Source organism: Zophobas morio, unplaced genomic scaffold (assembly GCF_036711695.1).
Source record: "Zophobas morio isolate AGI-343-1 ecotype UQ-CSIRO unplaced genomic scaffold, CSIRO_AGI_Zmor_V1 ptg000437l, whole genome shotgun sequence".
NCBI classification, from domain to species: Eukaryota; Metazoa; Arthropoda; class Insecta; order Coleoptera; family Tenebrionidae; genus Zophobas; species Zophobas morio.
The window spans coordinates 24,190-91,456 of NW_026972540.1; the positions used below are offsets into that span (position 1 = coordinate 24,190).

The 67,267-nt window shown below is 35.4% G+C and overlaps 1 protein-coding gene across 1 annotated transcript; it reads left to right on the plus strand.

The window, feature by feature from the left end:
• Nucleotides 1-39,901: 39,901 nt before the first annotated feature.
• On the plus strand, nt 39,902-41,274 carry LOC135120899 (piggyBac transposable element-derived protein 4-like; the record flags this gene model as incomplete). Its single annotated transcript, XM_064045226.1, has 1 exon — nt 39,902-41,274. A coding segment is annotated over one exon (1,373 nt), but the record flags the coding sequence as incomplete, so codon positions are not given.
• Nucleotides 41,275-67,267: the final 25,993 nt, after the last annotated feature.

Sequence of the window (67,267 nt, forward strand, 5' to 3'; positions counted from 1 at the left end):
TCAATAAAAATCGACAAAAATACAGTTTCTAGCTAAAATTTGATGGTTTCGTTGCACTTTCCGAGCCCGTAGGGTATCTGATTGGCTTAAAAGTACAAGAAAACACTTCAAAAGTGACGTTTCTGAAGAATTTTAACAGTTTTCTTGTATCTACGAACGCCAGAATGCATAAAATTGACCTAAACGTCTCCTTTTCCTATTCTGAGTCGATTCTGCATGCTTTAAGTGTGTTTGGTGGCTCAGAACCATCAAAAAACGTTGAAATATAGTTCAAATTCAATAAAAATCGACAAAAATACAGTTTCTAGCTAAAATTTGATGGTTTCGTTGCACTTTCCGAGCCCGTAGGGTATCTGATTGGCTTAAAAGTACAAGAAAACACTTCAAAAGTGACGTTCCTGAAGAATTTTAACAGTTTTCTTGTATCTACGAACGCCAGAATGCATAAAATTGACCTAAACGTCTCCTTTTCCTATTCTGAGTCGATTCTGCATGCTTTAAGTGTGTTTGGTGGCTCAGAACCATCAAAAAACGTTGAAATATAGTTCAAATTCAATAAAAATCGACAAAAATACAGTTTCTAGCTAAAATTTGATGGTTTCGTTGCACTTTCCGAGCCCGTAGGGTATCTGATTGGCTTAAAAGTACAAGAAAACACTTCAAAAGTGACGTTTCTGAAGAATTTTAACAGTTTTCTTGTATCTACGAACGCCAGAATGCATAAAATTGACCTAAACGTCTCCTTTTCCTATTCTGAGTCGATTCTGCATGCTTTAAGTGTGTTTGGTGGCTCAGAACCATCAAAAAACGTTGAAATATAGTTCAAATTCAATAAAAATCGACAAAAATACAGTTTCTAGCTAAAATTTGATGGTTTCGTTGCACTTTCCGAGCCCGTAGGGTATCTGATTGGCTTAAAAGTACAAGAAAACACTTCAAAAGTGACGTTTCTGAAGAATTTTAACAGTTTTCTTGCATCTACGAACGCCAGAATGCTTAAAATTGACCTAAACGTCTCCTTTTCCTATTCTGAGTCGATTCTGCATGCTTTAAGTGTGTTTGGTGGCTCAGAACCATCAAAAAACGTTGAAATATAGTTCAAATTCAATAAAAATCGACAAAAATACAGTTTCTAGCTAAAATTTGATGGTTTCGTTGCACTTTCCGAGCCCGTAGGGTATCTGATTGGCTTAAAAGTACAAGAAAACACTTCAAAAGTGACGTTTCTGAAGAATTTTAACAGTTTTCTTGTATCTACGAACGCCAGAATGCATAAAATTGACCTAAACGTCTCCTTTTCCTATTCTGAGTCGATTCTGCATGCTTTAAGTGTGTTTGGTGGCTCAGAACCATCAAAAAACGATGAAATATAGTTCAAATTCAATAAAAATCGACAAAAATACAGTTTCTAGCTAAAATTTGATGGTTTCGTTGCACTTTCCGAGCCCGTAGGGTATCTGATTGGCTTAAAAGTACAAGAAAACACTTCAAAAGTGACGTTTCTGAAGAATTTTAACAGTTTTCGTGTATCTACGAACGCCAGAATGCATAAAATTGACCTAAACGTCTCCTTTTCCTATTCTGAGTCGATTCTGCATGCTTTAAGTGTGTTTGGTGGCTCAGAACCATCAAAAACCGTTGAAATATAGTTCAAATTCAATAAAAATCGACAAAAATACAGTTTTTAGCTAAAATTTGATGGTTTCGTTGCACTTTCCGAGCCCGTAGGGTATCTGATTGGCTTAAAACTACAAGAAAACACTTCAAAAGTGACGTTTCTGAAGAATTTTAACAGTTTTCTTGTATCTACGAACGCCAGAATGCATAAAATTGACCTAAACGTCTCCTTTTCCTATTCTGAGTCGATTCTGCATGCTTTAAGTGTGTTTGGTGGCTCAGAACCATCAAAAAACGTTGAAATATAGTTCAAATTCAATAAAAATCGACAAAAATACAGTTTCTAGCTAAAATTTGATGGTTTCGTTGCACTTTCCGAGCCCGTAGGGTATCTGATTGGCTTAAAAGTACAAGAAAACACTTCAAAAGTGACGTTTCTGAAGAATTTTAACAGTTTTCTTGTATCTACGAACGCCAGAATGCATAAAATTGACCTAAACGTCTCCTTTTCCTATTCTGAGTCGATTCTGCATGCTTTAAGTGTGTTTGGTGGCTCAGAACCATCAAAAAACGTTGAAATATAGTTCAAATTCAATAAAAATCGACAAAAATACAGTTTCTAGCTAAAATTTGATGGTTTCGTTGCACTTTCCGAGCCCGTAGGGTATCTGATTGGCTTAAAAGTACAAGAAAACACTTCAAAAGTGACGTTTCTGAAGAATTTTAACAGTTTTCTTGTATCTACGAACGCCAGAATGCATAAAATTGACCTAAACGTCTCCTTTTCCTATTCTGAGTCGATTCTGCATGCTTTAAGTGTGTTTGGTGGCTCAGAACCATCAAAAAACGTTGAAATATAGTTCAAATTCAATAAAAATCGACAAAAATACAGTTTCTAGCTAAAATTTGATGGTTTCGTTGCACTTTCCGAGCCCGTAGGGTATCTGATTGGCTTAAAAGTACAAGAAAACACTTCAAAAGTGACGTTTCTGAAGAATTTTAACAGTTTTCTTGTATCTACGAACGCCAGAATGCATAAAATTGACCTAAACGTCTCCTTTTCCTATTCTGAGTCGATTCTGCATGCTTTAAGTGTGTTTGGTGGCTCAGAACCATCAAAAAACGTTGAAATATAGTTCAAATTCAATAAAAATCGACAAAAATACAGTTTCTAGCTAAAATTTGATGGTTTCGTTGCACTTTCCGAGCCCGTAGGGTATCTGATTGGCTTAAAAGTACAAGAAAACACTTCAAAAGTGACGTTTCTGAAGAATTTTAACAGTTTTCTTGTATCTACGAACGCCAGAATGCATAAAATTGACCTAAACGTCTCCTTTTCCTATTCTGAGTCGATTCTGCATGCTTTAAGTGTGTTTGGTGGCTCAGAACCATCAAAAAACGTTGAAATATAGTTCAAATTCAATAAAAATCGACAAAAATACAGTTTCTATCTAAAATTTGATGGTTTCGTTGCACTTTCCGAGCCCGTAGGGTATCTGATTGGCTTAAAAGTACAAGAAAACACTTCAAAAGTGACGTTTCTGAAGAATTTTAACAGTTTTCTTGTATCTACGAACGCCAGAATGCATAAAATTGACCTAAACGTCTCCTTTTCCTATTCTGAGTCGATTCTGCATGCTTTAAGTGTGTTTGGTGGCTCAGAACCATCAAAAAACGTTGAAATATAGTTCAAATTCAATAAAAATCGACAAAAATACAGTTTCTAGCTAAAATTTGATGGTTTCGTTGCACTTTCCGAGCCCGTAGGGTATCTGATTGGCTTAAAAGTACAAGAAAACACTTCAAAAGTGACGTTTCTGAAGAATTTTAACAGTTTCCTTGTATCTGCGAACGCCAGAATGCATAAAATTGACCTAAACGTCTCATTTTCCTATTCTGAGTCGATTCTGCATGCTTTAAGTGTGTTTGGTGGCTCAGAACCATCAAAAAACGTTGAAATATAGTTCAAATTCAATAAAAATCGACAAAAATACAGTTTCTAGCTAAAATTTGATGGTTTCGTTGCACTTTCCGAGCCCGTAGGGTATCTGATTGGCTTAAAAGTACAAGAAAACACTTCAAAAGTGACGTTTCTGAAGAATTTTAACAGTTTTCTTGTATCTACGAACGCCAGAATGCATAAAATTGACCTAAACGTCTCCTTTTCCTATTCTGAGTCGATTCTGCATGCTTTAAGTGTGTTTGGTGGCTCAGAACCATCAAAAAACGTTGAAATATAGTTCAAATTCAATAAAAATCGACAAAAATACAGTTTCTAGCTAAAATTTGATGGTTTCGTTGCACTTTCCGAGCCCGTAGGGTATCTGATTGGCTTAAAAGTACAAGAAAACACTTCAAAAGTGACGTTTCTGAAGAATTTTAACAGTTTTCTTGTATCTACGAACGCCAGAATGCATAAAATTGACCTAAACGTCTCCTTTTCCTATTCTGAGTCGATTCTGCATGCTTTAAGTGTGTTTGGTGGCTCAGAACCATCAAAAAACGTTGAAATATAGTTCAAATTCAATAAAAATCGACAAAAATACAGTTTCTAGCTAAAATTTGATGGTTTCGTTGCACTTTCCGAGCCCGTAGGGTATCTGATTGGCTTAAAAGTACAAGAAAACACTTCAAAAGTGACGTTTCTGAAGAATTTTAACAGTTTTCTTGTATCTACGAACGCCAGAATGCATAAAATTGACCTAAACGTCTCCTTTTCCTATTCTGAGTCGATTCTGCATGCTTTAAGTGTGTTTGGTGGCTCAGAACCATCAAAAAACGTTGAAATATAGTTCAAATTCAATAAAAATCGACAAAAATACAGTTTCTAGCTAAAATTTGATGGTTTCGTTGCACTTTCCGAGCCCGTAGGGTATCTGATTGGCTTAAAAGTACAAGAAAACACTTCAAAAGTGACGTTTCTGAAGAATTTTAACAGTTTTCTTGTATCTACGAACGCCAGAATGCATAAAATTGACCTAAACGTCTCCTTTTCCTATTCTGAGTCGATTCTGCATGCTTTAAGTGTGTTTGGTGGCTCAGAACCATCAAAAAACGTTGAAATATAGTTCAAATTCAATAAAAATCGACAAAAATACAGTTTCTAGCTAAAATTTGATGGTTTCGTTGCACTTTCCGAGCCCGTAGGGTATCTGATTGGCTTAAAAGTACAAGAAAACACTTCAAAAGTGACGTTTCTGAAGAATTTTAACAGTTTTCTTGTATCTACGAACGCCAGAATGCATAAAATTGACCTAAACGTCTCCTTTTCCTATTCTGAGTCGATTCTGCATGCTTTAAGTGTGTTTGGTGGCTCAGAACCATCAAAAAACGTTGAAATATAGTTCAAATTCAATAAAAATCGACAAAAATACAGTTTCTATCTAAAATTTGATGGTTTCGTTGCACTTTCCGAGCCCGTAGGGTATCTGATTGGCTTAAAAGTACAAGAAAACACTTCAAAAGTGACGTTTCTGAAGAATTTTAACAGTTTTCTTGTATCTACGAACGCCAGAATGCATAAAATTGACCTAAACGTCTCCTTTTCCTATTCTGAGTCGATTCTGCATGCTTTAAGTGTGTTTGGTGGCTCAGAACCATCAAAAAACGTTGAAATATAGTTCAAATTCAATAAAAATCGACAAAAATACAGTTTCTAGCTAAAATTTGATGGTTTCGTTGCACTTTCCGAGCCCGTAGGGTATCTGATTGGCTTAAAAGTACAAGAAAACACTTCAAAAGTGACGTTTCTGAAGAATTTTAACAGTTTCCTTGTATCTGCGAACGCCAGAATGCATAAAATTGACCTAAACGTCTCATTTTCCTATTCTGAGTCGATTCTGCATGCTTTAAGTGTGTTTGGTGGCTCAGAACCATCAAAAAACGTTGAAATATAGTTCAAATTCAATAAAAATCGACAAAAATACAGTTTCTAGCTAAAATTTGATGGTTTCGTTGCACTTTCCGAGCCCGTAGGGTATCTGATTGGCTTAAAAGTACAAGAAAACACTTCAAAAGTGACGTTTCTGAAGAATTTTAACAGTTTTCTTGTATCTACGAACGCCAGAATGCATAAAATTGACCTAAACGTCTCCTTTTCCTATTCTGAGTCGATTCTGCATGCTTTAAGTGTGTTTGGTGGCTCAGAACCATCAAAAAACGTTGAAATATAGTTCAAATTCAATAAAAATCGACAAAAATACAGTTTCTAGCTAAAATTTGATGGTTTCATTGCACTTTCCGAGCCCGTAGGGTATCTGATTGGCTTAAAAGTACAAGAAAACACTTCAAAAGTGACGTTTCTGAAGAATTTTAACAGTTTTCTTGTATCTACGAACGCCAGAATGCATAAAATCGACCTAAACGTCTCCTTTTCCTATTCTGAGTCGATTCTGCATGCTTTAAGTGTGTTTGGTGGCTCAGAACCATCAAAAAACGTTGAAATATAGTTCAAATTCAATAAAAATCGACAAAAATACAGTTTCTAGCTAAAATTTGATGGTTTCGTTGCACTTTCCGAGCCCGTAGGGTATCTGATTGGCTTAAAAGTACAAGAAAACACTTCAAAAGTGACGTTTCTGAAGAATTTTAACAGTTTTCTTGTATCTACGAACGCCAGAATGCATAAAATTGACCTAAACGTCTCCTTTTCCTATTCTGAGTCGATTCTGCATGCTTTAAGTGTGTTTGGTGGCTCAGAACCATCAAAAAACGTTGAAATATAGTTCAAATTCAATAAAAATCGACAAAAATACAGTTTCTAGCTAAAATTTGATGGTTTCGTTGCACTTTCCGAGCCCGTAGGGTATCTGATTGGCTTAAAAGTACAAGAAAACACTTCAAAAGTGACGTTTCTGAAGAATTTTAACAGTTTTCTTGTATCTACGAACGCCAGAATGCATAAAATTGACCTAAACGTCTCCTTTTCCTATTCTGAGTCGATTCTGCATGCTTTAAGTGTGTTTGGTGGCTCAGAACCATCAAAAAACGTTGAAATATAGTTCAAATTCAATAAAAATCGACAAAAATACAGTTTCTAGCTAAAATTTGATGGTTTCGTTGCACTTTCCGAGCCCGTAGGGTATCTGATTGGCTTAAAAGTACAAGAAAACACTTCAAAAGTGACGTTTCTGAAGAATTTTAACAGTTTTCTTGTATCTACGAACGCCAGAATGCATAAAATTGACCTAAACGTCTCCTTTTCCTATTCTGAGTCGATTCTGCATGCTTTAAGTGTGTTTGGTGGCTCAGAACCATCAAAAAACGTTGAAATATAGTTCAAATTCAATAAAAATCGACAAAAATACAGTTTCTATCTAAAATTTGATGGTTTCGTTGCACTTTCCGAGCCCTTAGGGTATCTGATTGGCTTAAAAGTACAAGAAAACACTTCAAAAGTGACGTTTCTGAAGAATTTTAACAGTTTTCTTGTATCTACGAACGCCAGAATGCATAAAATTGACCTAAACGTCTCCTTTTCCTATTCTGAGTCGATTCTGCATGCTTTAAGTGTGTTTGGTGGCTCAGAACCATCAAAAAACGTTGAAATATAGTTCAAATTCAATAAAAATCGACAAAAATACAGTTTCTAGCTAAAATTTGATGGTTTCGTTGCACTTTCCGAGCCCGTAGGGTATCTGATTGGCTTAAAAGTACAAGAAAACACTTCAAAAGTGACGTTTCTGAAGAATTTTAACAGTTTCCTTGTATCTGCGAACGCCAGAATGCATAAAATTGACCTAAACGTCTCATTTTCCTATTCTGAGTCGATTCTGCATGCTTTAAGTGTGTTTGGTGGCTCAGAACCATCAAAAAACGTTGAAATATAGTTCAAATTCAATAAAAACCGACAAAAATACAGTTTCTAGCTAAAATTTGATGGTTTCGTTGCACTTTCCGAGCCCGTAGGGTATCTGATTGGCTTAAAAGTACAAGAAAACACTTCAAAAGTGACGTTTCTGAAGAATTTTAACAGTTTTCTTGTATCTACGAACGCCAGAATGCATAAAATTGACCTAAACGTCTCCTTTTCCTATTCTGAGTCGATTCTGCATGCTTTAAGTGTGTTTGGTGGCTCAGAACCATCAAAAAACGTTGAAATATAGTTCAAATTCAATAAAAATCGACAAAAATACAGTTTCTAGCTAAAATTTGATGGTTTCGTTGCACTTTCCGTGCCCGTAGGGTATCTGATTGGCTTAAAAGTACAAGAAAACACTTCAAAAGTGACGTTTCTGAAGAATTTTAACAGTTTTCTTGTATCTACGAACGCCAGAATGCATAAAATTGACCTAAACGTCACCTTTTCCTATTCTGAGTCGATTCTGCATGCTTTAAGTGTGTTTGGTGGCTCAGAACCATCAAAAAACGTTGAAATATAGTTCAAATTCAATAAAAATCGACAAAAATACAGTTTCTAGCTAAAATTTGATGGTTTCGTTGCACTTTCCGAGCCCGTAGGGTATCTGATTGGCTTAAAAGTACAAGAAAACACTTCAAAAGTGACGTTTCTGAAGAATTTTAACAGTTTTCTTGTATCTACGAACGCCAGAATGCATAAAATTGACCTAAACGTCTCCTTTTCCTATTCTGAGTCGATTCTGCATGCTTTAAGTGTGTTTGGTGGCTCAGAACCATCAAAAAACGTTGAAATATAGTTCAAATTCAATAAAAATCGACAAAAATACAGTTTCTAGCTAAAATTTGATGGTTTCGTTGCACTTTCCGAGCCCGTAGGGTATCTGATTGGCTTAAAAGTACAAGAAAACACTTCAAAAGTGACGTTTCTGAAGAATTTTAACAGTTTTCTTGTATCTACGAACGCCAGAATGCATAAAATTGACCTAATCGTCTCCTTTTCCTATTCTGAGTCGATTCTGCATGCTTTAAGTGTGTTTGGTGGCTCAGAACCATCAAAAAACGTTGAAATATAGTTCAAATTCAATAAAAATCGACAAAAATACAGGTTCTAGCTAAAATTTGATGGTTTCGTTGCACTTTCCGAGCCCGTAGGGTATCTGATTGGCTTAAAAGTACAAGAAAACACTTCAAAAGTGACGTTTCTGAAGAATTTTAACAGTTTTCTTGTATCTACGAACGCCAGAATGCATAAAATTGACCTAAACGTCTCCTTTTCCTATTCTGAGTCGATTCTGCATGCTTTAAGTGTGTTTGGTGGCTCAGAACCATCAAAAAACGTTGAAATATAGTTCAAATTCAATAAAAATCGACAAAAATACAGTTTCTAGCTAAAATTTGATGGTTTCGTTGCACTTTCCGAGCCCGTAGGGTATCTGATTGGCTTAAAAGTACAAGAAAACACTTCAAAAGTGACGTTTCTGAAGAATTTTAACAGTTTTCTTGTATCTACGAACGCCAGAATGCATAAAATTGACCTAAACGTCTCCTTTTCCTATTCTGAGTCGATTCTGCATGCTTTAAGTGTGTTTGGTGGCTCAGAACCATCAAAAAACGTTGAAATATAGTTCAAATTCAATAAAAATTGACAAAAATACAGTTTCTAGCTAAAATTTGATGGTTTCGTTGCACTTTCCGAGCCCGTAGGTTATCTGATTGGCTTAAAAGTACAAGAAAACACTTCAAAAGTGACGTTTCTGAAGAATTTTAACAGTTTTCTTGTATCTACGAACGCCAGAATGCATAAAATTGACCTAAACGTCTCCTTTTCCTATTCTGAGTCGATTCTGCATGTTTTAAGTGTGTTTGGTGGCTCAGAACCATCAAAAAACGTTGAAATATAGTTCAAATTCAATAAAAATCGACAAAAATACAGTTTCTAGCTAAAATTTGATGGTTTCGTTGCACTTTCCGAGCCCGTAGGGTATCTGATTGGCTTAAAAGTACAAGAAAACACTTCAAAAGTGACGTTTCTAAAGAATTTTAACAGTTTTCTTGTATCTACGAACGCCAGAATGCATAAAATTGTCCTAAACGTCTCCTTTTCCTATTCTGAGTCGATTCTGCATGCTTTAAGTGTGTTTGGTGGCTCAGAACCATCAAAAAACGTTGAAATATAGTTCAAATTCAATAAAAATCGACAAAAATACAGTTTCTAGCTAAAATTTGATGGTTTCGTTGCACTTTCCGAGCCCGTAGGGTATCTGATTGGCTTAAAAGTACAAGAAAACACTTCAAAAGTGACGTTTCTGAAGAATTTTAACAGTTTCCTTGTATCTGCGAACGCCAGAATGCATAAAATTGACCTAAACGTCTCATTTTCCTATTCTGAGTCGATTCTGCATGCTTTAAGTGTGTTTGGTGGCTCAGAACCATCAAAAAACGTTGAAATATAGTTCAAATTCAATAAAAACCGACAAAAATACAGTTTCTAGCTAAAATTTGATGGTTTCGTTGCACTTTCCGAGCCCGTAGGGTATCTGATTGGCTTAAAAGTACAAGAAAACACTTCAAAAGTGACGTTTCTGAAGAATTTTAACAGTTTTCTTGTATCTACGAACGCCAGAATGCATAAAATTGACCTAAACGTCTCCTTTTCCTATTCTGAGTCGATTCTGCATGCTTTAAGTGTGTTTGGTGGCTCAGAACCATCAAAAAACGTTGAAATATAGTTCAAATTCAATAAAAATCGACAAAAATACAGTTTCTAGCTAAAATTTGATGGTTTCGTTGCACTTTCCGTGCCCGTAGGGTATCTGATTGGCTTAAAAGTACAAGAAAACACTTCAAAAGTGACGTTTCTGAAGAATTTTAACAGTTTTCTTGTATCTACGAACGCCAGAATGCATAAAATTGACCTAAACGTCACCTTTTCCTATTCTGAGTCGATTCTGCATGCTTTAAGTGTGTTTGGTGGCTCAGAACCATCAAAAAACGTTGAAATATAGTTCAAATTCAATAAAAATCGACAAAAATACAGTTTCTAGCTAAAATTTGATGGTTTCGTTGCACTTTCCGAGCCCGTAGGGTATCTGATTGGCTTAAAAGTACAAGAAAACACTTCAAAAGTGACGTTTCTGAAGAATTTTAACAGTTTTCTTGTATCTACGAACGCCAGAATGCATAAAATTGACCTAAACGTCTCCTTTTCCTATTCTGAGTCGATTCTGCATGCTTTAAGTGTGTTTGGTGGCTCAGAACCATCAAAAAACGTTGAAATATAGTTCAAATTCAATAAAAATCGACAAAAATACAGTTTCTAGCTAAAATTTGATGGTTTCGTTGCACTTTCCGAGCCCGTAGGGTATCTGATTGGCTTAAAAGTACAAGAAAACACTTCAAAAGTGACGTTTCTGAAGAATTTTAACAGTTTTCTTGTATCTACGAACGCCAGAATGCATAAAATTGACCTAAACGTCTCCTTTTCCTATTCTGAGTCGATTCTGCATGCTTTAAGTGTGTTTGGTGGCTCAGAACCATCAAAAAACGTTGAAATATAGTTCAAATTCAATAAAAATCGACAAAAATACAGTTTCTAGCTAAAATTTGATGGTTTCGTTGCACTTTCCGAGCCCGTAGGGTATCTGATTGGCTTAAAAGTACAAGAAAACACTTCAAAAGTGACGTTTCTGAAGAATTTTAACAGTTTTCTTGTATCTACGAACGCCAGAATGCATAAAATTGACCTAATCGTCTCCTGTTCCTATTCTGAGTCGATTCTGCATGCTTTAAGTGTGTTTGGTGGCTCAGAACCATCAAAAAACGTTGAAATATAGTTCAAATTCAATAAAAATCGACAAAAATACAGGTTCTAGCTAAAATTTGATGGTTTCGTTGCACTTTCCGAGCCCGTAGGGTATCTGATTGGCTTAAAAGTACAAGAAAACACTTCAAAAGTGACGTTTCTGAAGAATTTTAACAGTTTTCTTGTATCTACGAACGCCAGAATGCATAAAATTGACCTAAACGTCTCCTTTTCCTATTCTGAGTCGATTCTGCATGCTTTAAGTGTGTTTGGTGGCTCAGAACCATCAAAAAACGTTGAAATATAGTTCAAATTCAATAAAAATCGACAAAAATACAGTTTCTAGCTAAAATTTGATGGTTTCGTTGCACTTTCCGAGCCCGTAGGGTATCTGATTGGCTTAAAAGTACAAGAAAACACTTCAAAAGTGACGTTTCTGAAGAATTTTAACAGTTTTCTTGTATCTACGAACGCCAGAATGCATAAAATTGACCTAAACGTCTCCTTTTCCTATTCTGAGTCGATTCTGCATGCTTTAAGTGTGTTTGGTGGCTCAGAACCATCAAAAAACGTTGAAATATAGTTCAAATTCAATAAAAATTGACAAAAATACAGTTTCTAGCTAAAATTTGATGGTTTCGTTGCACTTTCCGAGCCCGTAGGGTATCTGATTGGCTTAAAAGTACAAGAAAACACTTCAAAAGTGACGTTTCTGAAGAATTTTAACAGTTTTCTTGTATCTACGAACGCCAGAATGCATAAAATTGACCTAAACGTCTCCTTTTCCTATTCTGAGTCGATTCTGCATGTTTTAAGTGTGTTTGGTGGCTCAGAACCATCAAAAAACGTTGAAATATAGTTCAAATTCAATAAAAATCGACAAAAATACAGTTTCTAGCTAAAATTTGATGGTTTCGTTGCACTTTCCGAGCCCGTAGGGTATCTGATTGGCTTAAAAGTACAAGAAAACACTTCAAAAGTGACGTTTCTAAAGAATTTTAACAGTTTTCTTGTATCTACGAACGCCAGAATGCATAAAATTGTCCTAAACGTCTCCTTTTCCTATTCTGAGTCGATTCTGCATGCTTTAAGTGTGTTTGGTGGCTCAGAACCATCAAAAAACGTTGAAATATAGTTCAAATTCAATAAAAATCGACAAAAATACAGTTTCTAGCTAAAATTTGATGGTTTCGTTGCACTTTCCGAGCCCGTAGGGTATCTGATTGGCTTAAAAGTACAAGAAAACACTTCAAAAGTGACGTTTCTGAAGAATTTTAACAGTTTCCTTGTATCTGCGAACGCCAGAATGCATAAAATTGACCTAAACGTCTCATTTTCCTATTCTGAGTCGATTCTGCATGCTTTAAGTGTGTTTGGTGGCTCAGAACCATCAAAAAACGTTGAAATATAGTTCAAATTCAATAAAAACCGACAAAAATACAGTTTCTAGCTAAAATTTGATGGTTTCGTTGCACTTTCCGAGCCCGTAGGGTATCTGATTGGCTTAAAAGTACAAGAAAACACTTCAAAAGTGACGTTTCTGAAGAATTTTAACAGTTTTCTTGTATCTACGAACGCCAGAATGCATAAAATTGACCTAAACGTCTCCTTTTCCTATTCTGAGTCGATTCTGCATGCTTTAAGTGTGTTTGGTGGCTCAGAACCATCAAAAAACGTTGAAATATAGTTCAAATTCAATAAAAATCGACAAAAATACAGTTTCTAGCTAAAATTTGATGGTTTCGTTGCACTTTCCGTGCCCGTAGGGTATCTGATTGGCTTAAAAGTACAAGAAAACACTTCAAAAGTGACGTTTCTGAAGAATTTTAACAGTTTTCTTGTATCTACGAACGCCAGAATGCATAAAATTGACCTAAACGTCACCTTTTCCTATTCTGAGTCGATTCTGCATGCTTTAAGTGTGTTTGGTGGCTCAGAACCATCAAAAAACGTTGAAATATAGTTCAAATTCAATAAAAATCGACAAAAATACAGTTTCTAGCTAAAATTTGATGGTTTCGTTGCACTTTCCGAGCCCGTAGGGTATCTGATTGGCTTAAAAGTACAAGAAAACACTTCAAAAGTGACGTTTCTGAAGAATTTTAACAGTTTTCTTGTATCTACGAACGCCAGAATGCATAAAATTGACCTAAACGTCTCCTTTTCCTATTCTGAGTCGATTCTGCATGCTTTAAGTGTGTTTGGTGGCTCAGAACCATCAAAAAACGTTGAAATATAGTTCAAATTCAATAAAAATCGACAAAAATACAGTTTCTAGCTAAAATTTGATGGTTTCGTTGCACTTTCCGAGCCCGTAGGGTATCTGATTGGCTTAAAAGTACAAGAAAACACTTCAAAAGTGACGTTTCTGAAGAATTTTAACAGTTTTCTTGTATCTACGAACGCCAGAATGCATAAAATTGACCTAATCGTCTCCTTTTCCTATTCTGAGTCGATTCTGCATGCTTTAAGTGTGTTTGGTGGCTCAGAACCATCAAAAAACGTTGAAATATAGTTCAAATTCAATAAAAATCGACAAAAATACAGGTTCTAGCTAAAATTTGATGGTTTCGTTGCACTTTCCGAGCCCGTAGGGTATCTGATTGGCTTAAAAGTACAAGAAAACACTTCAAAAGTGACGTTTCTGAAGAATTTTAACAGTTTTCTTGTATCTACGAACGCCAGAATGCATAAAATTGACCTAAACGTCTCCTTTTCCTATTCTGAGTCGATTCTGCATGCTTTAAGTGTGTTTGGTGGCTCAGAACCATCAAAAAACGTTGAAATATAGTTCAAATTCAATAAAAATCGACAAAAATACAGTTTCTAGCTAAAATTTGATGGTTTCGTTGCACTTTCCGAGCCCGTAGGGTATCTGATTGGCTTAAAAGTACAAGAAAACACTTCAAAAGTGACGTTTCTGAAGAATTTTAACAGTTTTCTTGTATCTACGAACGCCAGAATGCATAAAATTGACCTAAACGTCTCCTTTTCCTATTCTGAGTCGATTCTGCATGCTTTAAGTGTGTTTGGTGGCTCAGAACCATCAAAAAACGTTGAAATATAGTTCAAATTCAATAAAAATCGACAAAAATACAGTTTCTAGCTAAAATTTGATGGTTTCGTTGCACTTTCCGAGCCCGTAGGGTATCTGATTGGCTTAAAAGTACAAGAAAACACTTCAAAAGTGACGTTTCTGAAGAATTTTAACAGTTTTCTTGTATCTACGAACGCCAGAATGCATAAAATTGACCTAATCGTCTCCTGTTCCTATTCTGAGTCGATTCTGCATGCTTTAAGTGTGTTTGGTGGCTCAGAACCATCAAAAAACGTTGAAATATAGTTCAAATTCAATAAAAATCGACAAAAATACAGGTTCTAGCTAAAATTTGATGGTTTCGTTGCACTTTCCGAGCCCGTAGGGTATCTGATTGGCTTAAAAGTACAAGAAAACACTTCAAAAGTGACGTTTCTGAAGAATTTTAACAGTTTTCTTGTATCTACGAACGCCAGAATGCATAAAATTGACCTAAACGTCTCCTTTTCCTATTCTGAGTCGATTCTGCATGCTTTAAGTGTGTTTGGTGGCTCAGAACCATCAAAAAACGTTGAAATATAGTTCAAATTCAATAAAAATCGACAAAAATACAGTTTCTAGCTAAAATTTGATGGTTTCGTTGCACTTTCCGAGCCCGTAGGGTATCTGATTGGCTTAAAAGTACAAGAAAACACTTCAAAAGTGACGTTTCTGAAGAATTTTAACAGTTTTCTTGTATCTACGAACGCCAGAATGCATAAAATTGACCTAAACGTCTCCTTTTCCTATTCTGAGTCGATTCTGCATGCTTTAAGTGTGTTTGGTGGCTCAGAACCATCAAAAAACGTTGAAATATAGTTCAAATTCAATAAAAATTGACAAAAATACAGTTTCTAGCTAAAATTTGATGGTTTCGTTGCACTTTCCGAGCCCGTAGGGTATCTGATTGGCTTAAAAGTACAAGAAAACACTTCAAAAGTGACGTTTCTGAAGAATTTTAACAGTTTTCTTGTATCTACGAACGCCAGAATGCATAAAATTGACCTAAACGTCTCCTTTTCCTATTCTGAGTCGATTCTGCATGTTTTAAGTGTGTTTGGTGGCTCAGAACCATCAAAAAACGTTGAAATATAGTTCAAATTCAATAAAAATCGACAAAAATACAGTTTCTAGCTAAAATTTGATGGTTTCGTTGCACTTTCCGAGCCCGTAGGGTATCTGATTGGCTTAAAAGTACAAGAAAACACTTCAAAAGTGACGTTTCTAAAGAATTTTAACAGTTTTCTTGTATCTACGAACGCCAGAATGCATAAAATTGTCCTAAACGTCTCCTTTTCCTATTCTGAGTCGATTCTGCATGCTTTAAGTGTGTTTGGTGGCTCAGAACCATCAAAAAACGTTGAAATATAGTTCAAATTCAATAAAAATCGACAAAAATACAGTTTCTAGCTAAAATTTGATGGTTTCGTTGCACTTTCCGAGCCCGTAGGGTATCTGATTGGCTTAAAAGTACAAGAAAACACTTCAAAAGTGACGTTTCTGAAGAATTTTAACAGTTTCCTTGTATCTGCGAACGCCAGAATGCATAAAATTGACCTAAACGTCTCATTTTCCTATTCTGAGTCGATTCTGCATGCTTTAAGTGTGTTTGGTGGCTCAGAACCATCAAAAAACGTTGAAATATAGTTCAAATTCAATAAAAACCGACAAAAATACAGTTTCTAGCTAAAATTTGATGGTTTCGTTGCACTTTCCGAGCCCGTAGGGTATCTGATTGGCTTAAAAGTACAAGAAAACACTTCAAAAGTGACGTTTCTGAAGAATTTTAACAGTTTTCTTGTATCTACGAACGCCAGAATGCATAAAATTGACCTAAACGTCTCCTTTTCCTATTCTGAGTCGATTCTGCATGCTTTAAGTGTGTTTGGTGGCTCAGAACCATCAAAAAACGTTGAAATATAGTTCAAATTCAATAAAAATCGACAAAAATACAGTTTCTAGCTAAAATTTGATGGTTTCGTTGCACTTTCCGTGCCCGTAGGGTATCTGATTGGCTTAAAAGTACAAGAAAACACTTCAAAAGTGACGTTTCTGAAGAATTTTAACAGTTTTCTTGTATCTACGAACGCCAGAATGCATAAAATTGACCTAAACGTCACCTTTTCCTATTCTGAGTCGATTCTGCATGCTTTAAGTGTGTTTGGTGGCTCAGAACCATCAAAAAACGTTGAAATATAGTTCAAATTCAATAAAAATCGACAAAAATACAGTTTCTAGCTAAAATTTGATGGTTTCGTTGCACTTTCCGAGCCCGTAGGGTATCTGATTGGCTTAAAAGTACAAGAAAACACTTCAAAAGTGACGTTTCTGAAGAATTTTAACAGTTTTCTTGTATCTACGAACGCCAGAATGCATAAAATTGACCTAAACGTCTCCTTTTCCTATTCTGAGTCGATTCTGCATGCTTTAAGTGTGTTTGGTGGCTCAGAACCATCAAAAAACGTTGAAATATAGTTCAAATTCAATAAAAATCGACAAAAATACAGTTTCTAGCTAAAATTTGATGGTTTCGTTGCACTTTCCGAGCCCGTAGGGTATCTGATTGGCTTAAAAGTACAAGAAAACACTTCAAAAGTGACGTTTCTGAAGAATTTTAACAGTTTTCTTGTATCTACGAACGCCAGAATGCATAAAATTGACCTAATCGTCTCCTTTTCCTATTCTGAGTCGATTCTGCATGCTTTAAGTGTGTTTGGTGGCTCAGAACCATCAAAAAACGTTGAAATATAGTTCAAATTCAATAAAAATCGACAAAAATACAGGTTCTAGCTAAAATTTGATGGTTTCGTTGCACTTTCCGAGCCCGTAGGGTATCTGATTGGCTTAAAAGTACAAGAAAACACTTCAAAAGTGACGTTTCTGAAGAATTTTAACAGTTTTCTTGTATCTACGAACGCCAGAATGCATAAAATTGACCTAAACGTCTCCTTTTCCTATTCTGAGTCGATTCTGCATGCTTTAAGTGTGTTTGGTGGCTCAGAACCATCAAAAAACGTTGAAATATAGTTCAAATTCAATAAAAATCGACAAAAATACAGTTTCTAGCTAAAATTTGATGGTTTCGTTGCACTTTCCGAGCCCGTAGGGTATCTGATTGGCTTAAAAGTACAAGAAAACACTTCAAAAGTGACGTTTCTGAAGAATTTTAACAGTTTCCTTGTATCTGCGAACGCCAGAATGCATAAAATTGACCTAAACGTCTCATTTTCCTATTCTGAGTCGATTCTGCATGCTTTAAGTGTGTTTGGTGGCTCAGAACCATCAAAAAACGTTGAAATATAGTTCAAATTCAATAAAAACCGACAAAAATACAGTTTCTAGCTAAAATTTGATGGTTTCGTTGCACTTTCCGAGCCCGTAGGGTATCTGATTGGCTTAAAAGTACAAGAAAACACTTCAAAAGTGACGTTTCTGAAGAATTTTAACAGTTTTCTTGTATCTACGAACGCCAGAATGCATAAAATTGACCTAAACGTCTCCTTTTCCTATTCTGAGTCGATTCTGCATGCTTTAAGTGTGTTTGGTGGCTCAGAACCATCAAAAAACGTTGAAATATAGTTCAAATTCAATAAAAATCGACAAAAATACAGTTTCTAGCTAAAATTTGATGGTTTCGTTGCACTTTCCGTGCCCGTAGGGTATCTGATTGGCTTAAAAGTACAAGAAAACACTTCAAAAGTGACGTTTCTGAAGAATTTTAACAGTTTTCTTGTATCTACGAACGCCAGAATGCATAAAATTGACCTAAACGTCACCTTTTCCTATTCTGAGTCGATTCTGCATGCTTTAAGTGTGTTTGGTGGCTCAGAACCATCAAAAAACGTTGAAATATAGTTCAAATTCAATAAAAATCGACAAAAATACAGTTTCTAGCTAAAATTTGATGGTTTCGTTGCACTTTCCGAGCCCGTAGGGTATCTGATTGGCTTAAAAGTACAAGAAAACACTTCAAAAGTGACGTTTCTGAAGAATTTTAACAGTTTTCTTGTATCTACGAACGCCAGAATGCATAAAATTGACCTAAACGTCTCCTTTTCCTATTCTGAGTCGATTCTGCATGCTTTAAGTGTGTTTGGTGGCTCAGAACCATCAAAAAACGTTGAAATATAGTTCAAATTCAATAAAAATCGACAAAAATACAGTTTCTAGCTAAAATTTGATGGTTTCGTTGCACTTTCCGAGCCCGTAGGGTATCTGATTGGCTTAAAAGTACAAGAAAACACTTCAAAAGTGACGTTTCTGAAGAATTTTAACAGTTTTCTTGTATCTACGAACGCCAGAATGCATAAAATTGACCTAATCGTCTCCTTTTCCTATTCTGAGTCGATTCTGCATGCTTTAAGTGTGTTTGGTGGCTCAGAACCATCAAAAAACGTTGAAATATAGTTCAAATTCAATAAAAATCGACAAAAATACAGGTTCTAGCTAAAATTTGATGGTTTCGTTGCACTTTCCGAGCCCGTAGGGTATCTGATTGGCTTAAAAGTACAAGAAAACACTTCAAAAGTGACGTTTCTGAAGAATTTTAACAGTTTTCTTGTATCTACGAACGCCAGAATGCATAAAATTGACCTAAACGTCTCCTTTTCCTATTCTGAGTCGATTCTGCATGCTTTAAGTGTGTTTGGTGGCTCAGAACCATCAAAAAACGTTGAAATATAGTTCAAATTCAATAAAAATCGACAAAAATACAGTTTCTAGCTAAAATTTGATGGTTTCGTTGCACTTTCCGAGCCCGTAGGGTATCTGATTGGCTTAAAAGTACAAGAAAACACTTCAAAAGTGACGTTTCTGAAGAATTTTAACAGTTTTCTTGTATCTACGAACGCCAGAATGCATAAAATTGACCTAAACGTCTCCTTTTCCTATTCTGAGTCGATTCTGCATGCTTTAAGTGTGTTTGGTGGCTCAGAACCATCAAAAAACTTTGAAATATAGTTCAAATTCAATAAAAATTGACAAAAATACAGTTTCTAGCTAAAATTTGATGGTTTCGTTGCACTTTCCGAGCCCGTAGGGTATCTGATTGGCTTAAAAGTACAAGAAAACACTTCAAAAGTGACGTTTCTGAAGAATTTTAACAGTTTTCTTGTATCTACGAACGCCAGAATGCATAAAATTGACCTAAACGTCTCCTTTTCCTATTCTGAGTCGATTCTGCATGTTTTAAGTGTGTTTGGTGGCTCAGAACCATCAAAAAACGTTGAAATATAGTTCAAATTCAATAAAAATCGACAAAAATACAGTTTCTAGCTAAAATTTGATGGTTTCGTTGCACTTTCCGAGCCCGTAGGGTATCTGATTGGCTTAAAAGTACAAGAAAACACTTCAAAAGTGACGTTTCTGAAGAATTTTAACAGTTTTCTTGTATCTACGAACGCCAGAATGCATAAAATTGACCTAAACGTCTCCTTTTCCTATTCTGAGTCGATTCTGCATGCTTTAAGTGTGTTTGGTGGCTCAGAACCATCAAAAAACGTTGAAATATAGTTCAAATTCAATAAAAATCGACAGAAATACAGTTTCTAGCTAAAATTTGATGGTTTCGTTGCACTTTCCGAGCCCGTAGGGTATCTGATTGGCTTAAAAGTACAAGAAAACACTTCAAAAGTGACGTTTCTGAAGAATTTTAACAGTTTTCTTGTATCTACGAACGCCAGAATGCATAAAATTGACCTAAACGTCTCCTTTTCCTATTCTGAGTCGATTCTGCATGCTTTAAGTGTGTTTGGTGGCTCAGAACCATCAAAAAACGTTGAAATATAGTTCAAATTCAATAAAAATCGACAAAAATACAGTTTCTAGCTAAAATTTGATGGTTTCGTTGCACTTTCCGAGCCCGTTGGGTATCTGATTGGCTTAAAAGTAGAAGAAAACACTTCAAAAGTGACGTTTCTGAAGAATTTTAACAGTTTTCTTGTATCTACGAACGCCAGAATGCATAAAATTGACCTAAACGTCTCCTTTTCCTATTCTGAGTCGATTCTGCATGCTTTAAGTGTGTTTGGTGGCTCAGAACCATCAAAAAACGTTGAAATATAGTTCAAATTCAATAAAAATCGACAAAAATACAGTTTCTAGCTAAAATTTGATGGTTTCGTTGCACTTTCCGAGCCCGTAGGGTATCTGATTGGCTTAAAAGTACAAGAAAACACTTCAAAAGTGACGTTTCTGAAGAATTTTAACAGTTTTCTTGTATCTACGAACGCCAGAATGCATAAAATTGACCTAAACGTCTCCTTTTCCTATTCTGAGTCGATTCTGCATGCTTTAAGTGTGTTTGGTGGCTCAGAACCATCAAAAAACGTTGAAATATAGTTCAAATTCAATAAAAATCGACAAAAATGCAGTTTCTAGCTAAAATTTGATGGTTTCGTTGCACTTTCCGAGCCCGTAGGGTATCTGATTGGCTTAAAAGTACAAGAAAACACTTCAAAAGTGACGTTTCTGAAGAATTTTAACAGTTTTCTTGTATCAACGAACGCCAGAATGCATAAAATTGACCTAAACGTCTCCTTTTCCTATTCTGAGTCGATTCTGCATGCTTTAAGTGTGTTTGGTGGCTCAGAACCATCAAAAAACGTTGAAATATAGTTCAAATTCAATAAAAATCGACAAAAATACAGTTTCTAGCTAAAATTTGATGGTTTCGTTGCACTTTCCGAGCCCGTAGGGTATCTGATTGGCTTAAAAGTACAAGAAAACACTTCAAAAGTGACGTTTCTGAAGAATTTTAACAGTTTTCTTGTATCTACGAACGCCAGAATGCATAAAATTGACCTAAACGTCTCCTTTTCCTATTCCGAGTCGATTCTGCATGCTTTAAGTGTGTTTGGTGGCTCAGAACCATCAAAAAACGTTGAAATATAGTTCAAATTCAATAAAAATCGACAAAAATACAGTTTCTAGCTAAAATTTGATGGTTTCGTTGCACTTTCCGAGCCCGTAGGGTATCTGATTGGCTTAAAAGTACAAGAAAACACTTCAAAAGTGACGTTTCTGAAGAATTTTAACAGTTTTCTTGTATCTACGAACGCCAGAATGCATAAAATCGACCTAAACGTCTCCTTTTCCTATTCTGAGTCGATTCTGCATGCTTTAAGTGTGTTTGGTGGCTCAGAACCATCAAAAAACGTTGAAATATAGTTCAAATTCAATAAAAATCGACAAAAATACAGTTTCTAGCTAAAATTTGATGGTTTCGTTGCACTTTCCGAGCCCGTAAGGTATCTGATTGGCTTAAAAGTACAAGAAAACACTTCAAAAGTGACGTTTCTGAAGAATTTTAACAGTTTTCTTGTATCTACGAACGCCAGAATGCATAAAATTGACCTAAACGTCTCCTTTTCCTATTCTGAGTCGATTCTGCATGCTTTAAGTGTGTTTGGTGGCTCAGAACCATCAAAAAACGTTGAAATATAGTTCAAATTCAATAAAAATCGACAAAAATACAGTTTCTAGCTAAAATTTGATGGTTTCGTTGCACTTTCCGAGCCCGTAGGGTATCTGATTGGCTTAAAAGTACAAGAAAACACTTCAAAAGTGACGTTTCTGAAGAATTTTAACAGTTTTCTTGTATCTACGAACGCCAGAATGCATAAAATTGACCTAAACGTCTCCTTTTCCTATTCTGAGTCGATTCTGCATGCTTTAAGTGTGTTTGGTGGCTCAGAACCATCAAAAAACGTTGAAATATAGTTCAAATTCAATAAAAATCGACAAAAACACAGTTTCTAGCTAAAATTTGATGGTTTCGTTGCACTTTCCGAGCCCGTAGGGTATCTGATTGGCTTAAAAGTACAAGAAAACACTTCAAAAGTGACGTTTCTGAAGAATTTTAACAGTTTTCTTGTATCTACGAACGCCAGAATGCATAAAATTGACCTAAACGTCTCCTTTTCCTATTCTGAGTCGATTCTGCATGCTTTAAGTGTGTTTGGTGGTTCAGAACCATCAAAAAACGTTCAAATATAGTTCAAATTCAATAAAAATCGACAAAAATACAGTTTCTAGCTAAAATTTGATGGTTTCGTTGCAATTTCCGAGCCCGTTGGGTATCTGATTGGCTTAAAAGTACAAGAAAACACTTCAAAAGTGACGTTTCTGAAGAATTTTAACAGTTTTCTTGTATCTACGAACGCCAGAATGCATAAAATTGACCTAAACGTCTCCTTTTCCTATTCTGAGTCGATTCTGCATGCTTTAAGTGTGTTTGGTGGCTCAGAACCATCAAAAAACGTTGAAATATAGTTCAAATTCAATAAAAATCGACAAAAATACAGTTTCTAGTTAAAATTTGATGGTTTCGTTGCACTTTCCGAGCCCGTAGGGTATCTGATTGGCTTAAAAGTACAAGAAAACACTTCAAAAGTGACGTTTCTGAAGAATTTTAACAGTTTTCTTGTATCTACGAACGCCAGAATGCATAAAATTGACCTAAACGTCTCCTTTTCCTATTCTGAGTCGATTCTGCATGCTTTAAGTGTGTTTGGTGGCTCAGAACCATCAAAAAACGTTGAAATATAGTTCAAATTCAATAAAAATCGACAAAAATACAGTTTCTAGCTAAAATTTGATGGTTTCGTTGCACTTTCCGAGCCCGTAGGGTATCTGATTGGCTTAAAAGTACAAGAAAACACTTCAAAAGTGACGTTTCTGAAGAATTTTAACAGTTTTCTTGTATCTACGAACGCCAGAATGCATAAAATTGACCTAAACGTCTCCTTTTCCTATTCTGAGTCGATTCTGCATGCTTTAAGTGTGTTTGGTGGCTCAGAACCATCAAAAAACGTTGAAATATAGTTCAAATTCAATAAAAATCGACAAAAACACAGTTTCTAGCTAAAATTTGATGGTTTCGTTGCACTTTCCGAGCCCGTAGGGTATCTGATTGGCTTAAAAGTACAAGAAAACACTTCAAAAGTGACGTTTCTGAAGAATTTTAACAGTTTTCTTGTATCTACGAACGCCAGAATGCATAAAATTGACCTAAACGTCTCCTTTTCCTATTCTGAGTCGATTCTGCATGCTTTAAGTGTGTTTGGTGGTTCAGAACCATCAAAAAACGTTCAAATATAGTTCAAATTCAATAAAAATCGACAAAAATACAGTTTCTAGCTAAAATTTGATGGTTTCGTTGCAATTTCCGAGCCCGTTGGGTATCTGATTGGCTTAAAAGTACAAGAAAACACTTCAAAAGTGACGTTTCTGAAGAATTTTAACAGTTTTCTTGTATCTACGAACGCCAGAATGCATAAAATTGACCTAAACCTCTCCTTTTCCTATTCTGAGTCGATTCTGCATGATTTAAGTGCGTTTGGTGGCTCAGAAGCATCAAAAAACGTTGAAATATAGTTCAAATTCAATAAAAATCGACAAAAATACAGTTTCTAGCTAAAATTTGATGGTTTCGTTGCACTTTCCGAGCCCGTTGGGTATCTGATTGGCTTAAAAGTACAAGAAAACACTTCAAAAGTGACGTTTCTGAAGAATTTTAACAGTTTTCTTGTATCTACGAACGCCAGAACCCATAAAATTGACCTAAACGTCTCCTTTTCCTATTCTGAGTCGATTCTGCATGCTTTAAGTGTGTTTGGTGGCTCAGAACCATCAATAAACGTTGAAATATAGTTCAAATTCAATAAAAATCGACAAAAATACAGTTTCTAGCTAAAATTTGATGGTTTCGTTGCACTTTCCGAGCCCGTAGGGTATCTGATTGGCTTAAAAGTACAAGAAAACACTCCAAAAGTGACGTTTCTGAAGAATTTTAACAGTTTTCTTGTATCTACGAACGCCAGAATGCATAAAATTGACCTAAACGTCTCCTTTTCCTATTCTGAGTCGATTCTGCATGCTTTAAGTGTGTTTGGTGGCTCAGAACCATCAAAAAACGTTGAAATATAGTTCAAATTCAATAAAAATCGACAAAAATACAGTTTCTAGCTAAAATTTGATGGTTTCGTTGCACTTTCCGAGCCCGTAGGGTATCTGATTGGCTTAAAAGTACAAGAAAACACTTCAAAAGTGACGTTTCTGAAGAATTTTAACAGTTTTCTTGTATCTACGAACGCCAGAATGCATGAAATTGACCTAAACGTCTCCTTTTCCTATTCTGAGTCGATTCTGCATGCTTTAAGTGTGTTTGGTGGCTCAGAACCATCAAAAAACTTTGAAATATAGTTCAAATTCAATAAAAATCGACAAAAATTCAGTTTCTAGCTAAAATTTGATGGTTTCGTTGCACTTTCCGAGCCCGTAGGGTATCTGATTGGCTTAAAAGTACAAGAAAACACTTCAAAAGTGACGTTTCTGAAGAATTTTAACAGTTTTCTTGTATCTATGAACGCCAGAATGCATAAAATTGACCTAAACGTCTCCTTTTCCTATTCTGAGTCGATTCTGCATGCTTTAAGTGTGTTTGGTGGCTCAGAACCATCAAAAAACGTTGAAATATAGTTCAAATTCAATAAAAATCGTAAAAAATACAGTTTCTAGCTAAAATTTGATGGTTTCGATGCACTTTCCGAGCCCGTAGGGTATCTGATTGGTTTAAAAGTACAAGAAAACACTTCAAAAGTGACGTTTCTGAAGAATTTTAACAGTTTTCTTGTATCTACGAACGCCAGAATGCATAAAATTGACCTAAACGTCTCCTTTTCCTATTCTGAGTCGATTCTGCATGCTTTAAGTGTGTTTGGTGGCTCAGAACCATCAAAAAACGTTGAAATATAGTTCAAATTCAATAAAAATCGACAAAAATACAGTTTCTAGCTAAAATTTGATGGTTTCGTTGCACTTTCCGAGCCCGTAGGGTATCTGATTGGCTTAAAATTACAAGAAAACACTTCAAAAGTGACGTTTCTGAAGAATTTTAACAGTTTTCTTGTATCTACGAACGCCAGAATGCATAAAATTGACCTAAACGTCTCCTTTTCCTATTCTGAGTCGATTCTGCATGCTTTAAGTGTGTTTGGTGGCTCAGAACCATCAAAAAACGTTGAAATATAGTTCAAATTCAATAAAAATCGACAAAAATACAGTTTCTAGCTAAAATTTGATGGTTTTGTTGCACTTTCCGAGCCCGTTGGGTATCTGATTGGCTTAAAAGTACAAGAAAACACTTCAAAAGTGACGTTTCTGAAGAATTTTAACAGTTTTCTTGTATCTACGAACGCCAGAATGCATAAAATTGACCTAAACGTCTCCTTTTCCTATTCTGAGTCGATTCTGCATGCTTTAAGTGTGTTTGGTGGCTCAGAACCATCAAAAAACGTTGAAATATAGTTCAAATTCAATAAAAATCGACAAAAATACAGTTTCTAGCTAAAATTTGATGGTTTCGTTGCACTTTCCGAGCCCGTAGGGTATCTGATTGGCTTAAAAGTACAAGAAAACACTTCAAAAGTGACGTTTCTGAAGAATTTTAACAGTTTTCTTGTATCTACGAACGCCAGAATGCATAAAATTGACCTAAACGTCTAATTTTCCTATTCTGAGTCGATTCTGCATGCTTTAAGTGTGTTTGGTGGCTCAGAACCATCAAAAAACGTTGAAATATAGTTCAAATTCAATAAAAATCGACAAAAATACAGTTTCTAGCTAAAATTTGATGGTTTCGTTGCACTTTCCGAGCCCGTAGGGTATCTGATTGGCTTAAAAGTACAAGAAAACACTTCAAAACTGACGTTTCTGAAGAATTTTAACAGTTTTCTTGTATCTACGAACGCCAGAATGCATAAAATTGACCTAAACGTCTCCTTTTCCTATTCTGAGTCGATTCTGCATGCTTTAAGTGTGTTTGGTGGCTCAGAACCATCAAAAAACGTTGAAATATAGTTCAAATTCAATAAAAATCGACAAAAATACAGTTTCTAGCTAAAATTTGATGGTTTCGTTGCACTTTCCGAGCCCGTAGGGTATCTGATTGGCTTAAAAGTACAAGAAAACACTTCAAAAGTGACGTTTCTGAAGAATTTTAACAGTTTTCTTGTATCTACGAACGCCAGAATGCATAAAATTGACCTAAACGTCTCCTTTTCCTATTCTGAGTCGATTCTGCATGCTTTAAGTGTGTTTGGTGGCTCAGAACCATCAAAAAACGTTGAAATATAGTTCAAATTCAATAAAAATCGACAAAAATACAGTTTCTAGCTAAAATTTGATGGTTTCGTTGCACTTTCCGAGCCCGTAGGGTATCTGATTGGCTTAAAAGTACAAGAAAACACTTCAAAAGTGACGTTTCTGAAGAATTTTAACAGTTTTCTTGTATCTTCGAACGCCAGAATGCATAAAATTGACCTAAACGTCTCCTTTTCCTATTCTGAGTCGATTCTGCATGCTTTAAGTGTGTTTGGTGGCTCAGAACCATCAAAAAACGTTGAAATATATTATTATTATTATTATTATTATTATTAAGGTATATCTCCTAACAGGCTTAAGAGCCCAATTACTAGGAGACAATAGAAAAATATAGCAAAATATAAAGAAGCAGTTGTTTATCATGTTTCCATTACATATAGGCCATTATACCTGAAAACATTTCTTAATCTCCAATCTTTTACAGCAAAATATGTCAACTTGTTCTTCAATATCTTTATAGGACTCAAGCGTCTGGTATAACGGTGATGATTTCATGATATTTGTTCTGGGTATTGGTTGTTGAAATATAAAATGGAACCTTAAATTATGTGATAGAACCCGAATATTTATCATCGCCACTAATCTTTCGCATTTGATCATGTTGTTAATTACACCATGCAGTAAAAGTAAGTATAGTTCAAATTCAATAAAAATCGACAAAAATACAGTTTCTAGCTAAAATTTGATGGTTTCGTTGCACTTTCCGAGCCCGTAGGGTATCTGATTGGCTTAAAAGTACAAGAAAACACTTCAAAAGTGACGTTTCTGAAGAATTTTAACAGTTTTCTTGTATCTACGAACGCCAGAATGCATAAAATTGACCTAAACGTCTCCTTTTCCTATTCTGAGTCGATTCTGCATGCTTTAAGTGTGTTTGGTGGCTCAGAACCATCAAAAAACGTTGAAATATAGTTCAAATTCAATAAAAATCGACAAAAATACAGTTTCTAGCTAAAATTTGATGGTTTCGTTGCACTTTCCGAGCCCGTAGGGTATCTGATTGGCTTAAAAGTACAAGAAAACACTTCAAAAGTGTGTTTGGTGGCTCAGAACCATCAAAAAACGTTGAAATATAGTTCAAATTCAATAAAAATCGACAAAAATACAGTTTCTAGCTAAAATTTGATGGTTTCGTTGCACTTTCCGAGCCCGTAGGGTATCTGATTGGCTTAAAAGTACAAGAAAACACTTCAAAAGTGACGTTTCTGAAGAATTTTAACAGTTTTCTTGTATCTTCGAACGCCAGAATGCATAAAATTGACCTAAACGTCTCCTTTTCCTATTCTGAGTCGATTCTGCATGCTTTAAGTGTGTTTGGTGGCTCAGAACCATCAAAAAACGTTGAAATATAGTTCAAATTCAATAAAAATCTAGCTAAAATTTGATGGTTTCGTTGCACTTTCCGAGCCCGTAGGGTATCTGATTGGCTTAAAAGTACAAGAAAACACTTCAAAAGTGACGTTTCTGAAGAATTTTAACAGTTTTCTTGTATCTACGAACGCCAGAATGCATAAAATTGACCTAAACGTCTCCTTTTCCTATTCTGAGTCGATTCTGCATGCTTTAAGTGTGTTTGGTGGCTCAGAACCATCAAAAAACGTTGAAATATAGTTCAAATTCAATAAAAATCGACAAAAATACAGTTTCTAGCTAAAATTTGATGGTTTCGTTGCACTTTCCGAGCCCGTAGGGTATCTGATTGGCTTAAAAGTACAAGAAAACACTTCAAAAGTGTGTTTGGTGGCTCAGAACCATCAAAAAACGTTGAAATATAGTTCAAATTCAATAAAAATCGACAAAAATACAGTTTCTAGCTAAAATTTGATGGTTTCGTTGCACTTTCCGAGCCCGTAGGGTATCTGATTGGCTTAAAAGTACAAGAAAACACTTCAAAAGTGACGTTTCTGAAGAATTTTAACAGTTTTCTTGTATCTTCGAACGCCAGAATGCATAAAATTGACCTAAACGTCTCCTTTTCCTATTCTGAGTCGATTCTGCATGCTTTAAGTGTGTTTGGTGGCTCAGAACCATCAAAAAACGTTGAAATATATTATTATTATTATTATTATTATTATTAAGGTATATCTCCTAACAGGCTTAAGAGCCCAATTACTAGGAGACAATAGAAAAATATAGCAAAATATAAAGAAGCAGTTGTTTATCATGTTTCCATTACATATAGGCCATTATACCTGAAAACATTTCTTAATCTCCAATCTTTTACAGCAAAATATGTCAACTTGTTCTTCAATATCTTTATAGGACTCAAGCGTCTGGTATAACGGTGATGATTTCATGATATTTGTTCTGGGTATTGGTTGTTGAAATATAAAATGGAACCTTAAATTATGTGATAGAACCCGAATATTTATCATCGCCACTAATCTTTCGCATTTGATCATGTTGTTAATTACACCATGCAGTAAAAGTAAGTATAGTTCAAATTCAATAAAAATCGACAAAAATACAGTTTCTAGCTAAAATTTGATGGTTTCGTTGCACTTTCCGAGCCCGTAGGGTATCTGATTGGCTTAAAAGTACAAGAAAACACTTCAAAAGTGACGTTTCTGAAGAATTTTAACAGTTTTCTTGTATCTACGAACGCCAGAATGCATAAAATTGACCTAAACGTCTCCTTTTCCTATTCTGAGTCGATTCTGCATGCTTTAAGTGTGTTTGGTGGCTCAGAACCATCAAAAAACGTTGAAATATAGTTCAAATTCAATAAAAATCGACAAAAATACAGTTTCTAGCTAAAATTTGATGGTTTCGTTGCACTTTCCGAGCCCGTAGGGTATCTGATTGGCTTAAAAGTACAAGAAAACACTTCAAAAGTGACGTTTCTGAAGAATTTTAACAGTTTTCTTGTATCTACGAACGCCAGAACGCCAGAATGCATAAAATTGACCTAAACGTCTCCTTTTCCTATTCTGAGTCGATTCTGCATGCTTTAAGTGTGTTTGGTGGCTCAGAACCATCAAAAAACGTTGAAATATAGTTCAAATTCAATAAAAATCGACAAAAATACAGTTTCTAGCTAAAATTTGATGGTTTCGTTGCACTTTCCGAGCCCGTAGGGTATCTGATTGGCTTAAAAGTACAAGAAAACACTTCAAAAGTGACGTTTCTGAAGAATTTTAACAGTTTTCTTGTATCTACGAACGCCAGAATGCATAAAATTGACCTAAACGTCTCCTTTTCCTATTCTGAGTCGATTCTGCATGCTTTAAGTGTGTTTGGTGGCTCAGAACCATCAAAAAACGTTGAAATATAGTTCAAATTCAATAAAAATCGACAAAAATACAGTTTCTAGCTAAAATTTGATGGTTTCGTTGCACTTTCCGAGCCCGTAGGGTATCTGATTGGCTTAAAAGTACAAGAAAACACTTCAAAAGTGACGTTTCTGAAGAATTTTAACAGTTTTCTTGTATCTACGACCGCCAGAATGCATAAAATTGACCTAAACGTCTCCTTTTCCTATTCTGAGTCGATTCTGCATGCTTTAAGTGTGTTTGGTGGCTCAGAACCATCAAAAAACGTTGAAATATAGTTCAAATTCAATAAAAATCGACAAAAATACAGTTTCTAGCTAAAATTTGATGGTTTCGTTGCACTTTCCGAGCCCGTAGGGTATCTGATTGGCTTAAAAGTACAAGAAAACACTTCAAAAGTGACGTTTCTGAAGAATTTTAACAGTTTTCTTGTATCTACGAACGCCAGAATGCATAAAATTGACCTAAACGTCTCCTTTTCCTATTCTGAGTCGATTCTGCATGCTTTAAGTGTGTTTGGTGGCTCAGAACCATCAAAAAACGTTGAAATATAGTTCAAATTCAATAAAAATCGACAAAAATACAGTTTCTAGCTAAAATTTGATGGTTTCGTTGCACTTTCCGAGCCCGTAGGGTATCTGATTGGCTTAAAAGTACAAGAAAACACTTCAAAAGTGACGTTTCTGAAGAATTTTAACAGTTTTCTTGTATCTACGAACGCCAGAATGCATAAAATTGACCTAAACGTCTCCTTTTCCTATTCTGAGTCGATTCTGCATGCTTTAAGTGTGTTTGGTGGCTCAGAACCATCAAAAAACGTTGAAATATAGTTCAAATTCAATAAAAATCGACAAAAATACAGTTTCTAGCTAAAATTTGATGGTTTCGTTGCACTTTCCGAGCCCGTAGGGTATCTGATTGGCTTAAAAGTACAAGAAAACACTTCAAAAGTGACGTTTCTGAAGAATTTTAACAGTTTTCTTGTATCTACGAACGCCAGAATGCATAAAATTGACCTAAACGTCTCCTTTTCCTATTCTGAGTCGATTCTGCATGCTTTAATTGTGTTTGGTGGCTCAGAACCATCAAAAAACGTTGAAATATAGTTCAAATTCAATAAAAATCGACAAAAATACAGTTTCTAGCTAAAATTTGATGGTTTCGTTGCACTTTCCGAGCCCGCAGGGTATCTGATTGGCTTAAAAGTACAAGAAAACACTTCAAAAGTGACGTTTCTGAAGAATTTTAACAGTTTTCTTGTATCTACGAACGCCAGAATGCATAAAATTGACCTAAACGTCTCCTTTTCCTATTCTGAGTCGATTCTGCATGCTTTAAGTGTGTTTGGTGGCTCAGAACCATCAAAAAACGTTGAAATATAGTTCAAATTCAATAAAAATCGACAAAAATACAGTTTCTAGCTAAAATTTGATGGTTTCGTTGCACTTTCCGAGCCCGTAGGGTATCTGATTGGCTTAAAAGTACAAGAAAACACTTCAAAAGTGACGTTTCTGAAGAATTTTAACAGTTTTCTTGTATCTACGAACGCCAGAATGCATAAAATTGACCTAAACGTCTCCTTTTCCTATTCTGAGTCGATTCTGCATGCTTTAAGTGTGTTTGGTGGCTCAGAACCATCAAAAAACGTTGAAATATAGTTCAAATTCAATAAAAATCGACAAAAATACAGTTTCTAGCTAAAATTTGATGGTTTCGTTGCACTTTCCGAGCCCGTAGGGTATCTGATTGGCTTAAAAGTACAAGAAAACACTTCAAAAGTGACGTGTCTGAAGAATTTTAACAGTTTTCTTGTATCTACGAACGCCAGAATGCATAAAATTGACCTAAACGTCTCCTTTTCCTATTCTGCGTCGATTCTGCATGCTTTAAGTGTGTTTGGTGGCTCAGAACCATCAAAAAACGTTGAAATATAGTTCAAATTCAATAAAAATCGACAAAAATACAGTTTCTAGCTAAAATTTGATGGTTTCGTTGCACTTTCCGAGCCCGTAGGGTATCTGATTGGCTTAAAAGTACAAGAAAACACTTCAAAAGTGACGTTTCTGAAGAATTTTAACAGTTTTCTTGTATCTACGAACGCCAGAATGCATAAAATTGACCTAAACGTCTCCTTTTCCTATTCTGAGTCGATTCTGCATGCTTTAAGTGTGTTTGGTGGCTCAGAACCATCAAAAAACGTTGAAATATAGTTCAAATTCAATAAAAATCGACAAAAATACAGTTTCTAGCTAAAATTTGATGGTTTCGTTGCACTTTCCGAGCCCGTAGGGTATCTGATTGGCTTAAAAGTACAAGAAAACACTTCAAAAGTGACGTTTCTGAAGAATTTTAACAGTTTTCTTGTATCTACGAACGCCAGAATGCATAAAATTGACCTAAACGTCTCCTTTTCCTATTCTGAGTCGATTCTGCATGCTTTAAGTGTGTTTGGTGGCTCAGAACCATCAAAAAACGTTGAAATATAGTTCAAATTCAATAAAAATCGACAAAAATACAGTTTCTAGCTAAAATTTGATGGTTTCGTTGCACTTTCCGAGCCCGTAGGGTATCTGATTGGCTTAAAAGTACAAGAAAACACTTCAAAAGTGACGTTTCTGAAGAATTTTAACAGTTTTCTTGTATCTACGAACGCCAGAATGCATAAAATTGACCTAAACGTCTCCTTTTCCTATTCTGAGTCGATTCTGCATGCTTTAAGTGTGTTTGGTGGCTCAGAACCATCAAAAAACGTTGAAATATAGTTCAAATTCAATAAAAATCGACAAAAATACAGTTTCTAGCTAAAATTTGATGGTTTAGTTGCACTTTCCGAGCCCGTAGGGTATCTGATTGGCTTAAAAGTACAAGAAAACACTTCAAAAGTGACGTTTCTGAAGAATTTTAACAGTTTTCTTGTATCTACGAACGCCAGAATGCATAAAATTGACCTAAACGTCTCCTTTTCCTATTCTGAGTCGATTCTGCATGCTTTAAGTGTGTTTGGTGGCTCAGAACCATCAAAAAACGTTGAAATATAGTTCAAATTCAATAAAAATCGACAAAAATACAGTTTCTAGCTAAAATTTGATGGTTTCGTTGCACTTTCCGAGCCCGTAGGGTATCTGATTGGCTTAAAAGTACAAGGAAACACTTCAAAAGTGACGTTTCTGAAGAATTTTAACAGTTTTCTTGTATCTACGAACGCCAGAATGCATAAAATTGACCTAAACGTCTCCTTTTCCTATTCTGAGTCGATTCTGCATGCTTTAAGTGTGTTTGGTGGCTCAGAACCATCAAAAAACGTTGAAATATAGTTCAAATTCAATAAAAATCGACAAAAATACAGTTTCTAGCTAAAATTTGATGGTTTCGTTGCACTTTCCGAGCCCGTAGGGTATCTGATTGGCTTAAAAGTACAAGAAAACACTTCAAAAGTGACGTTTCTGAAGAATTTTAAGAGTTTTCTTGTATCTACGAACGCCAGAATGCATAAAATTGACCTAAACGTCTCCTTTTCCTATTCTGAGTCGATTCTGCATGCTTTAAGTGTGTTTGGTGGCTCAGAACCATCAAAAAACGTTGAAATATAGTTCAAATTCAATAAAAATCGACAAAAATACAGTTTCTAGCTAAAATTTGATGGTTTCGTTGCACTTTCCGAGCCCGTAGGGTATCTGATTGGCTTAAAAGTACAAGAAAACACTTCAAAAGTGACGTTTCTGAAGAATTTTAACAGTTTTCTTGTATCTACGAACGCCAGAATGCATAAAATTGACCTAAACGTCTCCTTTTCCTATTCTGAGTCGATTCTGCATGCTTTAAGTGTGTTTGGTGGCTCAGAACCATAAAAAAACGTTGAAATATAGTTCAAATTCAATAAAAATCGACAAAAATACAGTTTCTAGCTAAAATTTGATGGTTTCGTTGCACTTTCCGAGCCCGTAGGGTATCTGATTGGCTTAAAAGTACAAGAAAACACTTCAAAAGTGACGTTTCTGAAGAATTTTAACAGTTTTCTTGTATCTACGAACGCCAGAATGCATAAAATTGACCTAAACGTCTCCTTTTCCTATTCTGAGTCGATTCTGCATGCTTTAAGTGTGTTTGGTGGCTCAGAACCATCAAAAAACGTTGAAATATAGTTCAAATTCAATAAAAATCGACAAAAATACAGTTTCTAGCTAAAATTTGATGGTTTCGTTGCACTTTCCGAGCCCGTAGGGTATCTGATTGGCTTAAAAGTACAAGAAAACACTTCAAAAGTGACGTTTCTGAAGAATTTTAACAGTTTTCTTGTATCTACGAACGCCAGAATGCATAAAATTGACCTAAACGTCTCCTTTTCCTATTCTGAGTCGATTCTGCTTGCTTTAAGTGTGTTTGGTGGCTCAGAACCATCAAAAAACGTTGAAATATAGTTCAAATTCAATAAAAATCGACAAAAATACAGTTTCTAGCTAAAATTTGATGGTTTCGTTGCACTTTCCGAGCCCGTAGGGTATCTGATTGGCTTAAAAGTACAAGAAAACACTTCAAAAGTGACGTTTCTGAAGAATTTTAACAGTTTTCTTGTATCTACGAACGCCAGAATGCATAAAATTGACCTAAACGTCTCCTTTTCCTATTCTGAGTCGATTCTGCATGCTTTAAGTGTGTTTGGTGGCTCAGAACCATCAAAAAACGTTGAAATATAGTTCAAATTCAATAAAAATCGACAAAAATACAGTTTCTAGCTAAAATTTGATGGTTTCGTTGCACTTTCCGAGCCCGTAGGGTATCTGATTGGCTTAAAAGTACAAGAAAACACTTCAAAAGTGACGCTTCTGAAGAATTTTAACAGTTTTCTTGTATCTACGAACGCCAGAATGCATAAAATTGACCTAAACGTCTCCTTTTCCTATTCTGAGTCGATTCTGCATGCTTTAAGTGTGTTTGGTGGCTCAGAACCATCAAAAAACGTTGAAATATAGTTCAAATTCAATAAAAATCGACAAAAATACAGTTTCTAGCTAAAATTTGATGGTTTCGTTGCACTTTCCGAGCCCGTAGGGTTTCTGATTGGCTTAAAAGTACAAGAAAACACTTCAAAAGTGACGTTTCTGAAGAATTTTAACAGTTTTCTTGTATCTACGAACGCCAGAATGCATAAAATTGACCTAAACGTCTCCTTTTCCTATTCTGAGTCGATTCTGCATGCTTTAAGTGTGTTTGGTGGCTCAGAACCATCAAAAACCGTTGAAATATAGTTCAAATTCAATAAAAATCGACAAAAATACAGTTTCTAGCTAAAATTTGATGGTTTCGTTGCACTTTCCGAGCCCGTAGGGTATCTGATTGGCTTAAAAGTACAAGAAAACACTTCAAAAGTGACGTTTCTGAAGAATTTTAACAGTTTTCTTGTATCTACGAACGCCAGAATGCATAAAATTGACCTAAACGTCTCCTTTTCCTATTCTGAGTCGATTCTGCATGCTTTAAGTGTGTTTGGTGGCTCAGAACCATCAAAAAACGTTGAAATATAGTTCAAATTCAATAAAAATCGACAAAAATACAGTTTCTAGCTAAAATTTGATGGTTTCGTTGCACTTTCCGAGCCCGTAGGGTATCTGATTGGCTTAAAAGTACAAGAAAACACTTCAAAAGTGACGTTTCTGAAGAATTTTAACAGTTTTCTTGTATCTACGAACGCCAGAATGCATAAAATTGACCTAAACGTCTCCTTTTCCTATTCTGAGTCGATTCTGCATGCTTTAAGTGTGTTTGGTGGCTCAGAACCATCAAAAAACGTTGAAATATAGTTCAAATTCAATAAAAATCGACAAAAATACAGTTTCTAGCTAAAATTTGATGGTTTCGTGGCACTTTCCGAGCCCGTAGGGTATCTGATTGGCTTAAAAGTACAAGAAAACACTTCAAAAGTGACGTTTCTGAAGAATTTTAACAGTTTTCTTGTATCTACGAACGCCAGAATGCATAAAATTGACCTAAACGTCTCCTTTTCCTATTCTGAGTCGATTCTGCATGCTTTAAGTGTGTTTGGTGGCTCAGAACCGTCAAAAAACGTTGAAATATAGTTCAAATTCAATAAAAATCGACAAAAATACAGTTTCTAGCTAAAATTTGATGGTTTCGTTGCACTTTCCGAGCCCGTTGGGTATCTGATTGGCTTAAAAGTACAAGAAAACACTTCAAAAGTGACGTTTCTGAAGAATTTTAACAGTTTTCTTGTATCTACGAACGCCAGAATGCATAAAATTGACCTAAACGTCTCCTTTTCCTATTCTGAGTCGATTCTGCATGCTTTAAGTGTGTTTGGTGGCTCAGAACCATCAAAAAACGTTGAAATATAGTTCAAATTCTATAAAAATCGACAAAAATACAGTTTCTAGCTAAAATTTGATGGTTTCGTTGCACTTTCCGAGCCCGTAGGGTATCTGATTGGCTTAAAAGTACAAGAAAACACTTCAAAAGTGACGTTTCTGAAGAATTTTAACAGTTTTCTTGTATCTACGAACGCCAGAATGCATAAAATTGACCTAAACGTCTCCTTTTCCTATTCTGAGTCGATTCTGCATGCTTTAAGTGTGTTTGGTGGCTCAGAACCATCAAAAAACGTTGAAATATAGTTCAAATTCAATAAAAATCGACAAAAATACAGTTTCTAGCTAAAATTTGATGGTTTCGTTGCACTTTCCGAGCCCGTAGGGTATCTGATTGGCTTAAAAGTACAAGAAAACACTTCAAAAGTGACGTTTCTGAAGAATTTTAACAGTTTTCTTGTATCTACGAACGCCAGAATGCATAAAATTGACCTAAACGTCTCCTTTTCCTATTCTGAGTCGATTCTGCATGCTTTAAGTGTGTTTGGTGGCTCAGAACCATCAAAAAACGTTGAAATATAGTTCAAATTCAATAAAAATCGACAAAAATACAGTTTCTAGCTAAAATTTGATGGTTTCGTTGCACTTTCCGAGCCCGTAGGGTATCTGATTGGCTTAAAAGTACAAGAAAACACTTCAAAAGTGACGTTTCTGAAGAATTTTAACAGTTTTCTTGTATCTACGAACGCCAGAATGCATAAAATTGACCTAAACGTCTCCTTTTCCTATTCTGAGTCGATTCTGCATGCTTTAAGTGTGTTTGGTGGCTCAGAACCATCAAAAAACGTTGAAATATAGTTCAAATTCAATAAAAATCGACAAAAATACAGTTTCTAGCTAAAATTTGATGGTTTCGTTGCACTTTCCGAGCCCGTAGGGTATCTGATTGGCTTAAAAGTACAAGAAAACACTTCAAAAGTGACGTTTCTGAAGAATTTTAACAGTTTTCTTGTATCTACGAACGCCAGAATGCATAAAATTGACCTAAACGTCTCCTTTTCCTATTCTGAGTCGATTCTGCTTGCTTTAAGTGTGTTTGGTGGCTCAGAACCATCAAAAAACGTTGAAATATAGTTCAAATTCAATAAAAATCGACAAAAATACAGTTTCTAGCTAAAATTTGATGGTTTCGTTGCACTTTCCGAGCCCGTAGGGTATCTGATTGGCTTAAAAGTACAAGAAAACACTTCAAAAGTGACGTTTCTGAAGAATTTTAACAGTTTTCTTGTATCTACGAACGCCAGAATGCATAAAATTGACCTAAACGTCTCCTTTTCCTATTCTGAGTCGATTCTGCATGCTTTAAGTGTGTTTGGTGGCTCAGAACCATCAAAAAACGTTGAAATATAGTTCAAATTCAATAAAAAACGACAAAAATACAGTTTCTAGCTAAAATTTGATGGTTTCGTTGCACTTTCCGAGCCCGTAGGGTATCTGATTGGCTTAAAAGTACAAGAAAACACTTCAAAAGTGACGTTTCTGAAGAATTTTAACAGTTTTCTTGTATCTACGAACGCCAGAATGCATAAAATTGACCTAAACGTCTCCTTTTCCTATTCTGAGTCGATTCTGCATGCTTTAAGTGTGTTTGGTGGCTCAGAACCATCAAAAAACGTTGAAATATAGTTCAAATTCAATAAAAATCGACAAAAATACAGTTTCTAGCTAAAATTTGATGGTTTCGTTGCACTTTCCGAGCCCGTAGGGTTTCTGATTGGCTTAAAAGTACAAGAAAACACTTCAAAAGTGACGTTTCTGAAGAATTTTAACAGTTTTCTTGTATCTACGAACGCCAGAATGCATAAAATTGACCTAAACGTCTCCTTTTCCTATTCTGAGTCGATTCTGCATGCTTTAAGTGTGTTTGGTGGCTCAGAACCATCAAAAACCGTTGAAATATAGTTCAAATTCAATAAAAATCGACAAAAATACAGTTTCTAGCTAAAATTTGATGGTTTCGTTGCACTTTCCGAGCCCGTAGGGTATCTGATTGGCTTAAAAGTACAAGAAAACACTTCAAAAGTGACGTTTCTGAAGAATTTTAACAGTTTTCTTGTATCTACGAACGCCAGAATGCATAAAATTGACCTAAACGTCTCCTTTTCCTATTCTGAGTCGATTCTGCATGCTTTAAGTGTGTTTGGTGGCTCAGAACCATCAAAAAACGTTGAAATATAGTTCAAATTCAATAAAAATCGACAAAAATACAGTTTCTAGCTAAAATTTGATGGTTTCGTTGCACTTTCCGAGCCCGTAGGGTATCTGATTGGCTTAAAAGTACAAGAAAACACTTCAAAAGTGACGTTTCTGAAGAATTTTAACAGTTTTCTTGTATCTACGAACGCCAGAATGCATAAAATTGACCTAAACGTCTCCTTTTCCTATTCTGAGTCGATTCTGCATGCTTTAAGTGTGTTTGGTGGCTCAGAACCATCAAAAAACGTTGAAATATAGTTCAAATTCAATAAAAATCGACAAAAATACAGTTTCTAGCTAAAATTGGATGGTTTCGTTGCACTTTCCGAGCCCGTAGGGTATCTGATTGGCTTAAAAGTACAAGAAAACACTTCAAAAGTGACGTTTCTGAAGAATTTTAACAGTTTTCTTGTATCTACGAACGCCAGAATGCATAAAATTGACCTAAACGTCTCCTTTTCCTATTCTGAGTCGATTCTGCATGCTTTAAGTGTGTTTGGTGGCTCAGAACCGTCAAAAAACGTTGAAATATAGTTCAAATTCAATAAAAATCGACAAAAATACAGTTTCTAGCTAAAATTTGATGGTTTCGTTGCACTTTCCGAGCCCGTAGGGTATCTGATTGGCTTAAAAGTACAAGAAAACACTTCAAAAGTGACGTTTCTGAAGAATTTTAACAGTTTTCTTGTATCTACGAACGCCAGAATGCATAAAATTGACCTAAACGTCTCCTTTTCCTATTCTGAGTCGATTCTGCATGCTTTAAGTGTGTTTGGTGGCTCAGAACCATCAAAAAACGTTGAAATATAGTTCAAATTCTATAAAAATCGACAAAAATACAGTTTCTAGCTAAAATTTGATGGTTTCGTTGCACTTTCCGAGCCCGTAGGGTATCTGATTGGCTTAAAAGTACAAGAAAACACTTCAAAAGTGACGTTTCTGAAGAATTTTAACAGTTTTCTTGTATCTACGAACGCCAGAATGCATAAAATTGACCTAAACGTCTCCTTTTCCTATTCTGAGTCGATTCTGCATGCTTTAAGTGTGTTTGGTGGCTCAGAACCATCAAAAAACGTTGAAATATAGTTCAAATTCAATAAAAATCGACAAAAATACAGTTTCTAGCTAAAATTTGATGGTTTCGTTGCACTTTCCGAGCCCGTAGGGTATCTGATTGGCTTAAAAGTACAAGAAAACACTTCAAAAGTGACGTTTCTGAAGAATTTTAACCCTTAATTACTCGCATGCGTGTATAAAATACACGCAGTTGACGTTTTTGTCGGCCATTTGCTAAAAACTATTTCAATGCGCAAGCGCTTCTAGGTATTCCTCATTTATCTTTCTTATAAGCATTTGAGGTTAAGAACAGCGACCGTACAGTGTGTTATTGCTAATTAAATTAGTTTGATTTTGTCCTGTGTACAAATTACACCGTGCGACTTAATATGTAAGTATTAATTGTGTAAAGTATAAAACATACATCGAATAAAATTTGATCAAAAACTGATTACAAAAATATTTTTTCACTTGAAAACAGGTTTCCAATCCAAGTGAGGAATCCCAATTGTTTGACTGATGAAGAATTAGCTGCTTTTCATGATGAAGATCTATCTGAAGAACAAATAGTGGGTGGAGACGATTCAGCAGATTCCGAAGAACAATTCGAACTTAGTGAACATGAAAGCAATTCAGAACAAGAGGCTAGTGGCGATAACAATGTCGATAATTTGGTAAATGAAGATGAACATTCAGATTATTCAGTTACGGCAACAACAGCTCTTCAAAATGCAAACGATGGCGATGGTCCAGTTTACAAAACAAAGCATAACTTGGAATGGAGCAAATTGCCTCTGAAGAAAAAGTCAAAGACACCTGCAAAAAACATTTGTAAAGAACGTTGTCATCCCCTCGTCCCAAAAAGTGAGATATCAAACGAAATATCTGCTTTTGAGAAATTTATAAATGCTGCGATGGTTGAAGAGATTGTAAGATGTACAAATATTTTTATCAGAAGAAAACAGGAAAATTATGCGCGAGAGAGAGATGCACGTGAGACAAATAAGGAAGAATTTTTGGCATTCTTGGGACTGCTGATTCTCTCCGGTGTAAAAAAACAAGGTCATACCAATTTTCACGAATTGTTTAGCGCCGACGGAACGGGAATAGAAATATTTCGAGCTTGTATGAGCGCAAACCGTTTCTTGTTTCTTCTTTCTGTAGTCCGATTTGACGATGTGGGCACTAGAGAAAACAGACGCATAACCGACAAAATGGCAGCAATACGACATATATTTGATGCATTTGTTGCAAACTGCAAGGGCTCTTATTGCGTTGGAGAGTTTATGACAATTGACGAGATGCTGATTCCTTTCCGAGGAAGATGCAGTTTTATTCAGTATATGCCAAACAAGCCGGCAAAGTATGGACTAAAAATTTTTGCTTTATGCGATTCCAAAACATTTTACTTGTCTAATTTAGAGCTTTACTGTGGCAAGCAGCCAGACGGACCTTATGTCTGTGAAAATTCTCCACAAGCAGTTGTCAGTAGGTTGACAAACGACTACGTTGGAAAAAATAGAAACTTGACGACTGACAATTGGTACACGAGTTACCCACTTGCAGAGGATTTACTAAACAAAAAAACCACATTAGTTGGCACATTGAGAAAAAATAAAAAAGAGATACCTGCCGAACTATTACCTAATAAATCACGACCAATTCCATCTTCAATATTTGCGTTTCGGAAGGATATGACGCTAGTATCCTATTGCCAAAAAAAAAATAAAGCTGTGATACTACTCTCGACTATGCACGCCGACGATATTGTCGACAGATCTTCAAATAAGCCTGATATCGTTTTGTTTTACAATTCTACTAAAGGCGGAATTGACACCGTTGACGAAATGTGTGGTAATTATTCGGTACAAAAACGAACAAGACGCTGGCCTCTGGTTCTTTTTTTCCAAATGATTAATATTGCGGGAATAAACTCTAACATAATTTATAAATACTTTCACATAGACTCCAATAAACAGCCACGACGTATTTTTCTGAAAAACGTTGCATTGTCTTTGATGAAGCCTCATCTGGAAACTCGAGCAAACATTGAGACGCTTCCTATAGATATAAAAGGCTTTCTTTCTAAATATAAAAAAACTTCAACGAACATTGAGAGGAATGTTACAAGAAATCGAGGTAAATGTGTCTTTTGCGAAAGTAAGAAAAATCGCGTTACAACCATCACATGCGACTTGTGTGGTAGACTAGCATGTAAAGAACACGTAGTAAAAACACAAGAATGCGTAAGCTGTCGTAAAAGTAGAACAGAAGAGCAAGAATAAAGTCTTATTCTCATTGTTTTAGAATTGAATTTTTGTTTTTTGTTTCTCATTTTTGTGAATTTAAAGTTATTTTATGTTGTATGTTCTAAATTTAAATAAAACCCTAGAGTATTTTTGAATTTGAATTTTGAATTGTTGAATTTTTCTTATTGTACAAGTTGGTTAAAATCATAAAAATTATAAAACTGAAATAAAAGAAAAGCTTAAAAAGTCCAAAAACGTGATGGTGTATAAAATACACTGTGCGACCAATTAATAAACAAGACAAAGCGCGAGTAATTAAGGGTTAACAGTTTTCTTGTATCTACGAACGCCAGAATGCATAAAATTGACCTAAACGTCTCCTTTTCCTATTCTGAGTCGATTCTGCATGCTTTAAGTGTGTTTGGTGGCTCAGAACCATCAAAAAACGTTGAAATATAGTTCAAATTCAATAAAAATCGACAAAAATACAGTTTCTAGCTAAAATTTGATGGTTTCGTTGCACTTTCCGAGCCCGTAGGGTATCTGATTGGCTTAAAAGTACAAGAAAACACTTCAAAAGTGACGTTTCTGAAGAATTTTAACAGTTTTCTTGTATCTACGAACGCCAGAATGCATAAAATTGACCTAAACGTCTCCTTTTCCTATTCTGAGTCGATTCTGCATGCTTTAAGTGTGTTTGGTGGCTCACAACCATCAAAAAACGTTGAAATATAGTTCAAATTCAATAAAAATCGACAAAAATACAGTTTCTAGCTAAAATTTGATGGTTTCGTTGCACTTTCCGAGCCCGTAGGGTATCTGATTGGCTTAAAAGTACAAGAAAACACTTCAAAAGTGACGTTTCTGAAGAATTTTAACAGTTTTCTTGTATCTACGAACGCCAGAATGCATAAAATTGACCTAAACGTCTCCTTTTCCTATTCTGAGTCGATTCTGCATGCTTTAAGTGTGTTTGGTGGCTCAGAACCATCAAAAAACGTTGAAATAGAGTTCAAATTCAATAAAAATCGACAAAAATACAGTTTCTAGCTAAAATTTGATGGTTTCGTTGCACTTTCCGAGCCCGTAGGGTATCTGATTGGCTTAAAAGTACAAGAAAACACTTCAAAAGTGACGTTTCTGAAGAATTTTAACAGTTTTCTTGTATCTACGAACGCCAGAATGCATAAAATTGACCTAAACGTCTCCTTTTCCTATTCTGAGTCGATTCTGCATGCTTTAAGTGTGTTTGGTGGCTCAGAACCAACAAAAAACGTTGAAATATAGTTCAAATTCAATAAAAATCGACAAAAATACAGTTTCTAGCTAAAATTTGATGGTTTCGTTGCACTTTCCGAGCCCGTAGGGTATCTGATTGGCTTAAAAGTACAAGAAAACACTTCAAAAGTGACGTTTCTGAAGAATTTTAACAGTTTTCTTGTATCTACGAACGCCAGAATGCATAAAATTGACCTAAACGTCTCCTTTTCCTATTCTGAGTCGATTCTGCATGCTTTAAGGGTGTTTGGTGGCTCAGAACCATCAAAAAACGTTGAAATATAGTTCAAATTCAATAAAAATCGACAAAAATACAGTTTCTAGCTAAAATTTGATGGTTTCGTTGCACTTTCCGAGCCCGTAGGGTTTCTGATTGGCTTAAAAGTACAAGAAAACACTTCAAAAGTGACGTTTCTGAAGAATTTTAACAGTTTTCTTGTATCTACGAACGCCAGAATGCATAAAATTGACCTAAACGTCCCCTTTTCCTATTCTGAGTCGATTCTGCATGCTTAAGTGTGTTTGGTGGCTCAGAACCATCAAAAAACGTTGAAATATAGTTCAAATTCAATAAAAATCGACAAAAATACAGTTTCTAGCTAAAATTTGATGGTTTCGTTGCACTTTCCGAGCCCGTAGGGTATCTGATTGGCTTAAAAGTACAAGAAAACACTTCAAAAGTGACGTTTCTGAAGAATTTTAACAGTTTTCTTGTATCTACGAACGCCAGAATGCATAAAATTGACCTAAACGTCTCCTTTTCCTATTCTGAGTCGATTCTGCATGCTTTAAGTGTGTTTGGTGGCTCAGAACCATCAAAAAACGTTGAAATATAGTTCAAATTCAATAAAAATCGACAAAAATACAGTTTCTAGCTAAAATTTGATGGTTTCGTTGCACTTTCCGAGCCCGTAGGGTATCTGATTGGCTTAAAAGTACAAGAAAACACTTCAAAAGTGACGTTTCTGAAGAATTTTAACAGTTTTCTTGTATCTACGAACGCCAGAATGCATAAAATTGACCTAAACGTCTCCTTTTCCTATTCTGAGTCGATTCTGCATGCTTTAAGTGTGTTTGGTGGCTCAGAACCATCAAAAAACGTTGAAATATAGTTCAAATTCAATAAAAATCGACAAAAATACAGTTTCTAGCTAAAATTTGATGGTTTCGTTGCACTTTCCGAGCCCGCAGGGTATCTGATTGGCTTAAAAGTACAAGAAAACACTTCAAAAGTGACGTTTCTGAAGAATTTTAACAGTTTTCTTGTATCTACGAACGCCAGAATGCATAAAATTGACCTAAACGTCTCCTTTTCCTATTCTGAGTCGATTCTGCATGCTTTAAGTGTGTTTGGTGGATCAGAACCATCAAAAAACGTTGAAATATAGTTCAAATTCAATAAAAATCGACAAAAATACAGTTTCTAGCTAAAATTTGATGGTTTCGTTGCACTTTCCGAGCCCGTAGGGTATCTGATTGGCTTAAAAGTACAAGAAAACACTTCAAAAGTGACGTTTCTGAAGAATTTTAACAGTTTTCTTGTATCTACGAACGCCAGAATGCATAAAATTGACCTAAACGTCTCCTTTTCCTATTCTGAGTCGATTCTGCATGCTTTAAGTGTGTTTGGTGGCTCAGAACCATCAAAAAACGTTGAAATATAGTTCAAATTCAATAAAAATCGACAAAAATACAGTTTCTAGCTAAAATTTGATGGTTTCGTTGCACTTTCCGAGCCCGTAGGGTATCTAATTGGCTTAAAAGTACAAGAAAACACTTCAAAAGTGACGTTTCTGAAGAATTTTAACAGTTTTCTTGTATCTACGAACGCCAGAATGCATAAAATTGACCTAAACGTCTCCTTTTCCTATTCTGAGTCGATTCTGCATGCTTTAAGTGTGTTTGGTGGCTCAGAACCATCAAAAAACGTTGAAATATAGTTCAAATTCAATAAAAATCGACAAAAATACAGTTTCTAGCTAAAATTTGATGGTTTCGTTGCACTTTCCGAGCCCGTAGGGTATCTAATTGGCTTAAAAGTACAAGAAAACACTTCAAAAGTGACGTTTCTGAAGAATTTTAACAGTTTTCTTGTATCTACGAACGCCAGAATGCATAAAATTGACCTAAACGTCTCCTTTTCCTATTCTGAGTCGATTCTGCATGCTTTAAGTGTGTTTGGTGACTCAGAACCATCAAAAAACGTTGAAATATAGTTCAAATTCAATAAAAATCGACAAAAATACAGTTTCTAGCTAAAATTTAATGGTTTCGTTGCACTTTCCGAGCCCGTAGGGTATCTGATTGGCTTAAAAGTACAAGAAAACACTTCAAAAGTGACGTTTCTGAAGAATTTTAACAGTTTTCTTGTATCTACGAACGCCAGAATGCATAAAATTGACCTAAACGTCTCCTTTTCCTATTCTGAGTCGATTCTGCATGCTTTAAGTGTGTTTGGTGGCTCAGAACCATCAAAAAACGTTGAAATATAGTTCAAATTCAATAAAAATCGACAAAAATACAGTTTCTAGCTAAAATTTGATGGTTTCGTTGCACTTTCCGAGCCCGTAGGGTATCTGATTGGCTTAAAAGTACAAGAAAACACTTCAAAAGTGACGTTTCTGAAGAATTTTAACAGTTTTCTTGTATCTACGAACTCCAGAATGCATAAAATTGACCTAAACGTCTCCTTTTCCTATTCTGAGTCGATTCTGCATGCTTTAAGTGTGTTTGGTGGCTCAGAACCATCAAAAAACGTTGAAATATAGTTCAAATTCAATAAAAATCGACAAAAATACAGTTTCTAGCTAAAATTTGATGGTTTCGTTGCACTTTCCGAGCCCGTAGGGTATCTGATTGGCTTAAAAGTACAAGAAAACGCTTCAAAAGTGACGTTTCTGAAGAATTTTAACAGTTTTCTTGTATCTACGAACGCCAGAATGCATAAAATTGACCTAAACGTCTCCTTTTCCTATTCTGAGTCGATTCTGCATGCTTTAAGTGTGTTTGGTGGCTCAGAACCATCAAAAAACGTTGAAATATAGTTCAAATTCAATAAAAATCGACAAAATACAGTTTCTAGCTAAAATTTGATGGTTTCGTTGCACTTTCCGAGCCCGTAGGGTATCTGATTGGCTTAAAAGTACAAGAAAACACTTCAAAAGTGACGTTTCTGAAGAATTTTAACAGTTTTCTTGTATCTACGAACGCCAGAATGCATAAAATTGACCTAAACGTCTCCTTTTCCTATTCTGAGTCGATTCTGCATGCTTTAAGTGTGTTTGGTGGCTCAGAACCATCAAAAAACGTTGAAATATAGTTCAAATTCAATAAAAATCGACAAAAATACAGTTTCTAGCTAAAATTTGATGGTTTCGTTGCACTTTCCGAGCCCGTAGGGTATCTGATTGGCTTAAAAGTACAAGAAAACACTTCAAAAGTGACGTTTCTGAAGAATTTTAACAGTTTTCTTGTATCTACGAACGCCAGAATGCATAAAATTGACCTAAACGTCTCCTTTTCCTATTCTGAGTCGATTCTGCATGCTTTAAGTGTGTTTGGTGGCTCAGAACCATCAAAAAACGTTGAAATATAGTTCAAATTCAATAAAAATCGACAAAAATACAGTTTCTAGCTAAAATTTGATGGTTTCGTTGCACTTTCCGAGCCCGTAGGGTATCTGATTGGCTTAAAAGTACAAGAAAACACTTCAAAAGTGACGTTTCTGAAGAATTTTAACAGTTTTCTTGTATCTACGAACGCCAGAATGCATAAAATTGACCTAAACGTCTCCTTTTCCTATTCTGAGTCGATTCTGCATGCTTTAAGTGTGTTTGGTGGCTCAGAACCATCAAAAAACGTTGAAATATAGTTCAAATTCAATAAAAATCGACAAAAATACAGTTTCTAGCTAAAATTTGATGGTTTCGTTGCACTTTCCGAGCCCGTAGGGTATCTGATTGGCTTAAAAGTACAAGAAAACACTTCAAAAGTGACGTTTCTGAAGAATTTTAACAGTTTTCTTGTATCTACGAACGCCAGAATGCATAAAATTGACCTAAACGTCTCCTTTTCCTATTCTGAGTCGATTCTGCATGCTTTAAGTGTGTTTGGTGGCTCAGAACCATCAAAAAACGTTGAAATATAGTTCAAATTCAATAAAAATCGACAAAAATACAGTTTCTAGCTAAAATTTGATGGTTTCGTTGCACTTTCCGAGCCCGTAGGGTATCTGATTGGCTTAAAAGTACAAGAAAACACTTCAAAAGTGACGTTTCTGAAGAATTTTAACAGTTTTCTTGTATCTACGAACGCCAGAATGCATAAAATTGACCTAAACGTCTCCTTTTCCTATTCTGAGTCGATTCTGCATGCTTTAAGTGTGTTTGGTGGCTCAGAACCATCAAAAAACGTTGAAATATAGTTCAAATTCAATAAAAATCGACAAAAATACAGTTTCTAGCTAAAATTTGATGGTTTCGTTGCACTTTCCGAGCCCGTAGGTTATCTGATTGGCTTAAAAGTACAAGAAAACACTTCAAAAGTGACGTTTCTGAAGAATTTTAACAGTTTTCTTGTATCTACGAACGCCAGAATGCATAAAATTGACCTAAAGACGTCTCCTTTTCCTATTCTGAGTCGATTCTGCATGCTTTAAGTGTGTTTGGTGGCTCAGAACCATCAAAAAACGTTGAAATATAGTTCAAATTCAATAAAAATCGACAAAAATACAGTTTCTAGCTAAAATTTGATGGTTTCGTTGCACTTTCCGAGCCCGTAGGGTATCTGATTGGCTTAAAAGTACAAGAAAACACTTCAAAAGTGACGTTTCTGAAGAATTTTAACAGTTTTCTTGTATCTACGAACGCCAGAATGCATAAAATTGACCTAAACGTCTCCTTTTCCTATTCTGAGTCGATTCTGCATGCTTTAAGTGTGTTTGGTGGCTCAGAACCATCAAAAAACGTTGAAATATAGTTCAAATTCAATAAAAATCGACAAAAATACAGTTTCTAGCTAAAATTTGATGGTTTCGTTGCACTTTCCGAGCCCGTAGGGTATCTGATTGGCTTAAAAGTACAAGAAAACACTTCAAAAGTGACGTTTCTGAAGAATTTTAACAGTTTTCTTGTATCTACGAACGCCAGAATGCATAAAATTGACCTAAACGTCTCCTTTTCCTATTCTGAGTCGATTCTGCATGCTTTAAGTGTGTTTGGTGGCTCAGAACCATCAAAAAACGTTGAAATATAGTTCAAATTCAATAAAAATCGACAAAAATACAGTTTCTAGCTAAAATTTGATGGTTTCGTTGCACTTTCCGAGCCGTAGGGTATCTGATTGGCTTAAAAGTACAAGAAAACACTTCAAAAGTGACGTTTCTGAAGAATTTTAACAGTTTTCTTGTATCTACGAACGCCAGAATGCATAAAATTGACCTAAACGTCTCCTTTTCCTATTCTGAGTCGATTCTGCATGCTTTAAGTGTGTTTGGTGGCTCAGAACCATCAAAAAACGTTGAAATATAGTTCAAATTCAATAAAAATCGACAAAAATACAGTTTCTAGCTAAAATTTGATGGTTTCGTTGCACTTTCCGAGCCCGTAGGGTATCTGATTGGCTTAAAAGTACAAGAAAACACTTCAAAAGTGACGTTTCTGAAGAATTTTAACAGTTTTCTTGTATCTACGAACGCCAGAATGCATAAAATTGACCTAAACGTCTCCTTTTCCTATTCTGAGTCGATTCTGCATGCTTTAAGTGTGTTTGGTGGCTCAGAACCATCAAAAAACGTTGAAATATAGTTCAAATTCAATAAAAATCGACAAAAATACAGTTTCTAGCTAAAATTTGATGGTTTCGTTGCACTTTCCGAGCCCGTAGGGTATCTGATTGGCTTAAAAGTACAAGAAAACACTTCAAAAGTGACGTTTCTGAAGAATTTTAACAGTTTTCTTGTATCTACGAACGCCAGAATGCATAAAATTGACCTAAACGTCTCCTTTTCCTATTCTGAGTCGATTCTGCATGCTTTAAGTGTGTTTGGTGGCTCAGAACCATCAAAAAACGTTGAAATATAGTTCAAATTCAATAAAAATCGACAAAAATACAGTTTCTAGCTAAAATTTGATGGTTTCGTTGCACTTTCCGAGCCCGTAGGGTATCTGATTGGCTTAAAAGTACAAGAAAACACTTCAAAAGTGACGTTTCTGAAGAATTTTAACAGTTTTCTTGTATCTACGAACGCCAGAATGCATAAAATTGACCTAAACGTCTCCTTTTCCTATTCTGAGTCGATTCTGCATGCTTTAAGTGTGTTTGGTGGCTCAGAACCATCAAAAAACGTTGAAATATAGTTCAAATTCAATAAAAATCGACAAAAATACAGTTTCTAGCTAAAATTTGATGGTTTCGTTGCACTTTCCGAGCCCGTAGGGTATCTGATTGGCTTAAAAGTACAAGAAAACACTTCAAAAGTGACGTTTCTGAAGAATTTTAACAGTTTTCTTGTATCTACGAACGCCAGAATGCATAAAATTGACCTAAACGTCTCCTTTTCCTATTCTGAGTCGATTCTGCATGCTTTAAGTGTGTTTGGTGGCTCAGAACCATCAAAAAACGTTGAAATATAGTTCAAATTCAATAAAAATCGACAAAAATACAGTTTCTAGCTAAAATTTGATGGTTTCGTTGCACTTTCCGAGCCCGTAGGGTATCTGATTGGCTTAAAAGTACAAGAAAACACTTCAAAAGTGACGTTTCTGAAGAATTTTAACAGTTTTCTTGTATCTACGAACGCCAGAATGCATAAAATTGACCTAAACGTCTCCTTTTCCTATTCTGAGTCGATTCTGCATGCTTTAAGTGTGTTTGGTGGCTCAGAACCATCAAAAAACGTTGAAATATAGTTCAAATTCAATAAAAATCGACAAAAATACAGTTTCTAGCTAAAATTTGATGGTTTCGTTGCACTTTCCGAGCCCGTAGGGTATCTGATTGGCTTAAAAGTACAAGAAAACACTTCAAAAGTGACGTTTCTGAAGAATTTTAACAGTTTTCTTGTATCTACGAACGCCAGAATGCATAAAATTGACCTAAACGTCTCCTTTTCCTATTCTGAGTCGATTCTGCATGCTTTAAGTGTGTTTGGTGGCTCAGAACCATCAAAAAACGTTGAAATATAGTTCAAATTCAATAAAAATCGACAAAAATACAGTTTCTAGCTAAAATTTGATGGTTTCGTTGCACTTTCCGAGCCCGTAGGTTATCTGATTGGCTTAAAAGTACAAGAAAACACTTCAAAAGTGACGTTTCTGAAGAATTTTAACAGTTTTCTTGTATCTACGAACGCCAGAATGCATAAAATTGACCTAAAGACGTCTCCTTTTCCTATTCTGAGTCGATTCTGCATGCTTTAAGTGTGTTTGGTGGCTCAGAACCATCAAAAAACGTTGAAATATAGTTCAAATTCAATAAAAATCGACAAAAATACAGTTTCTAGCTAAAATTTGATGGTTTCGTTGCACTTTCCGAGCCCGTAGGGTATCTGATTGGCTTAAAAGTACAAGAAAACACTTCAAAAGTGACGTTTCTGAAGAATTTTAACAGTTTTCTTGTATCTACGAACGCCAGAATGCATAAAATTGACCTAAACGTCTCCTTTTCCTATTCCGAGTCGATTCTGCATGCTTTAAGTGTGTTTGGTGGCTCAGAACCATCAAAAAACGTTGAAATATAGTTCAAATTCAATAAAAATCGACAAAAATACAGTTTCTAGCTAAAATTTGATGGTTTCGTTGCACTTTCCGAGCCCGTAGGGTATCTGATTGGCTTAAAAGTACAGGAAAACACTTCAAAAGTGACGTTTCTGAAGAATTTTAACAGTTTTCTTGTATCTACGAACGCCAGAATGCATAAAATTGACCTAAACGTCTCCTTTTCCTATTCTGAGTCGATTCTGCATGCTTTAAGTGTGTTTGGTGGCTCAGAACCATCAAAAAACGTTGAAATATAGTTCAAATTCAATAAAAATCGACAAAAATACAGTTTCTAGCTAAAATTTGATGGTTTCGTTGCCCTTTCCGAGCCCGTTGGGTATCTGATTGGCTTAAAAGTACAAGAAAACACTTCAAAAGTGACGTTTCTGAAGAATTTTAACAGTTTTCTTGCATCTACGAACGCCAGAATGCATAAAATTGACCTAAACGTCTCCTTTTCCTATTCTGAGTCGATTCTGCATGCTTTAAGTGTGTTTGGTGGCTCAGAACCATCAAAAAACGTTGAAATATAGTTCAAATTCAATAAAAATCGACAAAAATACAGTTTCTAGCTAAAATTTGATGGTTTCGTTGCACTTTCCGAGCCCGTAGGGTATCTGATTGGCTTAAAAGTACAAGAAAACACTTCAAAAGTGACGTTTCTGAAGAATTTTAACAGTTTTCTTGTATCTACGAACGCCAGAATGCATAAAATTGACCTAAACGTCTCCTTTTCCTATTCTGAGTCGATTCTGCATGCTTTAAGTGTGTTTGGTGGCTCAGAACCATCAAAAAACGTTGAAATATAGTTCAAATTCAATAAAAATCGACAAAAATACAGTTTCTAGCTAAAATTTGATGGTTTCGTTGCACTTTCCGAGCCCGTAGGGTATCTGATTGGCTTAAAAGTACAAGAAAACACTTCAAAAGTGACGTTTCTGAAGAATTTTAACAGTTTTCTTGTATCTACGAACGCCAGAATGCATAAAATTGACCTAAACGTCTCCTTTTCCTATTCTGAGTCGATTCTGCAAGCTTTAAGTGTGTTTGGTGGCTCAGAACCATCAAAAAACGTTGAAATATAGTTCAAATTCAATAAAAATCGACAAAAATACAGTTTCTAGCTAAAATTTGATGGTTTCGTTGCACTTTCCGAGCCCGTAGGGTATCTGATTGGCTTAAAAGTACAAGAAAACACTTCAAAAGTGACGTTTCTGAAGAATTTTAACAGTTTTCTTGTATCTACGAACGCCAGAATGCATAAAATTGACCTAAACGTCTCCTTTTCCTATTCTGAGTCGATTCTGCATGCTTTAAGTGTGTTTGGTGGCTCAGAACCATCAAAAAACGTTGAAATATAGTTCAAATTCAATAAAAATCGACAAAAATACAGTTTCTAGCTAAAATTTGATGGTTTCGTTGCACTTTCCGAGTCCGTAGGGTATCTGATTGGCTTAAAAGTACAAGAAAACACTTCAAAAGTGACGTTTCTGAAGAATTTTAACAGTTTTCTTGTATCTACGAACGCCAGAATGCATAAAATTGACCTAACGAAACCATCAAATTTTAGCTAGAAACTGTATTTTTGTCGATTTTTATTGAATTTGAACTATATTTCAACGTTTTTTGATGGTTCTGAGCCACCAAACACACTTAAAGCATGCAGAATCGACTCTGAATAGGAAAAGGAGACGTTTAGGTCAATTTTATGCATTCTGGCGTTCGTAGATACAAGAAAACTGTTAAAATTCTTCAGAAACGTCACTTTTGAAGTGTTTTCTTGTACTTTTAAGCCAATCAGATACCCTACGGGCTCGGAAAGTGCAACGAAACCATCAAATTTTAGCTAGAAACTGTATTTTTGTCGATTTTTATTGAATTTGAACTATATTTCAACGTTTTTGATGGTTCTGAGCCACCAAACACACTTAAAGCATGCAGAATCGACTCAGAATAGGAAAAGGAGACGTTTAGGTCAATTTTATGCATTCTGGCGTTCGTAGATACAAGAAAACTGTTAAAATTCTTCAGAAACGTCACTTTTGAAGTGTTTTCTTGTACTTTTAAGCCAATCAGATACCCTACGGGCTCGGAAAGTGCAACGAAACCATCAAATTTTAGCTAGAAACTGTATTTTTGTCGATTTTTATTGAATTTGAACTATATTTCAACGTTTTTTGATGGTTCTGAGCCACCAAACACACTTAAAGCATGAGAATCGACTCAGAATAGGAAAAGGAGACGTTTAGGTCAATTTTATGCATTCTGGCGTTCGTAGATACAAGAAAACTGTTAAAATTCTTCAGAAACGTCACTTTTGAAGTGTTTTCTTGTACTTTTAAGCCAATCAGATACCCTACGGGCTCGGAAAGTGCAACGAAACCATCAAATTTTAGTTAGAAACTGCATTTTTGTCGATTTTTATTGAATTTGAACTATATTTCAACGTTTTTTGATGGTTCTGAGCCACCAAACACACTTAAAGCATGCAGAATCGACTCAGAATAGGAAAAGGAGACGTTTAGGTCAATTTTATGCATTCTGGCGTTCGTAGATACAAGAAAACTGTTAAAATTCTTCAGAAACGTCACTTTTGAAGTGTCTTCTTGTACTTTTAAGCCAATCAGATACCCAACGGGCTCGGAAAGTGCAACGAAACCATCAAATTTTAGCTAGAAACTGTATTTTTGTCGATTTTTATTGAATTTGAACTATATTTCAACGTTTTTTGATGGTTCTGAGCCACCAAACACACTTAAAGCATGCAGAATCGACTCAGAATAGGAAAAGGAGACGTTTAGGTCAATTTTATGCATTCTGGCGTTCGTAGATACAAGAAAACTGTTAAAATTCTTCAGAAACGTCACTTTTGAAGTGTTTTCTTGTACTTTTAAGCCAATCAGATACCCTATGGGCTCGGAAAGTGCAACGAAACCATCAAATTTTAGCTAGAAACTGTATTTTTGTCGATTTTTATTGAATTTGAACTATATTTCAACGTTTTTTGATGGTTCTGAGCCACCAAACACACTTAAAGCATGCAGAATCGACTCAGAATAGGAAAAGGAGACGTTTAGGTCAATTTTATGCATTCTGGCGTTCGTAGATACAAGAAAACTGTTAAAATTCTTCAGAAACGTCACTTTTGAAGTGTTTTCTTGTACTTTTAAGCCAATCAGATACCCTACGGGCTCGGAAAGTGCAACGAAACCATCAAATTTTAGCTAGAAACTGTATTTTTGTCGATTTTTATTGAATTTGAACTATATTTCAACGTTTTTTGATGGTTCTGAGCCACCAAACACACTTAAAGCATGCAGAATCGACTCAGAATAGGAAAAGGAGACGTTTAGGTCAATTTTATGCATTCTGGCGTTCGTAGATACAAGAAAACTGTTAAAATTCTTCAGAAACGTCACTTTTGAAGTGTTTTGTTGTACTTTTAAGCCAATCAGATACCCTACGGGCTCGGAAAGTGCAACGAAACCATCAAATTTTAGCTAGAAACTGTATTTTTGTCGATTTTTATTGAATTTGAACTATATTTCAACGTTTTTTGATGGTTCTGAGCCACCAAACACACTTAAAGCATGCAGAATCGACTCAGAATAGGAAAAGGAGACGTTTAGGTCAATTTTATGCATTCTGGCGTTCGTAGATACAAGAAAACTGTTAAAATTCTTCAGAAACGTCACTTTTGAAGTGTTTTCTTGTACTTTTAAGCCAATCAGATACCCTACGGGCTCGGAAAGTGCAACGAAACCATCAAATTTTAGCTAGAAACTGTATTTTTGTCGATTTTTATTGAATTTGAACTATATTTCAACGTTTTTTGATGGTTCTGAGCCACCAAACACACTTAAAGCATGCAGAATCGACTCAGAATAGGAAAAGGAGACGTTTAGGTCAATTTTATGCATTCTGGCGTTCGTAGATACAAGAAAACTGTTAAAATTCTTCAGAAACGTCACTTTTGAAGTGTTTTCTTGTACTTTTAAGCCAATCAGATACCCTACGGGCTCGGAAAGTGCAACGAAACCATCAAATTTTAGCTAGAAACTGTATTTTTGTCGATTTTTATTGAATTTGAACTATATTTCAACGTTTTTTGATGGTTCTGAGCCACCAAACACACTTAAAGCATGCAGAATCGACTCAGAATAGGAAAAGGAGACGTTTAGGTCAATTTTATGCATTCTGGCGTTCGTAGATACAAGAATACTGTTAAAATTCTTCAGAAACGTCACTTTTGAAGTGTTTTCTTGTACTTTTAAGCCAATCAGATACCCTACGGGCTCGGAAAGTGCAACGAAACCATCAAATTTTAGCTAGAAACTGTATTTTTGTCGATTTTTATTGAATTTGAACTATATTTCAACGTTTTTTGATGGTTCTGAGCCACCAAACACACTTAAAGCATGCAGAATCGACTCAGAATAGGAAAAGGAGACGTTTAGGTCAATTTTATGCATTCTGGCGTTCGTAGATACAAGAAAACTGTTAAAATTCTTCAGAAACGTCACTTTTGAAGTGTTTTCTTGTACTTTTAAGCCAATCAGAAACCCTACGGGCTCGGAAAGTGCAACGAAACCATCAAATTTTAGCTAGAAACTGTATTTTTGTCGATTTTTATTGAATTTGAACTATATTTCAACGTTTTTTGATGGTTCTGAGCCACCAAACACACTTAAAGCATGCAGAATCGACTCAGAATAGGAAAAGGAGACGTTTAGGTCAATTTTATGCATTCTGGCGTTCGTAGATACAAGAAAACTGTTAAAATTCTTCAGAAACGTCACTTTTGAAGTGTTTTCTTGTACTTTTAAGCCAATCAGATACCCTACGGGCTCGGAAAGTGCAACGAAACCATCAAATTTTAGCTAGAAACTGTATTTTTGTCGATTTTTATTGAATTTGAACTATATTTCAACGTTTTTTGATGGTTCTGAGCCACCAAACACACTTAAAGCATGCAGAATCGACTCAGAATAGGAAAAGGAGACGTTTAGGTCAATTTTATGCATTCTGGCGTTCGTAGATACAAGAAAACTGTTAAAATTCTTCAGAAACGTCACTTTTGAAGTGTTTTCTTGTACTTTTAAGCCAATCAGATACCCTACGGGCTCGGAAAGTGCAACGAAACCATCAAATTTTAGCTAGAAACTGTATTTTTGTCGATTTTTATTGAATTTGAACTATATTTCAACGTTTTTTGATGGTTCTGAGCCACCAAACACACTTAAAGCATGCAGAATCGACTCAGAATAGGAAAAGGAGACGTTTAGGTCAATTTTATGCATTCTGGCGTTCGTAGATACAAGAAAACTGTTAAAATTCTTCAGAAACGTTACTTTTGAAGTGTTTTCTTGTACTTTTAAGCCAATCAGATACCCTACGGGCTCGGAAAGTGCAACGAAACCATCAAATTTTAGCTAGAAACTGTATTTTTGTCGATTTTTATTGAATTTGAACTATATTTCAACGTTTTTTTGATGGTTCTGAGCCACCAAACACACTTAAAGCATGCAGAATCGACTCAGAATAGGAAAAGGAGACGTTTAGGTCAATTTTATGCATTCTGGCGTTCGTAGATACAAGAAAACTGTTAAAATTCTTCAGAAACGTCACTTTTGAAGTGTTTTCTTGTACTTTTAAGCCAATCAGATACCCTACGGGCTCGGAAAGTGCAACGAAACCATCAAATTTTAGCTAGAAACTGTATTTTTGTCGATTTTTATTGAATTTGAACTATATTTCAACGTTTTTTGATGGTTCTGAGCCACCAAACACACTTAAAGCATGCAGAATCGACTCAGAATATGAAAAGGAGACGTTTAGGTCAATTTTATGCATTCTGGCGTTCGTAGATACAAGAAAACTGTTAAAATTCTTCAGAAACGTCACTTTTGAAGTGTTTTCTTGTACTTTTAAGCCAATCAGATACCCTACGGGCTCGGAAAGTGCAACGAAACCATCAAATTTTAGCTAGAAACTGTATTTTTGTCGATTTTTATTGAATTTGAACTATATTTCAACGTTTTTTGATGGTTCTGAGCCACCAAACACACTTAAAGCATGCAGAATCGACTCAGAATAGGAAAAGGAGACGTTTAGGTCAATTTTATGCATTCTGGCGTTCGTAGATACAAGAAAACTGTTAAAATTCTTCAGAAACGTCACTTTTGAAGTGTTTTCTTGTACTTTTAAGCCAATCAGATACCCTACGGGCTCGGAAAGTGCAACGAAACCATCAAATTTTAGCTAGAAACTGTATTTTTGTCGATTTTTATTGAATTTGAACTATATTTCAACGTTTTTTGATGGTTCTGAGCCACCAAACACACTTAAAGCATGCAGAATCGACTCAGAATAGGAAAAGGAGACGTTTAGGTCAATTTTATGCATTCTGGCGTTCGTAGATACAAGAAAACTGTTAAAATTCTTCAGAAACGTCACTTTTGAAGTGTTTTCTTGTGCTTTTAATCCAATCAGATACCCACCGGGCTCGGAAAGTGCAACGAAACCATCAAATTTTAGCTAGAAACTGTATTTTTGTCGATTTTTATTGAATTTGAACTATATTTCAACGTTTTTTGATGGTTCTGAGCCACCAAACACACTTAAAGCATGCAGAATCGACTCAGAATAGGAAAAGGAGACGTTTAGGTCAATTTTATGCATTCTGGCGTTCGTAGATACAAGAAAACTGTTAAAATTCTTCAGAAACGTCACTTTTGAAGTGTTTTCTTGTACTTTTAAGCCAATCAGATACCCTACGGGCTCGGAAAGTGCAACGAAACCATCAAATTTTAGCTAGAAACTGTATTTTTGTCGATTTTTATTGAATTTGAACTATATTTCAACGTTTTTTGATGGTTCTGAGCCACCAAACACACTTAAAGCATGCAGAATCGACTCAGAATAGGAAAAGGAGACGTTTAGGTCAATTTTATGCATTCTGGCGTTCGTAGATACAAGAAAACTGTTAAAATTCTTCAGAAACGTCACTTTTGAAGTGTTTTCTTGTCCTTTTAAGCCAATCAGATACCCTACGGGCTCGGAAAGTGCAACGAAACCATCAAATTTTAGCTAGAAACTGTATTTTTGTCGATTTTTATTGAATTTGAACTATATTTCAACGTTTTTTGATGGTTCTGAGCCACCAAACACACTTAAAGCATGCAGAATCGACTCAGAATAGGAAAAGGAGACGTTTAGGTCAATTTTATGCATTCTGGCGTTCGTAGATAAAGAAAACTGTTAAAATTCTTCAGAAACGTCACTTTTGAAGTGTTTTCTTGTACTTTTAAGCCAATCAGATACCCTACGGGCTCGGAAAGTGCAACGAAACCATCAAATTTTAGCTAGAAACTGTATTTTTGTCGATTTTTATTGAATTTGAACTATATTTCAACGTTTTTTGATGGTTCTGAGCCACCAAACACACTTAAAGCATGCAGAATCGACTCAGAATAGGAAAAGGAGACGTTTAGGTCAATTTTATGCTTTCTGGCGTTCGTAGATACAAGAAAACTGTTAAAATTCTTCAGAAACCTCACTTTTGAAGTGTTTTCTTGTACTTTTAAGCCAATCAGATACCCTACTGGCTCGGAAAGTGCAACGAAACCATCAAATTTTAGCTAGAAACTGTATTTTTGTCGATTTTTATTGAATTTGAACTATATTTCAACGTTTTTTGATGGTTCTGAGCCACCAAACACACTTAAAGCATGCAGAATCGACTCAGAATAGGAAAAGGAGACGTTTAGGTCAATTTTATGCATTCTGGCGTTCGTAGATACAAGAAAACTGTTAAAATTCTTCAGAAACGTCACTTTTGAAGTGTTTTCTTGTACTTTTAAGCCAATCAGATACCCTACGGGCTCGGAAAGTGCAACGAAACCATCAAATTTTAGCTAGAAACTGTATTTTTGTCAATTTTTATTGAATTTGAACTATGTTTCAACGTTTTTTGATGGTTCTGAGCCACCAAACACACTTAAAGCATGCAGAATCGACTCAGAATAGGAAAAGGAGACGTTTAGGTCAATTTTATGCTTTCTGGCGTTCGTAGATACAAGAAAACTGTTAAAATTCTTCAGAAACCTCACTTTTGAAGTGTTTTCTTGTACTTTTAAGCCAATCAGATACCCTACGGGCTCGGAAAGTGCAACGAAACCATCAAATTTTAGCTAGAAACTGTATTTTTGTCGATTTTTATTGAATTTGAACTATATTTCAACGTTTTTTGATGGTTCTGAGCCACCAAACACACTTAAAGCATGCAGAATCGACTCAGAATAGGAAAAGGAGACGTTTAGGTCAATTTTATGCATTCTGGCGTTCGTAGATACAAGAAAACTGTTAAAATTCTTCAGAAACGTCACTTTTGAAGTGTTTTCTTGTACTTTTAAGCCAATCAGATACCCTACGGGCTCGGAAAGTGCAACGAAACCATCAAATTTTAGCTAGAAACTGTATTTTTGTCGATTTTTATTGAATTTGAACTATATTTCAACGTTTTTTGATGGTTCTGAGCCACCAAACACACTTAAAGCATGCAGAATCGACTCAGAATAGGAAAAGGAGACGTTTAGGTCAATTTTATGCATTCTGGCGTTCGTAGATACAAGAAAACTGTTAAAATTCTTCAGAAACGTCACTTTTGAAGTGTTTTCTTGTACTTTTAAGCCAATCAGATACCCTACGGGCTCGGAAAGTGCAAAGAAACCATCAAATTTTAGCTAGAAACTGTATTTTTGTCGATTTTTATTGAATTTGAACTATATTTCAACGTTTTTTGATGGTTCTGAGCCACCAAACACACTTAAAGCATGCAGAATCGACTCAGAATAGGAAAAGGAGACGTTTAGGTCAATTTTATGCATTCTGGCGTTCGTAGATACAAGAAAACTGTTAAAATTCTTCAGAAACGTCACTTTTGAAGTGTTTTCTTGTACTTTTAAGCCAATCAGATACCCTACGGGCTCGGAAAGTGCAACGAAACCATCAAATTTTAGCTAGAAACTGTATTTTTGTCGATTTTTATTGAATTTGAACTATATTTCAACGTTTTTTGATGGTTCTGAGCCACCAAACACACTTAAAGCATGCAGAATCGACTCAGAATAGGAAAAGGAGACGTTTAGGTCAATTTTATGCATTCTGGCGTTCGTAGATACAAGAAAACTGTTAAAATTCTTCAGAAACGTCACTTTTGAAGTGTTTTCTTGTACTTTTAAGCCAATCAGATACCCAACGGGCTCGGAAAGTGCAACGAAACCATCAAATTTTAGCTAGAAACTGTATTTTTGTCGATTTTTATTGAATTTGAACTATATTTCAACGTTTTTTGATGGTTCTGAGCCACCAAACACACTTAAAGCATGCAGAATCGACTCAGAATAGGAAAAGGAGACGTTTAGGTCAATTTTATGCATTCTGGCGTTCGTAGATACAAGAAAACTGTTAAAATTCTTCAGAAACGTCACTTTTGAAGTGTTTTCTTGTACTTTTAAGCCAATCAGATACCCTACGGGCTCGGAAAGTGCAACGAAACCATCAAATTTTAGCTAGAAACTGTATTTTTGTCGATTTTTATTGAATTTGAACTATATTTCAAAGTTTTTTGATGGTTCTGAGCCACCAAACACACTTAAAGCATGCAGAATCGACTCAGAATAGGAAAAGGAGACGTTTAGGTCAATTTTATGCATTCTGGCGTTCGTAGATACAAGAAAACTGTTAAAATTCTTCAGAAACGTCACTTTTGAAGTGTTTTCTTGTACTTTTAAGCCAATCAGATACCCTACGGGCTCGGAAAGTGCAACGAAACCATCAAATTTTAGCTAGAAACTGTATTTTTGTCGATTTTTATTGAATTTGAACTATATTTCAACGTTTTTTGATGGTTCTGAGCCACCAAACACACTTAAAGCATGCAGAATCGACTCAGAATAGGAAAAGGAGACGTTTAGGTCAATTTTATGCATTCTGGCGTTCGTAGATACAAGAAAACTGTTAAAATTCTTCAGAAACGTCACTTTTGAAGTGTTTTCTTTTACTTTTAAGCCAATCAGATACCCTACGGGCTCGGAAAGTGCAACGAAACCATCAAATTTTAGCTAGAAACTGTATTTTTGTCGATTTTTATTGAATTTGAACTATATTTCAACGTTTTTTGATGGTTCTGAGCCACCAAACACACTTAAAGCATGCAGAATCGACTCAGAATAGGAAAAGGAGACGTTTAGGTCAATTTTATGCATTCTGGCGTTCGTAGATACAAGAAAACTGTTAAAATTCTTCAGAAACGTCACTTTTGAAGTGTGTTCTTGTACTTTTAAGCCAATCAGATACCCTACGGGCTCGGAAAGTGCAACGAAACCATCAAATTTTAGCTAGAAACTGTATTTTTGTCGATTTTTATTGAATTTGAACTATATTTCAACGTTTTTTGATGGTTCTGAGCCACCACACACACTTAAAGCATGCAGAATCGACTCAGAATAGGAAAAGGAGACGTTTAGGTCAATTTTATGCATTCTGGCGTTCGTAGATACAAGAAAACTGTTAAAATTCTTCAGAAACGTCACTTTTGAAGTGTTTTCTTGTACTTTTAAGCCAATCAGATACCCTACGGGCTCGGAAAGTGCAACGAAACCATCAAATTTTAGCTAGAAACTGTATTTTTGTCGATTTTTATTGAATTTGAACTATATTTCAACGTTTTTTGATGGTTCTGAGCCACCAAACACACTTAAAGCATGCAGAATCGACTCAGAATAGGAAAAGGAGACGTTTAGGTCAATTTTATGCATTCTGGCGTTCGTAGATACAAGAAAACTGTTAAAATTCTTCAGAAACGTCACTTTTGAAGTGTTTTCTTGTACTTTTAAGCCAATCAGATACCCTACGGGCTCGGAAAGTGCAACGAAACCATCAAATTTTAGCTAGAAACTGTATTTTTGTCGATTTTTATTGAATTTGAACTATATTTCAACGTTTTTTGATGGTTCTGAGCCACCAAACACACTTAAAGCATGCAGAATCGACTCAGAATAGGAAAAGGAGACGTTTAGGTCAATTTTATGCATTCTGGCGTTCGTAGATACAAGAAAACTGTTAAAATTCTTCAGAAACGTCACTTTTGAAGTGTTTTCTTGTACTTTTAAGCCAATCAGATACCCAACGGGCTCGGAAAGTGCAACGAAACCATCAAATTTTAGCTAGAAACTGTATTTTTGTCGTTTTTTATTGAATTTGAACTATATTTCAACGTTTTTTGATGGTTCTGAGCCACCAAACACACTTAAAGCATGCAGAATCGACTCAGAATAGGAAAAGGAGACGTTTAGGTCAATTTTATGCATTCTGGCGTTCGTAGATACAAGAAAACTGTTAAAATTCTTCAGAAACGTCACTTTTGAAGTGTTTTCTTGTACTTTTAAGCCAATCAGATACCCTACGGGCTCGGAAAGTGCAACGAAACCATCAAATTTTAGCTAGAAACTGTATTTTTGTCGATTTTTATTGAATTTGAACTATATTTCAACGTTTTTTGATGGTTCTGAGCCACCAAACACACTTAAAGCATGCAGAATCGACTCAGAATAGGAAAAGGAGACGTTTAGGTCAATTTTATGCATTCTGGCGTTCGTAGATACAAGAAAACTGTTAAAATTCTTCAGAAACGTCACTTTTGAAGTGTTTTCTTGTACTTTTAAGCCAATCAGATACCCTACGGGCTCGGAAAGTGCAACGAAACCATCAAATTTTAGCTAGAAACTGTATTTTTGTCGATTTTTATTGAATTTGAACTATATTTCAACGTTTTTTGATGGTTCTGAGCCACCAAACACACTTAAAGCATGCAGAATCGACTCAGAATAGGAAAAGGAGACGTTTAGGTCAATTTTATGCATTCTGGCGTTCGTAGATACAAGAAAACTGTTAAAATTCTTCAGAAACGTCACTTTTGAAGTGTTTTCTTGCACTTTTAAGCCAATCAGATACCCTACGGGCTCGGAAAGTGCAACGAAACCATCAAATTTTAGCTAGAAACTGTATTTTTGTCGATTTTTATTGAATTTGAAGTATATTTCAACGTTTTTTGATGGTTCTGAGCCACCAAACACACTTAAAGCATGCAGAATCGACTCAGAATAGGAAAAGGAGACGTTTAGGTCAATTTTATGCATTCTGGCGTTCGTAGATACAAGAAAACTGTTAAAATTCTTCAGAAACGTCACTTTTGAAGTGTTTTCTTGTACTTTTAAGCCAATCAGATACCCTACGGGCTCGGAAAGTGCAACGAAACCATCAAATTTTAGCTAGAAACTGTATTTTTGTCTATTTTTATTGAGTTTGAACTATATTTCAACGTTTTTTGATGGTTCTGAGCCACCAAACACACTTAAACATGCAGAATCGACTCAGAATAGGAAAAGGAGACGTTTAGGTCAATTTTATTCCTTCTGGCGTTCGTAGATACAAGAAAACTGTTAAAATTCTTCAGAAACGTCACTTTTGAAGTGTTTCCTTGTACTTTTAAGCCAATCAGATACCCTACGGGCTCGGAAAGTGCAACGAAACCATCAAATTTTAGCTAGAAACTGTATTTTTGTCGATTTTTATTGAATTTGAACTATATTTCAACGTTTTTTGATGGTTCTGAGCCACCAAACACACTTAAAGCATGCAGAATCGACTCAGAATAGGAAAAGGAGACGTTTAGGTCAATTTTATGCATTCTGGCGTTCGTAGATACAAGAAAACTGTTAAAATTCTTCAGAAACGTCACTTTTGAAGTGTTTTCTTGTACTTTTAAGCCAATCAGATACCCTACGGGCTCGGAAAGTGCAACGAAACCATCAAATTTTAGCTAGAAACTGTATTTTTGTCGATTTTTATTGAATTTGAACTATATTTCAACGTTTTTTGATGGTTCTGAGCCACCAAACACACTTAAAGCATGCAGAATCGACTCAGAATAGGAAAAGGAGACGTTTAGGTCAATTTTATGCATTCTGGCGTTCGTAGATACAAGAAAACTGTTAAAATTCTTCAGAAACGTCACTTTTGAAGTGTTTTCTTGTACTTTTAAGCCAATCAGATACCCTACGGGCTCGGAAAGTGCAACGAAACCATCAAATTTTAGCTAGAAACTGTATTTTTGTCGATTTTTATTGAATTTGAACTATATTTCAACGTTTTTTGATGGTTCTGAGCCACCAAACACACTTAAAGCATGCAGAATCGACTCAGAATAGGAAAAGGAGACGTTTAGGTCAATTTTATGCATTCTGGCGTTCGTAGATACAAGAAAACTGTTAAAATTCTTCAGAAACGTCACTTTTGAAGTGTTTTCTTGTACTTTTAAGCCAATCAGATACCCGACGGGCTCGGAAAGTGCAACGAAACCATCAAATTTTAGCTAGAAACTGTATTTTTGTCGATTTTTATTGAATTTGAACTATATTTCAACGTTTTTTGATGGTTCTGAGCCACCAAACACACTTAAAGCATGCAGAATCGACTCAGAATAGGAAAAGGAGACGTTTAGGTCAATTTTATGCATTCTGGCGTTCGTAGATACAAGAAAACTGTTGAAATTCTTCAGAAACGTCACTTTTGAAGTGTTTTCTTGTACTTTTAAGCCAATCAGATACCCTACGGGCTCGGAAAGTGCAACGAAACCATCAAATTTTAGCCAGAAACTGTATTTTTGTCGATTTTTATTGAATTTGAACTATATTTCAACGTTTTTTGATGGTTCTGAGCCACCAAACACACTTAAAGCATGCAGAATCGACTCAGAATAGGAAAAGGAAACGTTTAGGTCAATTTTATGCATTCTGGCGTTCGTAGATACAAGAAAACTGTTAAAATTCTTCAGAAACGTCACTTTTGAAGTGTTTTCTTGTACTTTTAAGCCAATCAGATACCCTACGGGCTCGGAAAGTGCAACGAAACCATCAAATTTTAGCTAGAAACTGTATTTTTGTCGATTTTTATTGAATTTGAACTATATTTCAACGTTTTTTGATGGTTCTGAGCCACCAAACACACTTAAAGCATGCAGAATCGACTCAGAATAGGAAAAGGAGACGTTTAGGTCAATTTTATGCATTCTGGCGTTCGTAGATACAAGAAAACTGTTAAAATTCTTCCGAAACGTCACTTTTGAAGTGTTTTCTTGTACTTTTAAGCCAATCAGATACCCTACGGGCTCGGAAAGTGCAACGAAACCATCAAATTTTAGCTAGAAACTGTATTTTTGTCGATTTTTATTGAATTTGAACTATATTTCAACGTTTTTGATGGTTCTGAGCCACCAAACACACTTAAAGCATGCAGAATCGACTCAGAATAGGAAAAGGAGACGTTTAGGTCAATTTTATGCTTTCTGGCGTTCGTAGATACAAGAAAACTGTTAAAATTCTTCAGAAACGTCACTTTTGAAGTGTTTTCTTGTACTTTTAAGCCAATCAGATACCCTACGGGCTCGGAAAGTGCAACGAAACCATCAAATTTTAGCTTGAAACTGTATTTTTGTCGATTTTTATTGAATTTGAACTATATTTCAACGTTTTTTGATGGTTCTGAGCCACCAAACACACTTAAAGCATGCAGAATCGACTCAGAATAGGAAAAGGAGACGTTTAGGTCAATTTTATGCATTCTGGCGTTCGTAGATACAAGAAAACTGTTAAAATTCTTCAGAAACGTCACTTTTGAAGTGTTTTCTTGTACTTTTAAGCCAATCAGATACCCTACGGGCTCGGAAAGTGCAACGAAACCATCAAATTTTAGCTAGAAACTGTATTTTTGTCGATTTTTATTGAATTTGAACTATATTTCAACGTTTTTTGATGGTTCTGAGCCACCAAACACACTTAAAGCATGCAGAATCGACTCAGAATAGGAAAAGGAGACGTTTAGGTCAATTTTATGCATTCTGGCGTTCGTAGATACAAGAAAACTGTTAAAATTCTTCAGAAACGTCACTTTTGAAGTGTTTTCTTGTACTTTTAAGCCAATCAGATACCCTACGGGCTCGGAAAGTGCAACGAAACCATCAAATTTTAGCTTGAAACTGTATTTTTGTCGATTTTTATTGAATTTGAACTATATTTCAACGTTTTTTGATGGTTCTGAGCCACCAAACACACTTAAAGCATGCAGAATCGACTCAGAATAGGAAAAGGAGACGTTTAGGTCAATTTTATGCATTCTGGCGTTCGTAGATACAAGAAAACTGTTAAAATTCTTCAGAAACGTCACTTTTGAAGTGTTTTCTTGTACTTTTAAGCCAATCAGATACCCTACGGGCTCGGAAAGTGCAACGAAACCATCAAATTTTAGCTAGAAACTGTATTTTTGTCGATTTTTATTGAATTTGAACTATATTTCAACGTTTTTTGATGGTTCTGAGCCACCAAACACACTTAAAGCATGCAGAATCGACTCAGAATAGGAAAAGGAGACGTTTAGGTCAATTTTATGCATTCTGGCGTTCGTAGATACAAGAAAACTGTTAAAATTCTTCAGAAACGTCACTTTTGAAGTGTTTTCTTGTACTTTTAAGCCAATCAGATACCCTACGGGCTCGGAAAGTGCAACGAAACCATCAAATTTTAGCTAGAAACTGTATTTTTGTCGATTTTTATTGAATTTGAACTTATTTCAACGTTTTTTGATGGTTCTGAGCCACCAAACACACTTAAAGCATGCAGAATCGACTCAGAATAGGAAAAGGAGACGTTTAGGTCAATTTTATGCATTCTGGCGTTCGTAGATACAAGAAAACTGTTAAAATTCTTCAGAAACGTCACTTTTGAAGTGTTTTCTTGTACTTTTAAGCCAATCAGATACCCTACGGGCTCGGAAAGTGCAACGAAACCATCAAATTTTAGCTAGAAACTATATTTTTGTCGATTTTTATTGAATTTGAACTATATTTCAACGTTTTTTGATGGTTCTGAGCCACCAAACACACTTAAAGCATGCAGAATCGACTCAGAATAGGAAAAGGAGAAGTTTAGGTCAATTTTATGCATTCTGGCGTTCGTAGATACAAGAAAACTGTTAAAATTCTTCAGAAACTTCACTTTTGAAGTGTTTTCTTGTAATTTTAAGCCAATCAGATACCCTACGGGCTCGGAAAGTGCAACGAAACCATCAAATTTTAGCTAGAAACTGTATTTTTGTCGATTTTTATTGAATTTGAACTATATTTCAACGTTTTTTGATGGTTCTGAGCCACCAAACACACTTAAAGCATGCAGAATCGACTCAGAATAGGAAAAGGAGACGTTTAGGTCAATTTTATGCATTCTGGCGTTCGTAGATACAAGAAAACTGTTAAAATTCTTCAGAAACGTCACTTTTGAAGTGTTTTCTTGTACTTTTAAGCCAATCAGATACCCTACGGGCTCGGAAAGTGCAACGAAACCATCAAATTTTAGCTAGAAACTGTATTTTTGTCGATTTTTATTGAATTTGAACTATATTTCAACGTTTTTTGATGGTTCTGAGCCACCAAACACACTTAAAGCATGC